Here is a 72,089-nt window from a genome sequence, read left to right as displayed (position 1 = left end):
CTGCTGGATCTTGCTGCGCTCAGCTTCTGTGGATGAAGCAAACACTCAAAGACTATGGCATTTATCTGAAGCAAGTGCCACTCTACTGCGACAATGAAAGCGCCATCAAGATTGCCAACAACCCAGTTCAGCACTCGAAGACAAAGCACATTGAAATTCGTCATCACTTTCTCAGAGATCATGTTGTGAAGGAAGATATTGATATCATACACGTCAACACTAAAGAGCAATTGGCAGATATCTTCACCAAGCCCTTGGATGAGAAGAGATTTTGCAAGTTACGGTGTGAGCTAAATATCTTGGAATCCTCAAATGTCCTGTGATCAGGCACACATCCTAACACTTATGCATATTGATGACTTAGATGTGCAACACACAAAGTAAAGTATATCTTCAATCAATGAAGACATACATTCTAAGTGTGAATACATTAATGTGGAATTTGACTTCGGAGCGCCACGATAATTGTGCGCCGTGTCTGGGTCTAATACTTCCTATACGGTGGGTAACGCCACCACCAAATTCTTCTGTTTGAAGTGTTTTACCCATGGCGTTACATTTGCTATGTCTTCACATTTTGTTTGTCTTCATTCTCAACTTGTCCTCATGATTATCTTCACTATGTTGGTTTGATTGTCTTTTTCACATATATATATACATAGTGTTTTGTCCTCTACAGCATTCACTTATAGCTATGTCTTCTTGTTGAATCTTTTGAACTAAGTGAATGTGATCGGACCCTAACCTCTCTATGCTTTCTATCTCAAACTCTATCTCTCCAAATCATATGCATTCTATTGAAACTGTCGAATGTCTTCTCTGCGTCCTTGTCAGCAGAAGATACAGAGACAAACATTAAGTCCGTTTTCAATGCTAATTCCTTCACATGAAACCCGGAGAAGTGGGAACGACCACCCGACAATCCAGACGTGCGTGGGAACATGGAACAACCTCCAATAGGTTGCATGATGGCCACATGTTCTTCAGATGTGAATCGCCAGGGGCACCTGTGTAATAACGTTGTGCCGTCCTTGTCCCTATAAATACACGCCTCACCACAGTCATTATCCTTCTTCCACTCTCGCACGAACCCTAGCGCCACCGCTAGCCCTCGACGACACCGGCGACGAAGCGCTTAGCTGCCGCGACCTCTCCGACGCCGTCTTCACGCCGGCCGCGGACATCGTCTTCTCCCCGCCGCCGTAGGTGTCCTCCGTCGCCAAGTTTGGGCACGGACGATCGAACTGCTCGGCCTCCTCTTCCACTCCGTCCAGCAGTTCCTTGTGTGGTAAATAAAACTTCCTTTTTACGGCCCCTTTGATCCTATAGATTCGTAACTTTCTACCACAAGCAGTTTCTATTCACACATGTTGGATCCACTTCATACTGCATCTCATATTATGCCTAGTATGTTCACTTATGCTTCACAAAGTAGTTAGATTCCTCACTTGTACTGATCTGTGGATTCGTACAAATCTGGAACCAACTCCTTATCTATGAGTGAATGTCTTCGCACGATGAGTTCAATGTCTTCTAAACTGATTTATCTTCAAAATCTTCTGAGAATGCATATGACCTCTTCCCCTTCCCTCGCACCTTAATGCTGTCATAGGTACATGTCCGTGGGAGAATCCCTTGGTTCTCATAGTCTGCATTCGTTTGCAGAATTCTTACAACATCATATAAATTCTCCCGAAGCCAGTTCCTGTTTGACTCACAGGCAGAAGCCTTTGAAACCTTTGAACGTATTGAAGCCATTCAGTTTGAAGTTCATGGCAACAGAGAAATCTGCAAGGAAGGGAGGCAGACAGCGTCGTGGGGGAACATCAAGAGATTTGCCTGATGACCTCTCAGAGCTCTACAAGACAGATCCAAAAGAGGATTATAATCAGCGCAAGACCCGAATCCAGTGGATTCGAAGATATTGGGCAGAACAATGGTACAAATACAGATTCATGACCAAGGAATATGCTAAGAAGAGTGCTATCAAAAGTCCTTGGGGTGATATTCTCTTCCGAGGCCTTCCACCCAAGAACAGAGCTGAAGCTATTGCTCAGGGTTTCTATCCGTGTATGGTCCGTGGACCTCAGCCTGAAGATGCTGACCCATCATCACTGCTATGGTGTCGTGACGATAATCTCTTCAAGCGCAACTTCCAGCACGCAAAGGCATCGGCCAAGGAAAACAAGAAGTCATTGGGACTAGACTTCAACCCTAGTCCTTCTGCTCCCCAGGCTAACGGCACACGCGATGCAGAACCCAATGTCATCGGTCCTTTCTACAACCTTGATGGCCTCATCACTCACATCTCAGTTCAAGGTGCCAAAGTGGGTCATTCTGATGATGATGCTGACACTGATGAAGCCCCAGCTCCTACTCCAAAGCCGCAGAAGCCAAAGAAGGCTAAGGCTTCAAGATAAGCTGCTCCACCAAAAATCTCACGGGCGAAGCCACTGGCTACTGCACCTCCTGAAGACAGTGTGCAGTCTGAAGATTTGTCACGCATCTCCAAGCCCTCAAGAGTCAAGATGCCTCTGTAGCACACTAGCCAAGAACTAACTGCTGCTGCCATTCTGCGCAACGATGCCATTGATCTGTCCAGTGATGAAGATCTGGCGGATGATGCTCTTGAGCAACTGATCAAGAGCAAAGAAGAAGCAGAAATCTTCAACAATTTGCCTCTCTTTGACGTGGAAATCATCCACGACTTCATCGATGAGTGGTTTGAAACGCCCAACCTCAGCTTTGAAGACCTGCAACTTCCCATTGGTCTCAGTGTCGCCTTCCATGGCGCCATTGCTTCAGAGCTAGCTCTAGCTCAGCGCATCGTCGAACTGAAGCAGAAGATTGACTTTGAGAAAGCTCAGTTCAAGACGCATATGGCCACGCTCAGCGTGCAAGAGGTCAAGAACTTCAAGATCATGCTGCACGAGCTCAAGGAAGCCTTTCTCAAGAAACGTGCTGAAGCTCAAGGTTCTCGTGAACGCATGAAGAGCCTGACTGACAAGTGTGTGCAAGTCTACAATGAGGCTGAGAAGCGCAGGCCCTTGGGCGTCCTGGCATTGACCCCGGGATGGCTGCAAAGAAGAAGAAGAAGCCAGCTGTGGCTGCACCCGACGCACCAAGGCAGGAAGCACATCCCATTGTCTTCCCAGCCAGCATGACTGGCCCGAAGCCAAAAGCCAGGTCTACCGCTTCAGAACTAAAGAAGACGCGGACTGCTGAGGCTGAAGCCAGAAAGAGGAAACATCCTGAAGCCTCTGCTGCTGCTCCCTCTAAGAAGAAGCGCAAGACCAAGAAGGATCGGGCTGCTCCCACAGAGCCCTTAATTGTTGAACCTATCTCCATGGTTCGCCCTGCCGCTGAACATCAAGAGCGCCAACTGACTGTCCCTGAGCCTGCTTTCACAGAGGCTCATGAAGCTGAAGACATTAGTCACCATGACCATGTTGAAGATGATGTAGTACTTGCTCAGATCGAGCACCAACATGTATCATCGCCTGTGCTTACGCACAGCGAACTCATCAGCATTGCTCGTCCTCTGACGCCAATTGCTCAGGATGCAACATGGGCTGATCACCCACAACAACAATAAGTCACACCACCCCGGCAAGAAGAAGAAGATGACCTTGAGGCCCATCCAACTCCATCTCCAAAGGCGTCGCCTGCGTTACGCAGGCTTCGCAAAGGACCAAGGTCTCAAGTCTCCGAGTCTGAGGCTAAAACTGCTGAAGACATTCCGGCTGCATCAGCCGATGACACCCAAGAAGAAGAACATGTTCCTACTCCCCCAACTACTAAAGAAGCTATTCTCGAGGAGAACGTATTTGTGCCCGACCCTCCAACTCATCAAGTGGAGGTAGAAAATCTTGAGGCTGCCACCACCAACACCAATGAAGCCACTGATGTTGTCATGGCTGAAGCAAATGTGGAGCCTACACCAACCCAAGAACCAGAAGTCAGCGAAGCCAATGATGCTACTGCTTCTGTTCCTGCGCCTGCTGCTGGTCCTCAGTTTGACTATCATATTGAGCATAGGCCTCAGGTACAGAAGCCAATGCCAAGGTTGCGCAGGTTTCCAGGTCCTGCAACAGCACCTGGATCCTTCAATGTCAATGGCTTCAAAGCAGACAACACCTTCTTCAATAGCTCCAAGAACCCCTACTCAAGGGAACGAATATCTTCTGATTGGTTCTGGAGCTATCCACAGCGAAGCTATTACTCCTGCATTCTGTACAATAGGGGTCGCATCTTCCCACATATGCGTCTTGACACCGACGCAATAGCTGGTCTGCCCTGTCTGGAAGAAGCTCTGGATTGCTTCAAAGAGGTTGGTGTCGTGGTTCTAACTCTGACAGTGATGTAGGGGGGTGTGTATGGAGAGGCTAGATCTCAGCTATGGAGAGGTTGTAAACACACCAGGATGTACGAGTTCAGGCCCTTCGCGGAGGAAGTAACAGCCCTACGTCTCGGTGCCCGGAGGCGGTTGATTGGATTATAGGTGTGTGAATAACAGGGGTGCGAACCCTTGCTACTGAGGAGGGGGGTGGCTTATATAGAGTTCTCCAGCCCTCTCCTGCCCTCAGTAATGTAGGGTTTAAGGTACATTAAGGTTGGGCGTTACTGGTAACGCCCCTAATAAAGTGCTATGATGACCATAAAGACTATTTAATGACCGACCGTTTGCCTGCGGAGTGACTTTAGATCTCCTGGCAGTCGAGTGGTTGGCTTCGTGGTCGAGTGGTAGCTTCTTGGTCGAGTGTCTTGAACCCGTCGAGTGGGTACCTTCAAGTCGATTGAAAGATGACTTCTTCTAAGGACGTCCTTGGGCAGGGCTCTTAGGACAGGTCCGTGCCCCTACCCTAGGTACATAGCTTCATCATTAGCCCCCGAATGGATCGAGGTTAGAGTGGGGAAAGAGTTGGGGATCTTTCTGATTAGTTCTTTGGGCTACATGAGTGCCTCGTTTTGGATCAATCGTCACGGATGACGTCATCAACCTCTTTCAGTCGCCTTGATCCATTCCAGGCCTTTCGTCGAGTGAATTACCTTGCTTGTGAAGCTCCGAATGACGGTGTGTAAGGGATCTTCTGTCTGACGAATTGTTCTACAACCCGCGGATTTCGCGGGATTTGAATTTCGGGAAGTGCGCGGGACGGGAGCGGCCACAGTAATCAGATGTGATAAGGCGGAAGCTCCTCGATTTCCGCGCCACCTTTTTCGCCACGTACTGCGCGCGCATCTGCTGTGGGATTTGACGGGATAGCCTGGGCCTACCAGTCAGCCACTCGGAAGCGGCCTCTTATAAGCCGCCGGTTCGGGGTTTCCAAACAATGTGCTCTCTCCTTTCTTTCTCCCTTCGCAAGGTCCTCCGCCACCTCCGCTCTCACCCTAGCGCCGCAGGCCCGTTCGAGATTTGCCGGCGACGATGGTGAAGGACAAGACGTCCGCTCTGGAGCGCGTGAAGAAGGCGGCGGCGCAGGGGAAAGGGAAGAAGTCCGCTCGGGGCGGATCTTCCTCAAGGACTGCTCTGCCCAGAGGCTGGATCCAGGGCGACTGGATGCCGACGGTGATTCGGCAGGAAGATCTTGATGATATGGTTGAGGGAGGAGTCATTCCTTACGAAGCTGCGCGTCTCCCGGGGAGAGAAGTCGAGCCCCAACCTCTGGATGGTGAGTGTGTCCTCCTCGCCACCCATATCGATCGCGGGTTTTCTCTACCTCCTCATCCTTTTTTCCGGAGCTTTCTGAACTTCTTCAGAGCGCAGCTCCACCACTTCACTCCCAATTCTATCGTTATCTTGCTGCCTTCATTTCCTTGTGTGAGGGTTTCTTGGGTTGCCGCCCCCATTGGGGACTCTTTAAGCACATCTTCACTTGCCGTTCCCAATCGGTCAAGAAGGCCAAGTCGAGTGACGAAAGGACGCAGGTGATCCAGCTGTGCGGGGGCCTGGCGATCCAGACGAGGGGAAAAAGTTGTTTTCCATCTATCACTTTCCCAGAGTCGGTCCGTGGTTGGCAGGCGACCTGGTTTTACTATAAAGACCAGGCGACCCCGGGATAGTCGACTGGGCTTCCCCCTTTCTCTCTTGACCGAGCTCAAAAACCTGCTTCTCTGAAAATGACGCCAGAAGAAAAGGCCCAAGTCAAAGTGCTGGTTGGTTGAGTGGTTCAGCTTGTCCGCGAGGGCGTGACTGGCATGGACTTGCTGGAGGTCTTTCTTCGGAGGCGCATCCAACCGCTCCAGGCTCGTGACCACCCGATGTGGCTGTACTCGGGTCTCGAAGACACCACTCGGATCCATCCGGAGGAGGTCACTGATGAGATGTTGGAGGGGTGGCTGTCGAGCATCACAGGAAACAAAGACAACCCCCGAGGAGCCAGGAGGGTTCGTCCACTCGACAACACATACGAAGTGGACCAGGTCTGACTTTATGCTCCTGACTGAGATCTTGTTTTCTTCATTGGTCCTCTTTGAATTGGTCGATTGACTTTTGTCTTGTCTGTTGTTTTCCAGGCAACTACTGAGATGTACTCGACGCCCAACGGGGCACAGGAGCCAACTGAGGAAGGGGAGGCGAGCGGAGGTGAGAGTGGAGACGAACAAGGCAAGTGGGAATCTGATGGCGAAGGAGAGGGAGACGACGACGTCGACTCCAGCGAAGAGGAGGAGGAGGAGGTTGAACCCCCCCGCTCGGAGAGGCGATCCAAGCTTACACATGATCCAGCGCGGGAACGTGGTAAGGCGGCTGCTCCTGTTGGGCAGTTGTCGAGACGCCCTCGGACCTCTTCTCCTACGCCGACCGAAAAGGCTCCCAAGCACCCACGTGCGACGCCGTCCAAGCCGCCCAAGGCTCTGCCCAAGATGAAGATGACTGTCCCCACCATTTCTGGGTAATAATAAAACTTGTTTTCCTTTGTCGACCGTGGTCAGATCCTTGGTCGATTCATTGAGCCAACTGACTGACTTTCGAGATTTGCAGTGCTGCTACTTCTGAGCTCTCCGCCAAGGACAACGATCAAGAGATGGAGGATGCTGTTACCTCCAACCCTGGTACAATTACTGATGTTCTTCCTTGAGTCGACTGGACATTTATTGCAACTCTGGTCGATTGAATTTTTTCTTGTAGCTCCTCCTCATGTTATCAACCTCCCGGACGACGACGACGTGCTGCTGAGAGTGAGAAGGAACAGGAGGGCGTTGGCTGGCAAGACCCCCCAATATGCTCCGGCGTCTGAGGCCGTAGCTCGGGATGGTGGTGACACCACTCGGGCTTCTGTGACTTTCGCTGTTCCTCTGACGAGCGTGCGGCCCTCGACGTCGACTGCGGATCCGCCTTCGCTCTTCGCCACACACCACGTCCCTGAGGACCAAGTGGATGCAGCTAAGGAAGTTCTACACCAGGCAGGGATCATGATGGAGCAGGTCAAGGTGGTTCGAGAAGCCAGCCAAGCAGCTTATGACGCGAGTTCAGCTCTTCAGAGTAACGTCCAGGTCAGTCGATTCACTGCTTGTTCTGTTAGGGTATGCTGTCTGAAGAATCTCTTTTCTGAAGATCTTTAAATCTGTACACCCACTGGGTGTGTCTGTTAAGTCTTGGACGAGTGGGGGCACGCTTAGTGCACCCACTGGGTGTAGTCCCCGAGACTACGGTGGACTGCTGGCAGTCGACTGTAGTCTTTATATTGTGTTGCAGTAGTTGTACTTCTTCACTCGGTCTGGTCAGGCCATGTCGAGTGAAACTGTATCCGGTCGACTGCGGGCAGTCGATTTTTTTTGCAAAACCAGTGGGGGAACGCTGAGTGCACCCACTGGGTGTAGTCCCCGAGACTACTGTTGAATGTTTTTGATTCAGCTGTAGTCTTAGAAGCGCCATCATTGTCTCTTGGTTACTCGGAAGCAACTTATCTTGGACCTCTGTCGACTGATTTTTGCAGAAATCCTGTGGACTTGTGGCTCTCTATACTGAGTTGGAGAACAAGCAGATCCAACTCAACCTTGACTTGAAGCTTGCTCAACAGAACCTGCAGAAGGCGCAAGAAGAAGCAAAAGGTATGGCTGGCGAGGTTTCTCATTCTTGACGAGTGACTTTTCTTTCTTGCCCGTTCTTGATGTTGAGCTCACTCGACGTTCTGTAGATAAACTGGAGGAAGCTCTGAAGAAGAAGGATCGAAATCTTGCCGAAGCACAGAAGGAGGCCTCAAGCAAAACGAAGCTTGTAGAAGAGAAACTGGCTTCGGTCGGAATTCTTGAGCAGGAGAACTCCAGACTGAAAGCTGCTCTCGAGATAGCTAATCAAGAGGTCAGCCGACTGAAGAACGACAAGATGGTTCTGCACGACAAGGCGGGTGAGCTGGCGGGGAAGGTGAACGATCTGGAGGTTTATCTTGGTGGACTCGCCAAGAAGTTGTTCGTCAGGCTCGAAGGTAGTTACTCTGACCCGACTGTCTTCCAGTTACCAAACCCGTGTAGGGTCACTGTCTTATTCTTAAATCGTGTTCGCAAAATTCTGCCAGAGCTTCGAAGAGGAAACCAGTCGAGTGGAGCCAGGCTTGGATCCCGCCAATTCTCTCGTGAAGGACGAGGCTGCTATGAACGTGCTCCGACTGGAGTCTCGTGTTACCAGCGTTGTTGACTATCTTGCCCGGCTGAAGGTTGCGATGTCACGGATCGACACGTCACTCTGGCCTGGGACGAAGCTTCAGAACGACCTCGAGTCCCTGATGGCTCGAATTAATGAAGTCCCAGGCCGAGTGGCGGAATGGAAGAAATCTTCTGCTAGATGTGGTGCTGATGTCGCTCTGTCTCTGGTCCGCGTCCATTGCAAGGAGGCGCGAGAAGAAAAGCTGGCCGCCATTCAAGTTGCCAATACCAGGAAGCACAGCTTTCAAGACTTCATGGAGACTTTCATCGCTGCAACTACTCGTATTGCAGACGTGATCGACTTGGACGAGTTCGTCGCCCCTTCCAGCCCTCCGCTTGAGGAATGAAAAACTTTTATGCTTCACTTTAAATTTGCCTCGGAATGCCGAGTGGATTTGTAACCGTTAAACTCTACCGAGCCGAGGGCTCGAGTACTTTGATCTGAGGTCTGGGACCTTTAGGCCTTATCTGAACTTGATTTCTCGTCGAATATCTTCATGGTTTGATCCGTCAAGTGGAACTTGATCTTCACTCGGAATAACCTTGTATTCGTGGCGTAACTCCGAAGGAAAAGGTAGCAGTCGACTTGCGCCTCGTCGTCCTTGCGGATTGGGTTGTGTCCTGTACTTAGGTGAGCACTGGGCTGCAGCTAAGCCCCCGAGTGGGAGGTTTGCTCTCACTCGGTAGGATTTCAAAACACTTAGGCGAGCACTGGGCTGCAGCTAAGCCCCCGAGTGGGAGTCTGGCTCGCCACTCGGTAGGATTTTTAAACACTTAGGTGAGCACTGGGCTGCAGCTAAGCCCTCGAGTGGGAGGTTTGCTCTGACTCGGTAGGATTTTTAAACACTTAGGCGAGCACTGGGCTGCAGCTAAGCCCCCGAGTGGGAGGTTTGCTCTCCACTCGGTAGGATTTTTAAACACTTAGGCGAGCACTGGGCTGCAGCTAAGCCCCCGAGTGGGAGGTTTGCTCTCCACTCGGTAGGATTTTTAAACACTTATGCGAGCACTGGGCTGCAGCTAAGCCCCCGAGTGGGAGTCTGGCTCGCCACTCGGTAGGATTTTTAAACACTTAGGCGAGCACTGGGCTGCAGCTAAGCCCCCTAGTGGGAGGTTTGCTCTCCACTCGGTAGGATTTCTAAACACTTAGGCGAGCACTGGGCTACAGCTAAGCCCCCGAGTGGGAGGTTTGCTCTCCACTCGGTAGGATTTTTAAACACTTAGGCGAGCACTGGGCTGCAGCTAAGCCCCCGAGTGGGAGTCTGGCTTGCCACTCGGTAGGATTTTTAAACACTTAGGCGAGCACGGTGCTGCGGCTAAGCCTCCGAGTGGGAGGTTTGCTCTCCAATCGGTAGGATTTTTAAACACTTAGGCGAGCACTGGGCTGCAGCTAAGCCCCCGAGTGGGAGTCTGGCTCGCCACTCGGTAGGATTTTTAAACACTTAGGCGAGCACTGGGCTGCAGCTAAGCCCCCGAGTGGGAGTCTGGCTCGCCACTCGGTAGGATTTTTAAACACTTAGGCGAGCACTGGGCTGCAGCTAAGCCCCCGAGTGGGAGTCTGGCTCACCACTCGGTAGGATTTTTAAACACTTAGGCGAGCATGGTGCTGCAGCTAAGCCTCCGAGTGGGAGGTTTGCTCTACACTCGGTAGGATTTTTAAACACTTAGGCGAGCACTGGGCTGCAGCTAAGCCCCTGAGTGGGAGTCTGGCTCGCCACTCGGTAGGATTTTTAAACACTTAGGCGAGCACTGGGCTGCAGCTAAACCCCCGAGTGGGAGTCTGCCTCGCCACTCGGTAGGATTTTTAAACACTTAGGCGAGCACTGGGCTGCAGCTAAGCCCCCGAGTGGGAGTCTAGCTCGCCACTCGGTAGGATTTTTAAACACTTAGGCGAGCACGGTGCTGCAGCTAAGCCTCCGAGTGGGAGTCTGGCTCGCCACTCGGTAGGATTTTTAAACACTTAGGCGAGCACTGGGCTGCAGCTAAGCCCCCGAGTGGGAGTCTGGCTCACCACTCGGTAGGATTTTTCAGACTTAGGCGAAATGGATTCGCAGCTAAGTCACCCACTGGGGGATTTCGTATGCAAACAAAAGTGACAACAATTATTGGAACACTCTTGTCTAAAAATGAACTGCAGAAGTTTTTCTTATTACATCTCGTCCAAGGGAGAACTCAAGTGTAAAAGGGGCAGAGCAGTTCCGCATTCCAAGCACGCGGCTCGTTGATCTGGCGATCAACATTGTAGAGGTGATACGCTCCATTGTGGAGGACTCTGGTGACGATGAAGGGGCCTTCCCAAGTAGGAGCAAGCTTGTGTGGTTTCTGTTGATCCACTCGGAGGACCAAATCTCCTTCTTGGAAGGCTCGACTCTTCACATTTCTGGCATGGAATCGACGCAAGTCTTGCTGATAAATGGTCGATCTGATCATGGCCATTTCCCTCTCTTCTTCTAGGAGGTCGACTGCGTCTTGCCGGGCTTGTTCTGCTTCATCTTCGGTATAAAGTTCGACTCGGGGTGCGTTGTGAAGAAGATCACTTGGCAGAACTGCTTCGGCTCCATAAACCAAAAAGAACGGAGTTCTTCCAGTCGACCGATTTGGGGTGGTCCTCAATCCCCACAGAACTGACGGAAGCTCGTCGACCCATGCGCCCGCTGCGTGCTTGAGATCACGCATCAGCCGGGGCTTTAGTCCTTTGAGAATCAGACCATTTGCCCTTTCAGCTTGTCCGTTCGACTGGGGATGGGCGACCGATGCGTAGTCGACTCGTGTGCCTTGAGAGGCGCAAAAAGCTCTGAACTTGTCTGAATCAAAGTTTGACCCATTGTCAGTGATGATGCTATGCGGGACTCCATATCTTAATGTTAACCCCCTGACGAAACTGATAGCAGTGCAAGCATCAAGATTCTTGATAGGCTTAGCTTCAATCCATTTGGTAAACTTGTCGACTGCCACAAGCACATGTGTGAAACCGCTCCTTCCTGTTCTCAGTGGACCAACCATGTCCAGTCCCCAAGCAGCAAAGGGCCAGACGAGTGGAATGGTCTTCAAGGCTGACGCAGGCTTGTGTGACATGTTGGAGTAGAACTGGCACCCTCCACACTTGTCGACTATCTCTTTTGCCATTTCGTTTGCCTTTGGCCAGTAAAATCCCGCTCGGTATGCTTTAGCCACAATGGTCCGAGAAGACGCATGGTGACCACAGGTCCCCGAGTGGATATCATCAAGGATTATCTGACCTTCTTCTGGTGTTATGCACTTCTGACCGATTCCAGTCGCGCTTTCTCTATACAACTGTCCCTTTATGACTGTGAAGGCCTTGGATCGGCGGACGATCTGTCGAGCCTCTTCCTCGTCCTCCGGGAGTTCTTTCCTTAGGATATACGCAATGTACGGTATCGTCCAGTCGGGAGTGATTGCCAAGACTTCCATGATTAGGTCGACCAGAGCAGGGACTTCGACTTCAGTCGGATCTATGGCACTTTTCGGCTGTGGGGCTTCTTCTGTAAAATGATCTTCTTGGACTGACGGCGAGTGGATGTGCTCCAGGAACACGTTGCTGGGAATGGCTTCTCTCTTGGAGCCTATCTTTGCCAAATCGTCAGCCGCCTGATTTTTCAGTCGGGGGATGTGATGGAGCTCTAACCCCTCGAATTTCTTTTCTAACTTTCTCACTGCACTGCAATAACCAGTCATTGCTGGACTTCTGATGTCCCACTCCTTCATCACTTGATTAACCACCAAATCTGAGTCGCCATAGACCATGAGGCGACGGACGCCGAGTGAAATGGCCATGCGCAACCCATACAAAAGTGCTTCATATTCTGCTTCATTATTGGAGGAATCAAAGTGAATCTGGAGAACGTATCTGAGCTTATCTCCTCGGGGGGAGACTAATACTACCCCAGCACCGGAACCATTCAGCATCTTAGATCCATCGAAGAACATGGTCCAGTGCTCCGAGTGAATCTGAGTCGGAAGTTGCTGTTCGATCCACTCGGCGACGAAATCTGCAATTGCTTGGGACTTGATAGCCTTCTTTGCTTCAAACTTGATATCTAAGGGAAGGAGTTCAATCGCCCACTTAGCCACTCGACCAGTTGCATCTCTGTTGTGCAGAATCTCTGACAGTGGGGCGTCGCTGACGACTGTAATGGAGTGGTCAGAGAAGTAATGTGCAACCTTCTTCGTGGTCATATAAATCCCATATACAAGCTTCTGGTAATGAGGATATCTTTGTTTTGAAGGGGTCAAAACTTCAGACACATAATATACTGGGCGCTGAACTCTGAAGGCCTTTCCTTCTTCTTCCCGCTCGACCGTAAGTACTGTACTGACAACTTGTCCCGTGGCTGCAATGTAAAGTAGTAGAGGCTCTTTGTTGATTGGGGCAGCAAGCACCGGCTGGGTGGAGAGCAGAGCTTTGAGCTCTGCAAATGCTACATCAGCTTCTGGAGTCCACTCAAACTTGTCAGACTTCTTCATCAGTCGGTAAAGAGGCAATGCCTTTTCACCGAGACGAGAAATGAATCGACTTAGAGCGGCCAAGCAGCCTGTAAGCTTTTGGACATCGTGCACATGCACAGGACGCTTCATCCGGAGTATGGTACCAACTTTTTCAGGGTTGGTGTCGATCCCCCGTTCGGAAATGAGAAAACCGAGTAACTTTCCACCTGGAACTCCGAATGTGCACTTTGATGGATTGAGTTTGATATCATACCTCCTGAGGTTGGCAAAGGTTTCAGCAAGGTCAGTCCGCAGGTCGGAACCTTTCCGTGACTTGACCACAATATCATCCATGTATGCCTCCACATTCCGACTGATTTGAGTGAGTAAACACTTCTGAATCATCCTCATGAACGTGGCTCCGGCATTCTTGAGGCCGAACGGCATGGTGACATAATAGAAGCATCCGAATGGAGTGATGAAAGCCGTTTTGATCTCGTCAGGTCCATACAGACGGATTTGATGGTACCCGGAATAAGCGTCTAGAAAAGACAATCTCTCGCACCCCGCGGTCGAGTTGACTATTTGGTCGATGCGAGGAAGAGGAAAATGATCTTTCGGGCAGGCCCAATTGATATGTGTAAAATCAATGCACATGCGAAGTGACTTATCTTTCTTGGGGACCATGATGGCATTGGCGAGCCACTCGAAGTGGTAAATCTCTCGGATGAACTCCGCTGCTAAGAGCCGAGCCACCTCCTCGCCAATAGCTTTCTTCTTCTGGACGGCGGACCGTCGAAGATGTTCTTTCACAAGCTTGAATTTTGGGTCGACTCGTAGACGGTGCTCAGCCAGCTCTCTGGGAACTCCAGGCATGTCAGAGGGTTTCCATGCGAAGATGTCCCAGTTCTCACGGAGGAGCTGGACAAGCGCTTCTTCCTATTTGGAGTCGAGCGTCGTTGAGATGTGAGTCGGGGCAGCATTGGGGTCGGTCGGGTGAACGTGGGCTGGCTTTGTTTCGCCGGACGACTGAAAAGTTGATTCTGAAGCAGGCTTCTTGGCTCGCAACAATTCACTCGGATCGGCGGTCTTCTGGTACTCTTGTAGCTCGACCACTGCCATCTGAGCATCAGCGATCTTTGATCCTTTTTGAAAACACTCTTCTGCTTTCTTTCGATTGCCTGTAACAGTGATCACACCTCTGGGGCCAGGCATCTTCAGTTTGAGGTACACGTAACACAGTCGAGCCATGAAGCGTGCATAAGCTGGCCTGCCCAAAATGGCATGATAAGCGCTTTCGAAGTCCACGACCTCGAATGTCAACTTTTCCTTGCGGTAATTCTTCGAATCACCGAAAACCACATCAAGAGCAATCTGGCCGAGTGATTCGGCTTTCTTCCCGGGAATGACTCCGTGGAAGCTCATGTTACTGGTACTGAGCCTGGACATCGGAATGCCCATCCCTTTCAATGTTTCTGCGTATAGTATGTTCAGGCCACTGCCACCATCCATCAGGACTTTGGTCAGTCGAGTGCCTTCGACAACTGGGTCGACCACCAAAGCTTGCCTCCCAGGGGTGGCAATGTGCGTAGGGTGATCAGACTGGTCGAATGTGATGGCAGTCTGAGATCACTTCAGATAACCGGGTGTTACCGAAGCAACCATATTCACCTCACGGTTAATAACTTTCAGTCGACTTTTGCTTTCGACATCAGCAAAAATCATCAGGGTGGAATTGACTTGGGGGTATCCATCATCACTATCTTCCTTGTCCTCAACTCTGTCCGACTCTTTTTCCTTATCTTTGGACTGCTTGCCCTGAAACTGCTGGATCAGGAGCCGGCACTGTCGAGTGGTATGCTTTGGGTAAATAAGATTACCCTCTTCATCTTTCTTGGTGTGGATGTGACATGGCAGATCCAAAACATCATTTCCATCTTGATCCTTGACTTTCTTGGGCTTCCAGGGCCCCTTGGGTTTTCCCTTGAATTTTCCCTGGGTTACGGCCAGGGCCTCCCTAGGGGCGGCTGGCTCGGCCTTCCGCTTCTGTTTCCGACTGGAGTTTCCTCCGGTTTCTTGGGCGACTGCCTTGTGCTTGCCACTCCGGAGTCGATCTTCGTCTTCACCATTAGCGTATTTGGTGGCAATCACCATCATCCGATTCAGAGACATCTCTCCAGTTCAACCGAACTTCAGATTCAATTCTCTGTACTTAACGCCTTCTTTAAAGGCACAAACTGCTTGATGATCTGGTACATTCTCAATTGTGTGATGCAATGTGATCCACCTCTGGATGTAATCCCTCAGAGTTTCATTCGGTTTCTGCACGCAAGACCGCAATTCTGTAAGGCCTGCAGGTCGCTTGCATGTTCCCTCAAAGGTTGTGACAAACACTCGGGAGAGGTCCTCCCAAGTGTAGATGCTGCTGGGTGCCAACTGATTTAGCCACGCTCTGGCTGAGCCCTCTAACATGAGAGGCAAATGCTTCATAGCCACCTCATCATTGCCACCGCCAATCTGTACAGCCACTCTGTAATCTTCAAGCCAAGTGTCAGGTTTAGACTCACCGGTGAACTTGCTGACTCCCGTCGCCAACCTGAAGTTGGGAGGAATCACTGCGGCTCTGATGGCTCGACTGAAACACTCTGGCCCCGAAGCATGTACTCTGCTGCTGGCAGGCGTGTCTCTGTTGTGGCCTTCTCGATGAGCTCTGTTCCTGTCAACCAAACCTTGAACGAGGATGGATCTCGCATCAAAGCCTGGATCTCTGGGGTCGACTGGAATCCTCTGCCCCACACTATGAGGGCGCCTGTCATCTCGTTGTCGAGGCGCATATGACCCACTCCTCGGGGGAGGGGTTGGCACTCGACGTCGAGCATCACGATCGGATCGGTGATCATACTGCTCATTTCTTCTGTACTGATCGTGCCGGTCTCCATGTCCCTCATGTCTCGGGGGCGATCTCGGGCTGTGAGCCGACTGGACTGTATCTGTTGCAACAGATCGACTGTGGATCCTATTCCGTGACTGAGAAACAGCGGAATTCTGGTTTCCCGCTGCCCGGAGCAACGCTCTGATCTGCAACAAGCCCCTGCCAGCCTCCGACTGGGAGGGCTGAATCGATTCTGCTATACGGGCCGCGGCGGCCAAATTCTGAACTGGGGTTCGATATACCTGTGTCGGCGGCAAGAGCTGACGTCGACTGGACTCGAGAGCTCGCTGACGCGCTTGCTCATCGAGTATTCGCTGGAGATTTTCCAGTCGAGTGCGCTCAGCCAAGTTAGCCAAGCGCGCGTCCCCCAAGGCCCGGGCCTCGGGGGTTTCTCCGACGATAGGAGTGTGGAGTGTGTCCATGTTCCGGCGGCAAAGCTCCTCTCACTGCAATGACGTGAGAGGTTCGGGGAGATACTCATCGTGGGGATGCGACGGGTCGCCCCCACCCGCGCCTCCATCAGCGCGAGGGAAACCGGGAGGACTGTGTGTTCCATCGACAGCCAGAACCTCAGCCGCTGGGTCGCTGCTGTCACACTCGGATGCGTCTCCGCGGAGCCAGTCAACAGGTCGAACAGGCCGTAGAGGGATTCGTCGGGCTCGATTGCCGCGACTTGTGGGGCGACCGACTAGCGAGCTACGACATGCCTCACCCACCCCTGAAGTCTCGACCGACCGGAGCGCTTGCGCCGGTGGGAGACAGGGCGGGGAGACGACACAGGGACCGACCGATACTAGGTCGACGGCTGCCGCAGGAGGACGCCACGAACGCATGCGCGGAAGTGGTCGCACCGCGGACGGGGAGCGCGTCGATGTCGAGTGGGGCCTCCTGAAGCCAAGCGGAGTCGTCGGCGATGAACGTGAGCGCACCGAGACGGATCTCACGGCCCTCCACCAAAACTCCGCATGAAACCATGATCAAAGGGATCGGAAAAAATCACAACTTCTCCAACTAGGCGCTAAGATTCCTGCCCCACGGTGGGCGCCAACTGTCGTGGTTCTAACTCTGACAGTGATGTAGGGGGGTGTGTATGGAGAGGCTAGATCTCAGCTATGGAGAGGTTGTAAATACACCAGGATGTACGAGTTCAGGCCCTTCGCGGAGGAAGTAACAGCCCTACGTCTCGGTGCCCGGAGGCGGTTGATTGGATTATAGGTGTGTGAATAATAGGGGTGCGAACCCTTGCTACTGAGGAAGGGGGTGGCTTATATAGAGTTCGCCAGCCCTCTCCTGCCCTCAGTAATGCAGGGTTTAAGGTACATTAAGGTTGGGCGTTACTGGTAACGCCCCTAATAAAGTGCTATGATGACCATAAAGACTATTTAATGACCGACCGTTTGCCTGCGGAGTGACTTTAGATCTCCTGGCAGTCGAGTGGTTGGCTTCGTGGTCGAGTGGTAGCTTCTTGGTCGAGTGTCTTGAACCCGTCGAGTGGGTACCTTCAAGTCGATTGAAAGATGACTTCTTCTAAGGACGTCCTTGGGCAGGGCTCTTAGGACAGGTCCGTGCCCCTACCCTAGGTACATAGCTTCATCAGTTGGATTGTTGCCTTTCGTCACTGACGAAGAGCACTGGAACGAAGAGTTGCTGCTCCAATTTTATGCCACACTTCACATACGTGGTTACAACAGAGATCCAAAGACTTGGGTCCTTGAGTGGATGATAGGAAATGTTCATCACGAAGCCAAAGCCTTTGATATTATTGAGCTCACTAGTCTGCCCACTCCTGGAGATCTCTATGAACCTGGATGTCAACTTCACAGTGAAGCGATGGAAAGCATCTTTCAGAAGCCTGAACCGAACATGAGTCAGATGCTCAGTATGATGAAGCCTCTGCCACAAGATGCTGCATATCCTAAGGAGTTCTTTGTCGAAGACCTTGAGTATCTGTCAAGGACTATCTATCACATCATAAGGCAAACTCTCTGGCCCATCAAAGGACATTCTCCACATGCAAAGCTGGAAGGTGCAATGAAGACTTTGGTCTTCTATATTCTTCATGGCAAATGCTTCAATGCACAAGACTTCTTCATCCGCCAACTTGCTGCATCAGGATCTGATTTTTTTGGCTTGAAGTTCTACGCTCCATGGATAATGCGGCTGATTAAACTCCACTCAGCTATCTCATATCAGCCATCTGCTCGCAATCATCGGATCTTTCTTCCTGATGTGGATATGTCCGTCGAAGCCATTTATCCTAAGCCTGCCAAGGAACCTATTAGTCTTCAGAATGCGGAGCATCAAAGTTTCACTCAGAACATTGAAGGAGTTGAAGCAGTCACTCGTGTTTATCCTCTGGCTGGTACTACACGTGCACCTCATCGTGCTCTTACTGAAGCCACTGAAAGCACTATTGCCCAACAACCCAAGAAGCGATCTCGTGTTCTCAATGACCGAGAGCTTCTGGTTACTCTTCATCAGAAACAGGATAGGCATCATGATTGGCTGAAGCGCCAAATGCAAAGCCTCTTGGTGGATGTCAACCGCATTCGCAATCTTGCCACCAAGAATGCCTTTGTTGCCCATGAAACTTGTCGGCATACATGGAAAGGGCTGACGCTTATGTGTCCTGAGGATGATCTTCAAGAGGATGGCTTCTCTGAACGTTTCAAGTTTGACTCCACACCTCCCCGAAGGGCTGTGCTGCGACGAACTCCATCTCTTGAAGACTCTGAGTTTTCTTCCTCTGCGGCAACTGTGAATGCCAGAGTGATCGAGGACGAAGATGATGCCACTTCACCACCCCCTACTTCTGCACTCCTCGACACTGCCCCAAGTTCTTCTGCACCGCCGAACACCACCGACGACCCTACTGCTTCACCTACTCTTCGTGGGAACGAGTAGATGCTCTATGTCTTCAAACCTTTTTGGTCCTCACTGACAAAAGGGGGAGAAGCTTATGAGTTTGATAGTCTTCAAGCAGGTCCATATGGGCGGTTACTTTATGTTTGCCTAGTGTTTACAACTCTTGTTTTGATACATTTGGTTCTTTGAGTTGTAACACTTAAACTCGATGGTCGTCTGCTACTTATTTGCTATTTTGTGATGCGATGATAAATTCTGCATGTGCGACGATAAATTCCGCACTTAGATCATTTTGTAGACGTCCATTTTTCATTATGCATGTTCATTATCTTCACATACCTTTCATGCATGATGAATTGTCATCATAAGTTGAAGAGGATCTCCACAAGTACAACCTGCCATGTGTATTTGCATTCCAAAAGCAAATTACTTATATGCACATCTTCAGGGGGAGCCCTTGCAACTTATGAAGACAATACCTTATCCATTACAATTTCACATATTATATTCCCCGTTGAAAACTTCAACTAGTTTGTCATCAATCACCAAAAAGGGGGAGATTGTAAGTGCATCTAGTGCCACCCCTAGTTGGTTTTGGAGTATTGACGACAAACCTAGTTGAGGGACTAATGTGTTTGTGAGAATTGCAGGAACACAGGTAGAAGTCCCTCATTGATTCGGTTTTCCTACCAGAGATGACCCCTAAAAATGTATGAAGACATTGAAGTCAAAGGTGGTATATGAAGACATTCACATTGAAGACTATGACAAGAGAATACATCACATGAAGACTATGGAGCGCGAAGAGTTAGATCTTTCGTAGTTCTTTTTCTTCTTTGTTGAGTCATAGGAACCACCATACTGTTAAGTGGGGTACAAGAAAACCAGTCAGAATGACTGAAGTGATGCTTAACCAAAAATCCTATGTCTTCGAGTGAAGACTATGAGAGCGAATCTTGTTCAGAGTTGGACAAGTCAGCTTTGCTTGTAGCCCAAGTAAAGTTGTCGTGTGTGTTTGAAATCTGACTGTTGGAACATGTGTCAGTTCCTTAGTGACCCAGGGTCATTTCGGACAAATCAGGTCGGGTTGCCTAGTGGCTATAAATAGCCCACCCCCTACAACCATAAACGGTTGGCTGCTCAGAGTTAAAGTACGGCTTTTGTCGTTTGAGAGCAACCCACCTCGAAGCCTTTGAGAGAGAATTCCTTGAGAGGATAAAGCCCTAATCACCCAGAGCCAAAGAGTGTTAGGCATCACTTAAGTCTTCTTGTTTGTGTGATTTGAAGACTTATTACACTTGAGGACTGTGAATCCTCCAGTCGGTTAGGCGTCGCGTTCTGAGCATCCAAGAGTCATTGTGGATCGCCGGTGAACGAAGTCTGTGAAGGTTTGGAAGTTTACCTTGAAGACTTACTAGAGTGATTGGGCGAGGACTGGGTGTCCTTAGCTCAAGGGGAATAAGGTGAAGACGAGGTCTTATGAGTTGAATCTCAGCCTCCCTAACCAGACGTACAGTTGTCACAGCAACTGGAACTGGTCAAACAAATCATTGTCTTCAACGAGTCACTGGTTTCATCCTTCCCTTCCCTTTACTTACTGTTGGTCCTTGTGAAGTCATTGTATGATTGCATCACCATTTGGCTTCACTGAGTGATTACTTGTTCTGATTGGCTTTACAATATCTTCCTACCTGATCCTTACTGCCTAGCTGCTATTAGTCATTGCGCTTTCACTTCATTGAATACTTGACTATGGTTTGCCTAGTGTAGTCTACCTTCCGCTGCATGGTAATAGGTTTATTTCTATCGTTTGTTTGCGAAACTTTGATGTTTTGAAGACTTTCATAAAAATCGCCTATTCACCCCCCCTCTAGTCGATCACTAGCACTTTCAGTCGGGCCCGATGACTCTCTTCCGTGACAACACTGGAGCTATTGCCCTTGCCGAGGAGCCCAGGTTTCATAGGAAGACCAGGCATATCAAGCGTCGCTTCAACTCCATTCGTGAAAGTGTTCAAAATGGAGACATAGAGATTTGTAAAGTACATACGGACCTGAATGTGTCAGATCCGTTGACTAAACCTCTCCCTAGAGCAAAACATGATCAACACCAGAACTGCATGGGTGTTCGATTCATCACAATGTAACTAGAATATTGACTCTGGTGCAAGTGGGAGACTGTTGGAAATATGCCCTAGAGGCAATAATAAAATGGTTATTATTATATTTCTTTGTTCATGATAATTGTCTATTGTTCATGCTATAATTGTGTTATGCGGAAATCGTAATACATGTGTGAATACATAGACCACAACACATCCCTAGTGAGCCTCTAGTTGACTAGCTCGTTGATCAAAATATAGTCATGGTTTCCTGACTATGGACATTGGATGTCATTGATAACGGGATCACATCATTAGGAGAATGATGTGATGGACAAGACCCAATCCTAAGCATAGCTCAAAGATCGTGTAGTTCGTTTGCTGTAGCTTTTCTGAATGTCAAGTATCATTTCCTTAGACCATGAGATTGTGCAACTCCCGGACACCGTAGGAGTGCCTTGGGTGTGCCAAACGTCACAACGTAACTGGGTGACTATAAAGGTACATTACAGGTATCTCCGAAAGTGTTTGTTGGGTTGGCACGAATCGAGACTGGGATTTGTCACTCCGTATGACGGAGAGGTATCTCTGGGCCCACTCGGTAATGCATCATCATAATGAGCTCAATGTGATCAAGTGGTTGATCACGGGATCATGCATTACGGTACGAGTAAAGTGACTTGCCGGTAATGAGACTGAACAAGGTATTGGGATACCGACGATCGAGTCTCGGTCAAGTAACGTACCGATTGACAAGGGGAATTGTATACGGATTGATTGAATCCTCGACATCGTGGTTCATCCGATGAGATCATCGTGGAGCATGTGGGAGCCAACATGGGTATCCAGATCCCGTTGTTGGTTATTGACCGGAAAGTGGTCTCGGTCATGTATGCATGTCTCCCGAACCCGTAGGGTCTACACACTTAAGGTTCGGTGACGCTAGGGTTGTTAGGAAGACTTGTATGTGATTACCGAATGTTGTTCGGAGTCACGGATGAGATCCCGGACGTCACGAGGAGTTCCGGAATGGTCAGGAGGTAAAGATTTATATATGGGAAGTTGTCATACGGTCGCCGGAAAGGTTCGGGGGCTTATCGATATTGTACCGGGGCCACCGGAGGGGTTCCGGGGGTCCACCGGGAGGGGCTACCTCTTCCGGAGGGCCTTATGGGCTGTATGGAGAAGGGAACCAGCCCAAGTGGGCTGGGGCACCACACCCCCCTAGGGCCCATGCGCCTAGGGTTGGGGGGAAACCCTAAGGGGGGCGCCCCCCTTGCTTGGGGAGCAAGCCCCCCTCCCCTTGGCTGCCGCCCCCCCTCTAGATCTCATCTAGAGGGGGCCGGCCCCCTTCCCCCTTCCCCTATAAATAGAGGGGTGAGGGGAGGGCTGCAAACAACATCCAAGGCGCAACCCCTCCCCTCCCCAACACCTCTCCTCCTCCATAAGAGTTTGGCGAAGCCCTGCCGGAGTACTGCAGCTTCACCACCACCACGCCGTCGTGCTGTTGTTGGAGCCCTCTTCCTCAACCTCTCCCTCCTCCTTGCTGGATCAAGGCGCGAGAGACGTCCTCGCTCCGTACGTGTGTTGAATGCGGAGGTGCCGTCCGTTCGGCGCTAGGATCTTCGGTGATTTGGATCACGACGAGTACGACTCCATCAACTCCGTTGTCTTGAACGCTTCCGCTCGTGATCTACAAGGGTATGTAGATGCACTCCTCTCTCCCTCGTTGCTAGATGACTCCATAGATTGATCTTGGTGATGTGTAGAAAATTTTAAAATTCTGCTACGTTCCCCAACACCGACACCCTCCAGGAAGGGATGGTGGCACCTCAGGTGTCACCGCATCGGAGCCGGAAGACCAGCAAGGGATTTCTCCCGCACTCCAAACCCCACTGCGCAACCAGGCCGGAGCCAACCAGCCACCTCGCCGCCCACCAGTATGCGCCACCGCGGTCTTGACGCCACCCACGCCGCCTCACTGAGATCACCACCACGAGGCCAAGAGGATGGAGAGAGATGCACGAGGCGATGGGAGCAGTAGCACCGAAGCCACACGGGAGGGAACTACCTCCACCGCCGTCGTGCAGGAGGCCCGAGTCTCCGGCACCGTCGCGGTCGCCGTACGGACGCAGCGGCAGGGCATACCATGCCACCATGGCCCGGCCAGGCCCAAATCGGGCCGATAAAGCCCTGCTGGCCACGTTGCAGCAAGGCGGCACCAGCGCCGCCAGCATTCACCCGCCCATCGCCGCTTCCCTGCCTCTTGGAAGCTACGCCGACGACCCTCCCCGCCGCCGGCCCACCCAGACCCAGATGGGGCCCGGAGGGCCCAGATCTGGGCCGAGCTGGCGCCGCCAGTTCGCCCTGCCCCGCCACCAACGACAACGCCGCCGCCCAGTAGATCACCCGCCACCACGCCGGAGAGCCCTGTCGCCGCGTCGGACCGCCGCCGGCTAGGAGCACCTCGCGACGCCGCACCGCCCTGCGTCAGTGCGACCTGAGAGGGGAAATGCCCGCGGCCGCCAGCGCCGCCCGGGCCAGGCCCAATGCAGGACGCCAATGACGGCGCAAGGAGGGAGGGGAGGGCTCGGGCTCGGAGAGGAGGCGCTGGGGGCGTGACCGGTCGCCTGCGGGGGCGGTGCGGTCACGAGAGGGAGGAGGAGTCTGTATAAATAGAGTCAAAGGTCTGTTATACCCAGGATTAGAGTTGAGACAGGTGGACAGAAGAGACTGCGTTATATGCGGACTGTTCAGTCCATAAACTATGCGGGAAGCCGACGACACTGTGCACGAATTAGCAAAACATTGCTATGAGAACCATGTATAAAGTAATTGGGTAGATGATCTTCGCTCTTGCATTCTTCAATCTCTCGTAAACGAGTAAGTGTTGTGCCATGATCAATAATGTAAGTCATGATGGTGTTCCCTGAAAAAAAAATATTGAGACATGGCGCACCATACTCCACTCACGAATCTATATATGCCCTCTCTCCTAACATGTTGACTAAACCAACCACACTTGTTAGTTCTAGTCACTCTTTGTATAACTTGATAGATACCTCATTGTTGTAAATAGGCCTTCAATTAATGTCCATCTGGTAACACTGGGCCATGGATCCCCCCCCCCCCCCCCCTCTCAATTGAGAACTTGACTGAACTAACATTTTTTTCGAGCTGCTCGACTAAACCAACACTAATAGTTAAGACCCTCGTTTATGGTTTTGGACGAAACATGCCTTGTTTTGAAACATGAGGGACGAAATATCGACTAAAAAAGATAGGGAGCAAATTTCTACTTGTAAACTCAACGGACCGAAAATATACTCTTCTCTCGGAAGAATGTGTAGTTTGAGTTCATTTTTATGATGTATTCTTATTTCAGATAAAAGTTTGGCTTGGGAAATGTGACTTATTGTAATGTTGATTTATTTAATTAATCAACACATGCAATAGTTTACAATACCAGATTGCTTTGATGGTACTCCCATAGAAGAGCCGTTAGAAGACACATAATCTAATGACAAATAATCAAACTGCTACAAGGTAAACTGCAATATCGACCTAATTATTTCCCTTAAAACATGTGCCATGCATAGTTCTCGGTATTTGAGTCACTTGTTATAGAACTAGTAAGCGTGCACATGCAACACACATGTAATCTTAGGAAGAGGTTTCCTCACTCATTCTAGCTAGTCACCAATTATTCAAATAAAAATAGAAAACAATAATAATATACTATATAGAAAGTTCAATAAGTATGATAAAACTATTTATGACTCATATATAAAAAGAATCCAGATGAACATATTTATCATCATTACTGAACTGACTAGGACAACAGCAACAAGGACAAAATATGAACACACTTTTAGCAATCTTGGGTGGGGTTGGGGGGGGGGGGGGCATGCCCCCCTTCCTTGGATCCGTCACTAGGCAAGATGTATAAGGAAATACTACTCTCCTCACTACAGGTCAAGAAATGCATGGTCCAACCAGTGTACATTCGGTACGATAGAAGATTCATTTCTGCTGAGTCCATGACATAGTGCTTGAAATTATTATTTCAAAATAGGTTGAAGATAATTCTGTCTTTATAGTTCGCAAAGGCCAAACATGTTTCACAAATCACCATGGTTTTATTCGGGTACTATCAGTTCAGCACATTGAGCAGGAGTTAGCATCTGCATTGTCAGATGAAGATATAATCCATGATCGATCTCTAAGACTTTGAAGCTTTACGTGTATTCGGGTACAAATCACCAGGTTGCACCAAACTATTTCCTAGTCTTGATGACTTTGAAGCTTTACGTGTATTGGACTTAGGTTGCCAGGGTTTGAAAGGGTATTACATGAACACATGGACAAATTATTCCAATTAAAATATCTAACCCTCAGGGCCGCATCCATATCAAAGCTACCACCAATGATTGTGATTCTAGATAATCTAGAGGCCCAAGATCTTAGGGAACATACATAGAAGAGTTGCTATAGCTTGGTTCATCTCACTAAACTGCAATATCTACCCATTGTAACATTCGAAAGGTACCCCTAACGAGATCAATAATATGAGGAGCTTACATATGGCCCCAAAGCTTGATATTACCATTAGTTCATTTGATGGCGTGGACAGGCTCAAGATCCTGACTAGCTTAATTAAACTTGGATTATTGTTGGAGAACTGTGAGGAGGACAAGAAGGTATACATACAATTTTATCAATCTCAGGTGGGTGGGTTGTGTGTGGGGGGGTGGGGGGGGGGGGGATGCCCCCCTCCCCTGGATCCGTTACTAGACAAGAGGTATGAGGAAATGATACTCTCCTCACTATAGGTCAATATTTAAAGAGATGTAGTTACAATGGTTCCATCAACTTCCTAGATTCTTGGTCCCCTTTGGTATCTTCCCTTCAAGATATTTCTATGGAAGCCATGATCTATTTTGTGAACGTTCCATAGTGGATTTCTCTAGCACTCGCAAGCTTTGTTTGTCTAGAAATCCGTTAAGCTAAATTAACGGAGGAGGGTCTGCACATTCTTTTGAGCTCCCATCATTAGTTGCGCTACGCTTGGCTTGTTTCCACAATGGAACCCAAATACATACCTATACAAAAAAAAAGCTTACTATCATTGCATTTCCATGTATGAAGAAGTTTGACCTCACTTGTATGGATGGGGCATACATAATGTCACGAAAGGGTCCATGCCAAAGCTTGCGAATCTTGTGTTGTCATATAATGTGTTAGTGGAGAGAATGTATGGCTTTTATTTAAGCATTGAGCATCTCCCATATCATAGCAAGCATGTAACACCTTATGTTTTGCCGAACATAACATCCATGCTAATAAAAAATTACATTGCTAATGTATACCAGACTCTACCAATCATAGATGACTAGTTAAGTTAGGATTAGGGGGTCCCCAACCTTATGTTAGGGCAGGGGATCTTCCGCCCTCATCTATACGTTCCCACACTATAGTTCTTCAGTAGTTGTTTACGTTGTATTACATATATCTTAGAATCGCCATTTGTATCATATAATCACATATACGCAGCGTATTAATTTGTGGATGATAATTAGTTCTGAATGCTTGTATTGTACTTTGATTGTTCATGAATGCTCTACACATGTACGGGATTATTTTATTGAATATAATACTTCTTGATGAAGCTTTAGTATTTTTTTGTGTGGGAATGATGAGCTTTGGTGTTGATATTTTTGCTTGCTTGGTCCCTATATGCATGAGAAAGTAGGAGGGTTGTGTGGGCTCTATTGTTGTATAATGCTATATGTAGAACAAATGGCATGGGCTTCCCTTTTTTGAGTGACGAGATGTATCGTGGAATTAGATGGTGCATCAACATCTGTTGAAACGTGCATACATGCATGTCGTCATATTCTTTAAGTTGTGGCAAAATAAGAGCATAGCATTGTTCCAACATATCTTGAAACAACTTTAAAAAAACATATCCTGAAATAAATCTTGTTGTGCTTGACTGGTCGAAGATAAATAGGTTTATATATTGTACATGTGGATCGATAGGGGTAGGTCCTCTACTGCTCGGTTGCACTGGTGGCATGGAAAATCTCAAGAAAAGCACTTGGGAGGATAAGAGTTTCCGTGCTTGACAACGATAACCAATGTGACGCTGATGTGAACTTGTATCTGAGCTCTACTGCCATGTGATCGTCCAAGCCGACACATCTTCTCCCCCTATCATTATTTCTGATTGTCTTAAGCATTGAAATCTAATTTTAGTAGGACAATTTCTTTCTTCGAGGCTTGGCATTGAAATACATATTCATACGGCCAAGCAAGCAGGGGCGGAGCTAGGTAGAGTTAGCTGGTGTCACTGGCATCGGGTCTAATTTGCACTTGCTTAACGCAATCCATTGATTTAGTGTGTAGGTCATTGAATTATTTGACATGTAGGCATGTGTTCTATGTGGGCACCGGGTAATTTCCAATCTGAGTCCGCCCTTGCAAGCAAGGCAATCCTGAATAGATCTTCCTTTAAGAAAATCATACTGGTTGCAGGGTATTAGTTTAAGAGTAATCTTCTATAGATGGCTGGCCAAGAATTTGGTTAATGTGTTAGGATTCGAATATGCAACTTCTGCAGATGACTTTTCATTATAATGAAAATCTTTATTTACTGCCATTCTTGTTGTCATCAGTACTTTCGTGGCATCAAAAACATTTTTCTTATCAGCGATCAATCTCCCATCATAACTAGAAAACCAACTTGGCCCTGATACCAATTGTTAGCCCTATCGAGATACACACAACTGTTTGACACGAAAAAGGAAAGACCATTGCTCATACAAAAAGGTAGAGGGTTCGTATAAGCGTCTCCTTTGACCCAGGGTACAAAGTGTTGCGGACGTGCCAGTGTACAAAGTACACAAATAGAAGAAGAAGAAAAGAAAAAGAGGTGGGGCCTGCTGGCGCGGTCAAGGGATCAAGCGATCATGGTCTCCTGGTTCCCGGGGGCCTCGGAAAGCCCCCGGTTAATTACTCCCACGGATAGTACCACGGGACACCTCCAATTAAACTGCGCAATCGTCGTCTTCGGTCTTCGCTTTACGTTCCTCATGCATGGTGATGGTGTGTGTGGCGGCGGCGGCAGAGTCCGTGTACGGAGTGGTACACGCGCCGTTGAAAACGTGGCCTTTGCTCCGGCCACGCCCGCCTACGCCGTCTTGCCTCGTCGGCCTTGAGCGGCGTCGGTGTAGTTGGAGTTGGGCAGCATGCATGGTTGGGCTCGGCTCAGACGTCATCGATGACATTGTAGATTCGCCGGGAGTGCAAGGGGTATGCCCCGCGGGAGTAGATGTCGATAGGAGAAGAAGGAGTGAATGGATGTGCGACACATGATGTGCACACATCCGTCGATGACCGCGTACACCGCCGCCAATAGCGGAGGAAGTCGCCACCTTGCACCGCTCGGCACATGTGACACGTGTTCGTCCCGACGAAGAGGGAGGCCACGAGATACGCCTAAGCGTGTCCCGGCCGCAGCAGGATGTCGTCTCCGCCGCCATAGCTACGACGAGTCATCGTTGCTCGTCGAGCGCCGCGTCGCCTCCATGATTACGACGAGTCGTCGTGACTCGTCAAGCGCCGCGCCGCCGCCGCCGCGTCGAATGGACCATGTCGCCGAGTCCCGGCCAGCCCATGGCGCCTCCATGGACCGGCAAGACAACGGCGAAGGAGACCTCGTGATTTGGCGAAGCCTCACCCAGGCGCCGTCGATGGTGTAGGTAGAAGGGGTGGCACACTAGATGGCGCCGAGTCGAACGACGCGTGTCGACGAGTCCCGACCAGTCCATGGCGCCTCCATGGACCAGTGAGACAGGCGAGTAAGGCCTCCTGACGCGGAGGTGCCTCGCCTTGGCGCCGCTGATGGTGTAGATAGAAGGGGTGGCGCACTAGATGGCGCCGAGTCGAACGACGCGTGTCGACGAGCCCGGACCAGTCCATGGCGCCTCCATGGACCAGTGAGACGGGCGAGTAAGGTATCGCGATGCGGCGGTGCCTCACCTTGGCGTCGCCGATGGTATAGGTAGAAGGGGTGCGCCGAGTCGATCAATGCATGCCGCCGAGTCCGGACCAGTCCATGGCGCCTCCATGGACCGGTGAGACGGGCGAGGAAGGCCTTGTGATGCGGCGGTGCCTCGCCTTGACGCCGCCGATGGTGTAGGTAGAAGGGGTGCATCGAGTCAATCGATGCATGCCGCCGAGTCCCGGCACAATGATGTTGTTGCCGGCGGACTCGATGATGGAAGGTACACTAGGGACCACGCACGGTCGAGGCCTCGGTACGTCGTCGTCTTGCATGGAGAGTTCACCGCGGTCGCGCATAGGCGGCAGCCCCGGCACATCATCGTCTGCGCGGAGAGTGCGCCGAGGGTTGCGCATGGGCGGCACCCCGGCACGTCGTCACGGGGATCATCGCCGGTGAGTAGTGCACCGGGGTCTACCAATGAGCGGCAACCCCGCCACGGTGTCGATCACCTTCAACGACCCAAAACGGAAGCATCGGCCAGCTTCGTCTCGGGCCGTCCGGTCGCAGCTCCGGCCACAACCATCATCTTGATGCTCACCTTGGGAGAAGACGATCGGCATGCTCGCGTCGTCGCTGGTGCACGCGCTACTCGTGTACGCCGCCGGCTGGACCGCCTTCCTCCTGGCCGTCGACACCAGAGGACTGCCGAGCCTGCTCGGAGTGCTGCGTATTGGATGGATGAATCGATGTGCGCAAGGGATTGATGTGCTGCGTGGATGGATGTGATGGTATTGCGTGCGCGAGTCCTCCTCCTTCCCTGCTGTGTGAGTTGTCTTGTATTTATACGCGGCCAAAGCGATAGAGTAGACGTGCGATGGCTCGGCGCTGTTCGGCCTCTCCTATCTTCACGTGCAAGGAAACACGTTTAAAACATCTACAGTATCTCTCTTGGTGCTTATCTTCTCCTCAGCGTACACACCGGATGGCTTGGTTATGTACACGTATTTGTAGACATACGCACACTTGCCGGCCGGGGTACGTGCGGGTATTCAAGTATGTACGTATACGCGGTACGTACAGACGACATTGATCATGCATGTCATCAGCTCACAATGCATGCATCGATGGGTACGTGAAGGAGCACTCGCATGCATGAATCAAGCAATAGCTAGCTAATGTACTAGTACACGTGTGTATCCCTGATATTGCATTTTTTTTCTTTCTACAACGCCAAGTATAATTATCTTGAGATAGCTCAGTACAAAACCGCTTCAAGCAACAACAACTGAACTCCTTGGCGTAGACCCAATCTGTTCATGCAACTCGCTGATGTACTTTCTCGTCAAAAGCAACGAACACGATGTTTCCTAGCATGGATGAGTTTCTAGATGAATGCATTCTAGGCTTTAGTCAGAGCATCTCCAACAGGCGCCGGTCGCGCCGCGCGCAAAAAACACATATGCCGCGCGCGCATCAGCTGGTTTGGCGCGGCGTGCAGCGCTGATTCCAGCGGCCGCGCTAAAATGCAGCGCGCGCGTCGCTCCAGGAGCGCGCCAAAATGCAGCGCGCGCGACCCGCCGGTGCATTGCATATGGCATTTTTCAACATAAAATGATGAACATTTTTAACACAATAAAAATTTCACATAAACAAGTTGGTGAAATTCATGTCCACAAGTTTAAAATCATGCCCACAAGTTCATCCAACCAAGTTCAAAATGCAAATCAAGTTCAATACACAAAGGAAAGACACATCATTCCTCGTCCTCGTCTTCGTCCTCGTCCTCATCTTTGGAAGACGATTCTTCCGCCTCCGAAGATGAATCTTCCTCCCTCTCCTCATCGCGCACCGCATCACGTGAAGCTCCGACGGTGTTGGCAAGATTTTCAACGGCATCTTCATGAGAATATGTGCGAGGAGGCTCATCGAAAGACATTCCGCCCATGACGGCCGGAGGTGCACCCATGCCTCCCATGAGAGAAGCAAAACTCATGCCTCCCATCGTGGCCATAGCGTCGGGGGTGCTCCAAAGCCAGCCATGCCTCCCATTGCACCTAAACCGCCCACGGTACCTCCGAAGCCACCCATGGCACCCATGGCGCCGAGGCCACCGCCACCCATTGCAGGAACCATGGCTCTTTTTTGGATCAAGACTTCTTGTTGGCCAAGATTGACATACTCCTTTTGCGCCGCATTGAGGTTAGTTGTGCCCAAGAAGAACAAGTGCTTCTCCCATTTCAACAATCTAGTTCGCTCCTCATTGCTCACCTTCCTCTCCTCCAAAGCCACCTCCTCTCCTCGGCCGCCAACCTCCTCTCCTCGGCCGCGGCATCTTGGGTCCTTGCCATTTTCCTCACCTCGTTGGCTTCTTTTCTTGCCTTCATAATAGATTCCATAGCATTTTTGAGCTCATCATCTCCTTTCCTCTTCTTCTTTTGTGTTTGGTCTTTCTTGCACCCATCCGGTCGCTTTGGCTTCGAGTATGAAACCGAGTTGGGTGTAGGGCTTCTCTTGCCGTCATCACTTGATGCATCATCCTCCTCCTCATCATCATCCAACTTAATTGTTCGCTTCCGTTTGTCGCTCAAATGCAAATCTTCCAAATCTTCACGCTTCTTCCATTTCTCATCATCCTTCAACACATCATAGCAATGAGGCAAAGTAAAGACCCTTCCTTTCTTGATCTTCCCCTTCTTGGTTTTCCTCTCCTCTTCTTTGAACAAGTTTTGCGCAATGTTGAACTACATGAAAACAAAGCAAGTTAGCACCAACAACAAGCAAAACAAAGAAAGTTTAGCACCAACATGTAAGATGAAATGGCACTTACTCTATTGTCCTCATTTGTGCCACTTGGATTCAACTTGTCAACCGCCATTTGACAAGCCGCCCACCTTTGACAATCCGAGTTGATTGTCGACCATCGGGACCTAAGTGATCGGTTGGAGTGGTCAATTCCACTCACGTTGCGAGCATCAAAGTGTTCCTTCATCCGGTTCCAATAAGCATCTCTACTTTGATCGCCTCCAACGGATGGATCCCTCGACACTTGCAACCAAGTATTGCATAGTAAGATGTCATCGGTGTTGGTGTAATTGCCCGCTCTTCCTTTCGGTGCGTCGACAATGCCCTCACCCTCCTCGTCCACCTCGAAATCATGGTCTTCAAAATGCATGTCATTGGTTTGAGACCAATGCGAATTGTTGGAGCCAACACCCATCGTTGACATGTATGCATCATCATTGAGACTACAATTTTTTTTTGCACAATGCAAATAAGCTATCTATATGTGACGAATGCATTCAAAAAATAACAAAAAAATGAAAAGTTAGAATTTTTTTTACCTTGGAGGCATTTCGTCGAACATGTTGTGCGCGCCGGCCGCCGGCTCAACGAGTGAGCTTGCCGGCGCTTCGGCAGCCGCCGCGCCCGTCGCACGCCCCGCAAGCTTCTTCCTCTTCGCCTTGGAGGTGCCGGAGCCGTCCGCCGCCTTGTTTTTCTTCGCCGATGTCTTGCCCTTCTTTGGCCGCGCCGCATTGGGGAGCTTTGAGGAGGAGGGGGCGGCGGCTCGGGCCGGCGCCGGCGCGACGCCACCCGCCGCCGAGGTCATCCGCGGCAGTATGAAGAGGCCGCGCGCGAGGCCGCTCGTCGGAGGAGCTCCGGCGGCGGCGAGGCCAACGCCACCCGGGCTAGGGTTTGTGGCGGCGGCGGCGGGGTCGCGGCTATAGGACGGGGTGAGCGGGGTGCCGGCGCGTGCGTCCATGGGTGCGGGTCGCCGGCGCCGGCGCGCGCGGGGCTTTGAAGGGGGAGAAGAAGAGCGCGCAGCGCGAGCGTCGAGTGTGCCGCGCGTGGAAGCGGGCGCCGCAAATACACCGCGCGATGAACCGCATCCACGCGCGCGCCCAACTGCTTATACCGCACGCGCGGTTATTGCGCGTCCGCTGGAGCCATCCGCCGGGTTGCGCGCGCGCTAAAACGGGGAATTTTGCGGCGCGGCGCCTGTTTAGCGCGCCTGTTGGAGATGCTCTTAGCTTGTGACCAAGACACCCACGTACAAAGCTAGCTTCGCCTTGGGGCTGGTTGATTCTAACGAGAACAACATGCAAGAAGCATGCAAGAACTAGTTGATGGCCACGGTACCATGCCCGATGATTTTCTTTATATTGATATCATGGTGTTGGTATCATAAGTAAGGGGTACACATGCATACATAGGCGTAAAGCTAGATAACTAAGAGTCCTATTCGGTGAAGACTTCTGGTTCGACTCGGATAGCTCCTATAATACATGCACGTCGTGATTATTGCTAACAAAACATTTATTTTCATAATGAAATATTTATTAACCATATCATCACACAAAGCTGATATAATTTGTTCAAACTTTAAGTTCACCAATTTGCATTAGTCAAATGCCAGACCACTGTTTTGGTCATCACAGCTTGGATAATCGCTTGGAGGTGGTGGAAGAGTCGAGTCCAATGTCGGCCCGTTCTCCACCATGAATGCCATTGCCATGCCTGATGATGCGTGCTTTTCATAATGGCAATGCAAGAACCACACCCCTGTTTGAATGTCAAATTTTCAGTTGCAATCCGCATTATATATAAACTTTCATGTATAACTAGATAGATTTCATATTAGGTATTAATGGGTTTGCGGTACATATGCAATGCAACATATACATTAGCACGTACCAGGATTACTTGCCACGAATCGGATAGCAGTCCACCCCACTACCGGGACAAGGATTGTGTTCCTCACGGGTGGATCCACCAAATTGTATGTCTGCACATCCTTTTGCGCGTCGTATTTCCCATGCCCCTGTGCGAGAACAAAGAAGTCGTGTCCGTGGAGGTGCATAGGGTTAGAGTAGCTGTACATCACCGGAGGACACCGGAACACAATCTCCACTGTGGTGTTGTACCGCAGCCTCCTCACGGACGTCGCCTTCGACGTCTGGCCCTCGTCGTACACTAACCCAGGTGGTATGCTGCTTGGGAACTCTTGCAGCGTGCTTACGCTGCTGCTCACATTGTGGTAGTAGTGTGCTTTGAGCAATGGTGTCCTGGAGGGAAGCTGGAACGAGATGTTGTTCATACGGGACACCAAACCACAGACTGATCCACCTTCTCTGCACATGTGTGTCGTGTCAATGGCCATGAATAGTTGCTCGTCGACGTTTGCTGGCACTGGGTGCGCAAGCGGGTGAGGCAGACTGGTCAAGTTGCCATGGAAGTAGAAGGATGCGACTGCGTCATTTTTACCGGGCATGTCAGGCGCCATTACTGGAGTATCATCATATCTTTTGCTTGGATTGTAGTGCACAATCCCTCTTGTTTTCACTTTCATTGACTTGCTGTTGGCCACAATGTAGTACCTGCCAGGTGATGCGTCGGCAACTAGCAGAGCGTCCACCGTCTCACCTGGCGCGATTGCAATTGTATCTGTGTTGTATGGTTTCACATAATTGGCATCAGCGGCGACCACTGTGAAGGTATGCCCAGCGATTTTCACGTAGTACTCTGAGTGGAGCGCAGCGTTTACTATCCGTAAGAGATATGTCTTGCCCTGCTCGACATTTAGAATGTAGTTGTCTTCGATGACCCCTACACATTGAACCAAGATTCTACATTAGAACTTTTGATTGCATATTGTATATGAATAAGTTTGCTTGTACTAGAATAAGGAGTGCTAATTTGTCTAGCAGCCTGTCTACAAAAACAAACAGCAACATCTTCTTATAATATGGTCGCGAAAATTAAATAGAACTAGATGCATCAATGCCAGATCAAAACTGCTATTCATATTGCTGCTATTTGAAATCTACCATTTAGTTTCTATGTAAATTTGCAAGAGGGTTTTCAGTTTGCTGATAGTAGTCCCATTTTATAGTACATATTCTTTCCTAGTTTGTGTTTAACACTTGAGTAACAGTGATGGTAATTACCTGAACAGTTATTGGCGTCCCCAAGCTTTCCATTGATTGTAGCTGAAAGGGGCTCATCACTTAAAATACTTCTCTGAATTCTCGTTTCCAACTCAATAGGATCCATTCCCAACCATTCACCTGCATACAGTTTAGAAAGTTTTAATTGGCCTAACTCAGCAGTCTGTGTCGATATAAATCCGCACATACAAACCTATAACGATGGGGATCTCTTTGTTAGGTCTAGGAAATGGGTAAGAATTGGGCCCGGATCTTGGCCGGATGAGCAGTGCACCATGAATGGTTGCACGGAGGCAGCCGACGTGAGCATGCCACCACAACGTGCCCTCCTGGCCCTTGACGTTGAATCGATACGTGAAATTCTTGTTTGGTTGGATTGGGCATTGCGTTATCATCCCTGCTCCATCAGCCCAGCAATTCAGCTGCTGCTTCACTCCGTGCCTGCATACATAGATCAATTGTGCTTCGTTAATCGTTACACTCAACTGCGTGTGTTTTTACAGTGAGATTAAAGGAGTATATAGCGATCTTACGACACAAAAAATACTAATCTTATGACTGGGTTCATATACACATGCGCAAATTTGCCATCGCAAGGAGTACTTGACTCAACAGAAAAATTATGTAGATAATGTAGTATTTGTTGTGATTATTTGGTGAGTGAAATCCATTACTTTTTTTGATGTTCAGTATCTCACAGTTTTCAAATACATGACAGCTATAATCTGATGTACCATGTGAAGATCTATAAGAATTAAATCTATATCTGACACTTTTTGTACATGCATATATAAGAATAGAGGCAAATACACTAGTGGTACATGAAAAAAAATACGAGCCTTGCGTGCTCGGATAGTAGTTCCTGAAATTATATACTCCCTCCGTTCCTAAATATAAGTCCTTTTAGACATTTTAAATGGACTACAACATATAGATCTATGTAGACATATTTTGAAGTGTAGATTCACTAATTTCGCTCCGAATATAGTCACTTGTTGAAATCTCTGAAAAGACTTGTACTCCCTCCGTCCGAAAATACTTGTCATTGAAATGGATGTATCTACATGTATTTTAGTTCTAGACCCATCCATTTTGATGACAAGTAATTCCGGACGGAGGGAGTATTTGGGAACGGAGGAAGTATATTATTGTAGTTATATAAATATTTTCTAAAAGAATGCCTGATTCTTTTCTAACTATGATAATAATGTACATAATTTTTACAAATTTGTGTTTTTTCGAGTGGCTTTTACAAATTTCTTAAAAAGAGAAAATATCTAACATATCAAAATTGGGCCGCACTAACTATGGCCCATTTATGCTCCACAAGGGTGGTCCATTATAAGTGATTAATGGCCTGTTTGGTAGTTGGTTAGCTTCTACTCCCTCAGTTCCAAATTACTTGTCTTAGATTTGTCTAGATACAGAGGTATCTAACACTAAAATGAGTCTAGATACATCCGTATCTAGACAAATCTAAAACAAGTAATTCGGAACGGAGGGAGTAGATCCGCTAAATCTTCATTGGAGCTGGGCCTAACAGTTCGGCTCAAGGAAGCTAGCTTCCCAAATCGGAGGAGAGTCCACGTACGTGTATAAAGCTGGAGTGGCATTTCTGGTGTTGGAAATATGCCCTAGAGGCAATAATAAAATGATTATTATTATATTTCTTTGTTCATGATAATTGTCTATTATTCATGCTATAATTGTGTTATCCGGAAATCGTAATACATGTGTGAATACATAGACCACAACACGTCCCTAGTGAGCCTCTAGTTGACTAGCTCGTTGATCAAAAGATAGTCATGGTTTCCTACTATGGACATTGGATGTCATTGATAACGGGATCACATCATTAGGAGAATGATGTGATGGACAAGACCCAATCCTAAGCATAGCTCAAAGATCGTGTAGTTCGTTTGCTGTAGCTTTTTCCGAATGTCAAGTATCATTCCTTAGACCATGAGATTGTGCAACTCCCGGATACCGTAGGAGTGCTTTGGGTGTGCCAAACGTCACAACGTAACTGGGTGACTATAAACGTACACTACAGGTATCTCCGAAAGTGTCTGTTGGGTTGGCACGAATCGAGACTGGGATTTGTCACTCCGCATGACGGAGAGGTATCTCTGGGCCCACTCGGTAATGCATCATCATAATGAGCTCAATGTGACCAAGTGGTTGATCACGGGATCATGCATTATGGTACGAGTGAAGTGACTTGCCGGTAACGAGATTGAACGAGGTATTGGGATACCGGTGATCGAGTCTCGGGCAAGTAACGTACCGACTGACAAAGGGAATTGTATACGGATTGATTGAATCCTCGACATCGTGGTTCATCCGATGAGATCATCGTGGAGCATGTGGGAGCCAACATGGGTATCCAGATCCCGCTGTTGGTTATTGACCGGAGAGGCGTCTCGGTCATGTCTGCATGTCTCCCGAACCCGTAGGGTCTACACACTTAAGGTTCGGTGACGCTAGGGTTGTAGAGATATTAGTATGCAGTAACCCGAAAGTTGTTCGGAGTCCCAGATGAGATCCCGGACGTCACGAGGAGTTCCGGAATGGTCCGGAGGTAAATATTTATATATAGGAAGTCCATTTTCGGCCATCGGGAAGGTTTCGGGGGTCGCCGGTATTGTACCGGGACCACCGGAAGGGTCCCGAGGGTCCACCGGGTGGGGCCACCTATCCCGGAGGGTCCCATGGGCTGAAGTGGGGGGGGGGGAACCAGCCCCTGGGGGGCTGGTGCGCCCCCCTTGGGCCTCCCCTGCGCCTAGGGTTGGGAAACCCTAGGGGTGGGGGTGCCCCCCACTTGGCTTGGGGGGGAAGCCACCCCTTGGCCGGCGCCCCCCTTGGAGATCCATCTCCTAGGGCCGGCGCCCCCCAAGGCCCCTATATAAAGAGGGGGGAGGGCAGCCGCACCCCTTCCTCTTGGCGCCTCCCTCTCCATCCGTAACACCTCTCCTCCCCGCTTGCGCTTGGCGAAGCCCTGCCGGGATCCTGCTGCATCCACCACCACGCCGTCGTGCTGCTGGATCTTCATCAACCTCTCCTTCCCCCTTGCTGGATCAAGTTGAAGGAGACGTCTTCCCAACCGTACGTGTGTTGAACGCGGAGGTGCCATCCGTTCGGCACTAGGTCATCGGTGATTTGGATCACGTCGAGTACGACTCCATCAACACCGTTCTCTTGAACGCTTCCGCGCGCGATCTACAAGGGTATGTAGATGCACTCCTCTCTCCCTCGTTGCTAGATGACTCCATAGATTGATCTTGGTGATGCGTAGAAAATTTTAAAATTCTGCTACGTTCCCCAACAGTGGCATCATGAGCTAGGTCTATCGTAGTTTCTATGCACGAGTAGAACACAAAGCAGTTGTGGGCATCGATATTGTCAATTATCTTGCCGTTACTAGTCTTATCTTGATTCGGCGGCATTGTGGGATGAAGCGGCCCGGACCGACCTTATACGTACGCTTACGTGAGACTGGTTCCACCGACTGACATGCACTAGTTGCATAAGGTGGCTGGCGGGTGTCTGTCTCTCCCACTTTAGTCGGATCGGATTCGATGAATAGGGTCCTTATGAAGGGTAAATAGAAATTGGTAATTCACGTTGTGGTTTTGGCGTAGGTAAGAAACGTTCTTGCTAGAAACCTATAGCAGCCACGTAAAAACTTGCAACAACAATTAGAGGACGTCTAACTTGTTTTTGCAGCAAGTGTTTTGTGATGTGATATGGCCAAAGGATGTGATGAATGATATATGTGATGTATGAGATGATCATGTTGGGGAACGTAGCAGAAATTCAAAATTTTCCTACGTATCACCAAGATCAATCTATGGAGTCATCTAGCAACGAGGGAGGAGTGGATCTACATACCCTTGTAGATCGCGCGCGGAAGCGTTCAAGAGAACGGGGTTGAAGGAGTCGTACTCGTTGTGATTCAAATCACCGATGATCCTAGTGCCGAACGGACGGCACCTCCGTGTTCAACACACGTACAGCCTGGTGACGTCTCCCATACCTTGATCCAGCAAGGAGAGAGGGAGAGGTTGAGGAAGTCTCCATCCAGCAGCAGCACAACGGCGTGGTGGTGATGGAGGAGCGTGGCTATCCCGCAGGGCTTCGCCAAGCACCGTGGGAGAGGAGGAAGGAGAGATGCAGGGTTGCGTCATATAGAGGAGAGGAACTCATCTTGTGTCATGTGCAGCCCCAAAACCTCCACTCTGTATAGGGGCAAGGGGGAGGGGAGGCGCCCTAGGGTTTCCCCTAGGGGGGGCGGCCAGGGCAGATGGGATCTCCCCTTTGGGTGACTTGGCCCCCAAGCCAGGAGGTGGGAACCCTAGATCGGGCGCCCCAAACCCCCTGGTCACGTGGGATTAGGTGAGGGGGCGCACAACCCCTTAGTGGGCTGGTTTGCCCCCTTCCCTTGGCCCATGAAGCCCCCCAACACTTGCCGGGGCTCCCGAAACACCTTTCGGTCATGCTGGTCATCACCCGGTACCTCCGGAACACTCCCGGACTCCAAAACCCTTCGTCCAATATATCAATCTTTACCTCCGGACCATTCCGGAACTCCTCGTGATGTCCGGGATCTCATCTGGGACTCTGAACAACATTCGGTAACCACATACAAGCTTCCTTTATAACCCTAGCGTCATCGAACCTTAAGTGTGTAGACCCTACGGGTTCGGGAACCATGCAGACATGACCGAGACGTTCTCCGGTCAATAACCAACAGCGGGATCTGGATACCCATGTTGGCTCCCACATGTTCCACGATGATCTCATCGGATGAACCACGATGTCAAGGACTTAATCAATCCCGTATACAATTCCCTTTGTCTATCGGTACGATACTTGCCCGAGATTCGATCGTCGGTATCCCGATACCTTGTTCAATCTCGTTACCGGCAAGTCTCTTTACTCGTTCCGTAACACATCATCCCGTGATCAACTCCTTGATCACATTGTGCACATTATGATGATGTCCTACCGAGTGGGCCCAGAGATACCTCTCCGTCACACGGAGTGACAAATCCCAGTCTCGATTCGTGCCAACCCAACAGACACTTTCGGAGATACCCGTAGTGCACCTTTATAGCCACCCACCCAGTTACGTTGTGACGTTTGGCACACCCAAAGCACTCTACGGTATCCGGGAGTTGCACAATCTCATGGTCTAAGGAAATGATACTTGACATTAGAAAAGCTTTAGCATACGAACTACACGATCTGTGCTTGCTTAGGATTGGGTCTTGTCCATCACATCATTCTCCTAATGATGTGATCCCGTTATCAACGACATCCAATGTTCATGGTCAGGAAACCGTAACCATCTATTGATCAACGAGCTAGTCAACTAGAGGCTTACTAGGGACATGGTGTTGTCTATGTATCCACACATGTATCTGAGTTTCCTATCAATACAATTATAGCATGGATAATAAACGATTATCATGAACAAGGAAATATAATAATAACTTATTTATTATTGCCTCTAGGGCATATTTCCAACAGAGTCTCCCACTTGCACTAGAGTCAATAATCTAGTTCACATCGCCATGTGATTAACACTCACAGATCACATCGCCATGTGACCAACATCCAAAGAGTTTACTAGAGTCAATAATCTAGTTCACATCACTATGTGATTAACACTCAATGAGTTCTGGGTTTTATCATGTTGCTTGTGAGAGAGGTTTTAGTCAACGGGTCTGCAACATTCAGATCCGTATGTACTTCACAAATCTCTACGCTATATTTGGAGCTATTTCAAATAACTGTTCTACTTGGAGCTATTCTAAATTGTTGCTCCATTATACGTATCCGGTATCTCTACTCAGAGCTATCCGGATAGGTGTTAAGCTTGCATCGACGTAACCCTTTACGACGAACTCTTTTACCACCTCCATAATCGAGAAAATTCCTTAGTCCACTAGTTACTAAGGATAACTTTGACCGCTGTCCTGTGATCCATACTTGGATCACTCTTGTACCCCTTGACTGACTCATGGCTAGGCACACTTCAGGTGCGGTACACAGCATAGCATACTGTAGAGCCTACGTCAAAAGCATAGGGGACGACCTTCGTCCTTTCTCTCTATTCTGCCGTGGTCGAGCTTTAAGTCTTAACTTCATACCTTACAACTCAGGCAAGAACTCCTTCGTTGACTGATCCATCTTGAACACCTTCAAGATCATGTCAAGGTATGTGCTCATTTGAAAGTACCATTAAGCGTTTTGATCTATCCTTATAGATCTTGATGCTCAATGTTCAAGTAGCTTAATCCAGGCTTTCCATTGAAAAACACTTTCAAATAACCCTACATGCTTTCCAGAAATTCTACATCATTTCCGATCAACAATATGTCAACAACATATACTCATCAGAAATTCTATAGTGCTCCCACTCACTTCTTTGGAAATACAAGTTTCTCATAAACTTTGTATAAACCCAAAATCTTTGATCAAAGCATACATTCCAACTCCGAGATGCTCACTCCAGTCCTTAGAAGGATTGCTGGAGCTTTGCATACTTATTAGCATCTTTCAGGATTGACAAAACCTTCCGGTTGTATCACATACAACCTTTCCTCAAAAATCGTCGAGGAAACAATGTTTTGACATCCTATCTGCAAGATTTCATAAATAATGCAGTAATTGCTAATATAATTCCAACAGACTCTTTAGCATCGCTACGAGTGAGAAAGTCTCATCGTAGTCAACTCCTTGAACTTGTCGGAAAACATCTTAACGACAAGTCGAGCTTTCTTAATGGTGATGCTTACCATCATTGTCCGTCTTCCTTTTAAAATCCATCTATACTCAACAGCCTTACGACCATCGAGCCATTCTGCCAAAGTCTACACTTTGTTTTCATACATGGATCCTCTCTCAGATTTTATGGCCTCGAGCCATTTATCGGAATCCGGGCCCACCATCGCTTCTCCATAGCTCGTAGGTTCATTGTTGTCTAGCAACATGACTTCCAAGACAGGATTACGTACCACTCTGAAGTATGCATCCTTGTCATCCCACGAGGTTTGTTAGTGACTTGATCATAAGCTTCCACTTCAATTGGTGTAGGTGCCACAGGAACAACTTCCTGTGCCCTGCCACACACTAGTTGAAGAAACGGTTCAACAACCTTATCAAGTCTCCACCATCCTCCCACTCAATTCTTTCGAGAGAAACTTTTCCTCGAGAAAGGACCCGATTATAGAAACAATCCCTTATTGCTTTTGGATCTGAGACAGGAGGTATACCCAACTGTTTTTGGGTGTCCTATGAAGATGCATTTATCTGCTTTGGGTTCGAGCCTATCAGCCTAAAACTTTTTCACATAAGCGTCGCAGCCCCAAACTTTTAAGAAATGACAGCTTAGGTTTCTCTAAACCATAGTTCATACGATGTCATCTCATCGGAATTACGTGGTGCCCTATTTAAAGTGAATGTGGTTGTCTCTAATGCCTAACCCATAAACTATCGTGGTAATTCGATAAGAGACATCATGGTATGCATCATATCCAATAGGGTGCAGTTATGATGTTCGGACACACCATCACACTATGGTGTTCCAGGCTGTATTAGTTGTGAAACAATTTCCACAATGTCTTAATTCTGTGCCAAACTCGTAATTCAGATATTCATCTCTATGATCATATCATAGATCTTTTATCCTCTTGTCACGACGATCTTTCAACTTCACACTGAAATTACTTGAACCTTTCAATAATTCAGACTCGTGATTCATCAAGTAAATATACTCAACATCTACTCAAATCATCTGTGAAGTAAGAACATAACGATATCCACTACATGCCTCAGCACTCATTGGACTGCACACATCAAAATGTATTACTTCCAACAAGTTGCTTTCTAGTTCCATTTTACTGAAAACGAGGCTTTCAGTCATCTTGCCCATGTGGTATGATTTGCATGTCTCAAGTGATTCAAAAATCAAGTGAGTCCAAACAATCCATCTGTATAGAGTTTCTTCATGCATATCTACCAACAAACACGGTTCGCATGTCTCAATCCTTTCAAAAACGAGTGAGCCCAAAGATCCATCAACATGGAGCTTCTTCATGCGTTTTATACCGATATGACTTACGTGGCATTGCCACAAGTAGGTGGTACTATCATTACTATCTTATATCTTTTGGCATGAACATGTGTATCACTACGATCGAGATTCAATAAACCATTTATTTTAGGTGTAAGACCATTGAAGGTATTATTCAAATAAACAGAGTAACCATTATTCTCCTTAAATGAATAACCGTATTGCGATAGACATAATCCAATCATGTCTATGCTCAACGCAAACACCAATCTCGATGGTAGAGGGAGCGTACGATATTTGATCAACCTTGGAAATACTTCCAACACATATCGTCATCTCACCTTTAGCTAGTCTCCGTTTATTCCGTAGCCTTTTGTTTCGAGTTACTAACACTTAGCAACCGAACCGGTATCTAATACCCTGGTGCTACTAGGAGTACTAGTAAAGTACACATCAACACAATGTATATCCAATATACTTCTATCGACCTTGCCAGCCTTCTAATCTACCAAGTATCTAGGGTAATTCTACTCCAGTGGCTGTTCCCCTTATTACAGAAGCACTTAGTCTCGGGTTTGGGTTCAACTTTGGGTTTCTTCATTAGAGCAGCAGCTGATTTGCCGTTTCATGAAGTATCCCTTCTTGCCCTTGCCCTTCTTGAAACTAGTGGTTTCACCAACCATCAACAATTGATGCTCCTTCTTGATTTCTACTTTTGTGGTGTCAAACATCGTGAATGTCTCAAGGATCATCATATATGTCCCTGATATATTATAGTTCATCACGAAGCTCTAGCAGCTTGGTGGTAATGACTTCGGAGAAACATCACTATCTCATCTGGAAGATCAACTCCCACTCGATTCAAATGATTGTTGTACTCAGACAATCTGAGCACAAGCTCAACAATTGAGCTTTTCTCCTAAGTTTGCAGGCTAAGAAAATCTTTGGAGGTCTTATACCTCTTGACGTGGGCACGAGCCTGAAATTCCAATTTCAGCCCTCAAAACATCTCATAGGTTCCGCGACGTTTCAAAACCGTCTTCGATGCCTCAACTCTAAACCGTTTAACTGAACTATCACGTAGTTATCAAAATGTGTATGTCAGATGTTCGAAACATCCACAGACGACGTTCGAGGTTCAGCACACTGAGCTGTGCATTAAAGACATAAGCCTTCTACTGTCTGCATATGAGGACTATCCTCAGTTTACGGACCTAGTCCGCATAATTGCTACTATCAACTTTCAACTAAATTTTCTCTAGGAACATATCTAAACAGTAGAACTGAAGCGCGAGCTACGACATAATTTGCGAAGACCTTTTGACTATGTTCAGGATAATTAAGTTCATCTTATGAACTCCCACTCAGATAGACATCCCTCTAGTCATCTAAGTGATTACATGATCTGAGTCAACTAGGCCGTGTCCGATCATCACGTGAGACAGACTAGTCAACCTCGGTGAACATCTTCATGTTGATCGTATCTTCTATACGACTCATGTTCGACCTTTCGGTCTTCTATGTTCCGAGGCCATGTCTGTACATGCTAGGCTCATCAACTCAACCTAAGTGTTTGCATGTGTAAATTTTTCTTACACCCGTTGTATGTGAACGTTGGAATCTATCACACCCGATCATCACGTGGTGCTTAGAAACGAACGAACTGTCGCAACGGTGCACAGTTAGGGGGAACACTTTCTTGAAATTATTATGAGGGATCATCTTATTTACTACCGTCGTTCTAAGCAAATAAGATGTATAAACATGATAAACATCACATGCAATCAAATAGTGACATGATATGGCCAATATCATATTGCTCCTTTTGATCTCCATCTTCGGGGCTCCATGATCATCATCGTCACCAGCATGACACCATGATCTCCATCATCATGATCTCCATCATCGTGTCTTCTTGAAGTTGTCACGTCATCTGTTACTTCTAGTACTATGGCTAACGCTTTAGCAATAAAGTAAAGTAATTACATGACGTTTATGTTGACACGCAGGTCATAAATAAATTAAGACAACTCCTATGGCTCCTGCCGGTTGTCATACTCATCGACATGCAAGTCGTGATTCCTATTACAAGAACATGATCATCTCATACATCACATATATCATTCATCACATCCTTTGGCCATATCACATCACATAGCATACCCTGCAAAAACAAGTTAGACGTCCTCTAATTGTTGTTTGCATGTTTTACGTGGCTGCTATGGGTTTCTAGCAAGAACGTTTCTTACCTACGCAAAACCACAACGTGATATGCCAATTGCTATTTACCCTTCATAAGGACCCTTTTCATCGAATCCGATCCGACTAAAGTGGGAGAGACAGACACCCGCCAGCCACCTTATGCAACTAGTGCATGTCAGTCGGTGGAACCGGTCTCACGTAAGCGTACGTGTAAGGTTGGTCCGGGCCGCTTCATCCCACAATGCCGCCGAATCAAGATTGGACTAGTAACGGCAAGATAATTGACAATATCGACGCCCACAACTACTTTGTGTTCTATTCGTGCATAGTAACTACGCAATAGACCTAGCTCATGATGCCACTATTGGGGAACGTAGCAGAAATTCAAAATTTTCCTACGTGTCACCAAGATCAATCTATGGAGTCATCTAGAAACGAGGGAGGAGTGGATCTACATACCCTTGTAGATCGCGCGCGGAAGCGTTCAAGAGAACGGGGTTGAAGGAGTCGTACTCGTCGTGATTCAAATCACCGATGATCCTAGTGCCGAACGGACGGCACCTCTGTGTTCAACACACGTACAGCCCGGTGACGTCTCCCATACCTTGATCCAGCAAGGAGAGAGGGAGAGGTTGAGGAAGTCTCCATCCAGCAGCAGCACAACGGCGTGGTGGTGATGGAGGAGCGTGGCTATCCTGCAGGGCTTCGCCAAGCACCGCGGGAGAGGAGGAAGGAGAGATGCAGGGCTGCGTCATATAGAGGAGAGGAACTCATCTTGTGTCATGTGCAACCCCAAAACCTCCACTATATATAGGGGCAAGGGGGAGGGGAGGCGCCCTAGGGTTTCCCCTAGGGGGGCGGCGGCCAGGGCAGATGGGATCTCCCCTTTGGGTGACTTGGCCCCCAAGCCAGGAGGTGGGAACCCTAGATGGGGCGCCCCAAACCCCCTGGTCACGTGGGATTAGGTGAGGGGGGCGCACAACCCCTTAGTGGGCTGGTTTGCCCCCTTCCCTTGGCCCATGAAGCCCCCCAACACTTGCCGGGGCTCCCGAAACACCTTTCGGTCATGCTGGTCATCACCCGGTACCTCCGGAACACTCCCGAACTCCAAAACCCTTTGTACAATATATCAATCTTTACCTCCGGACCATTCCGGAACTCCTCGTGACGTCCGGGATCTCATCCGGGACTCCGAACAACATTCGGTAACCACATACAAGCTTCCTTTATAACCCTAGCGTCATCGAACCTTAAGTGTGTAGACCCTACGGGTTCGGGAACCATGCAGACATGACCGAGACGTTCTCCGGTCAATAACCAACAGCGGGATCTGGATACCCATGTTGGCTCCCACATGTTCCACGATGATCTCATCGGATGAACCACGATGTCAAGGATTCAATCAATCCCGTATACAATTCCCTTTGTCTATCGGTACGATACTTGCCCGAGATTCGATCGTCGGTATCCCGATACCTTGTTCAATCTCGTTACCGGCAAGTCTCTTTACTCGTTCCATAACACATCATCCCGTGATCAACTCCTTGATCACATTGTGCACATTATGATGATGTCCTACCGAGTGGGCCCAGAGATACCTCTCCCGTCACACGGAGTGACAAATCCCAGTCTCGATTCGTGCCAACCCAACAGACACTTTTGGAGATACCCGTAGTGTACCTTTATAGCCACCCAGTTACGTTGTGACGTTTGGTACACCCAAAGCACTCCTACGGTATCCGGGAGTTGCACAATCTCATGGTCTAAGGAAATGATACTTGACATTAGAAAAGCTTTAGCATACGAACTACACGATCTTTGTGCTAGGCTTAGGATTGGGTCTTGTCCATCACATCATTCTCCTAATTATGTGATCCCGTTATCAATGACATCCAATGTCCATGGTCAGGAAACCGTAACCATCTATTGATCAACGAGCTAGTCAACTAGAGGCTTACTAGGGACATGGTGTTGTCTATGTATCCACACATGTATCTGAGTTTCCTATCAATACAATTATAGCATGGATAATAAACGATTATCATGAACAAGGAAATATAATAATAACTTATTATATTGCCTCTAGGGCATATTTCCAACAGATCATGTTCTTGTAATAGGAATCACGACTTGCATGTCGATGAGTATGACAACCGGCAGGAGCCATAGGAGTTGTCTTATTTATTTAGTGACCTGCGTGTCAACATATAACGTCATGTAATTACTTTACTTTATTGCTAAACCGTTAGCCATAGTAGTAGAAGTAATAGATGAAGAGACAACTTCAAGAAGACACGATGGTGGAAATCATGATGATGGAGATCATGGTGTCATGCCGGTGACAACGATGATCATGGAGCCCCGAAGATGGAGATCAAAAGGAGCAAATGATATTGGCCATATCATGTCACTATTTGATTGCATGTGATGTTTATCATGTTTTACATCTTATTTGCTTAGAACGATGGTAGCTTAAATAAGATGATCCCTCGTAATAATTTCAAGAAAGTGTTCCCCCTAACTGTGCAACGTTGCGAAGGTTCGTTGTTTCGAAGCACCACGTGATGATCGGGTGTGATAGATTCTAACGTTCGAATACAAGGGTGTAAGCCAGATTTACACACGCAATACACTTAGGTTGACTTGACGAGCCTAGCATGTACAGACATGGCCTCGGAACATGGAAGACCGAAAGGTCGAGCATGAGTCGTATAGAAGATACGATCAACATGAAGATGTTCACCGATGTTGACTAGTCCGTCTCACGTGATGATCGGACACGGCCTAGTTAACTCGGATCATGTTTCACTTAGATGACGGGAGGGATGTCTATCTGAGTGGGAGTTCATTACGTAATTTGATTAGATGAACTTAATTATCATGAACTTAGTCTAAAATCTTTACAATATGTCTTGTAGATCAAATGGCCCACGTTGTCCTCAACTTCAACGCGTTCCTAGAGAAAACCAAGCTGAAAGATGATGGCAGCAACTATACGGACTGGGTCCGGAACCTGAGGATCATCCTCATAGCTGCCAAGAAAGATTATGTTCTAGAAGCACCGCTAGGTGACACACCCATCCTAGAGAACCAAGATGTTATGAACGCTTGGCAATCACGTGCTGATGATTACTCCCTCGTTCAGTGCGGCATGCTTTACAACTTAGAACCGGGGCTCCAAAAGCGTTTTGAGAGACATGGAGCATATGAGATGTTCGAAGAGCTAAAAATGGTTTTCCAAGCTCATGCCCGGGTCGAGAGATATGAAGTCTCCGACAAGTTCTTCAGCTGTAAGATGGAGGAAAATAGTTCTGTCAGTGAGCACATACTCAAAATGTCTGGGTTGCATAACCGCTTGACTCAGCTGGGAGTTAATCTCCCGGATGACGCGGTCATTGACAGAATCCTTCAGTCGCTTCCACCGAGCTACAAGAGCTTTGTGATGAACTTCAATATGCAGGGGATGGAAAAGACCATTCCTGAGGCATATTCAATGCTGAAATCAGCAGAGGTGGAAATCAAAAAGATGGTGAATAAAACCACTAAGTTCAAGAAAGGCAAGGGTAAGAAGAACTTCAAGAAGGATGGCAAGGGAGTTGCCGCGCCCGGTAAGCAAGCTGCCGGGAAGAAGCCAAAGAATGGACCCAAGCCTGAGACTGAGTGTTTATTGCAAGGGAATTGGTCACTGGAAGCGGAACTGCCCCAAATACTTAGCGGACAAGAAGGCCGGCAACACTAAAGGTATATGTGATATACATGTAATTGATGTGTACCTTACCAGTACTCGTAGTAGCTCCTGGGTATTTGATACCGGTGCGGTTGCTCACATTTGTAACTCAAAGCAGGAGCTGCAGAATAAGCGGAGACTGGCGAAGGACGAGGTGAGGATGCGCGTCGGGAATGGTTCCAAGGTCGATGTTATCGCCGTCGGCACGCTGCCTCTACATTTACCCACGTGATTAGTTTTAAACCTCAATAATTGTTATTTAGTGCCAGCTTTGACCATGAACATTGTATTAGGATCTCGTTTAATTTGAGATGGCTACTCATTTAAATTCGAGAATAATGGTTGTTCTATTTATATGAGAGATATGTTTTATGGTCATGCTCCGTTGGTGAATGGTTTATTCTTAATGAATCTCGAGCGTAATGTTACACATATTCATAGTGTGAATACCAAAAGATGTAAAGTTGACAATGATAGTCCCACATACTTGTGGCACTGCCGCCTTGATCACATAGGTGTCAAACGCATGAAGAAGCTCCATGCAGATGGACTTTTGGAGTCTCTTGATTACGAATCATTTGACACGTGCGAACCATGCCTCATGGGTAAAATGACCAAGACTCCGTTCTCAGGAACAATGGAGCGAGCAACCAACTTATTGGAAATCATACATACTGATGTGTGCGGTCCAATGAGTGTTGAGGCTCGCGGTGGCTATCATTATGTTCTCACCCTCACTGATGACTTGAGTAGATATGGGTATGTCTACTTAATGAAACACAAGTATGAGACCTTTGAAAAGTTTAAGGAATTTCAGAGTGAGGTTGAGAATCAACGTGACAGGAAAATCAAGTTCTTACGATCAGATCATGGGGGAGAATACTTGAGTCACGAATTTCGCACACACTTAAGAAAATGTGGAATAGTTTCACAACTCACGCCGCCTGGAACACCTCAGCGTATTGGTGTGTCCGAACGTCGTAATCGCACTCTATTGGATATGGTGTGATCTATGATGTCTCTTACCGATCTACCGCTGTCATTTTGGGGCTATGCTTTAGAGACTGCCGCATTCACTTTAAATAGGGCTCCGTCGAAATCCATTGAGACGACACCGTATGAATTATGGTTTGGGAAGAAACCTAAGCTATCGTTTCTAAAAGTTTGGGGATGCGATGCTTATGTCAAGAAACTTAAACCTGAAAAGCTCGAACCCAAATCGAAAAAATGCGTCTTCATAGGATACCCTAAAGAAACCATTGGGTATACCTTCTACCTCCGATCTGAAGGCAAGATCTTTGTTGCCAAGAATGGGTCCTTTCTAGAGAAAGAGTTTCTCTCGAAAGAAATAAGTGGGAGGAAAGTAGAACTTGATAAAGTATTACCTCTTGAACCGGTAAGTGACGCAGCTCAAGAAAATGTTCCTGAGGTGCCAGCACCGACTAGAGAGGAAGTTGATGATGATGATCATGAAACTTCAGATCAAGTTGCTACTGAACTTTGTAGGTCCACGAGGACACGTTCCACACCAGAGTGGTACGGCAACCCTGTCTTGGAAATCATGTTGTTAGACAACGGTGAACCTTCGAACTATGAAGAAGCGATGGCAGGCCCGAATTCCGACAAATGGCTGGAAGCCATGAAATCCGAGATAGGATCCATGTACGAAAACAAAGTATGGACTTTGACTGACTTGCCCGATGAATGGCGAGCCATAGAAAATAAATGGATCTTTAAGAAGAAGACAAACGCGGATGGTAATGTGACCATCTATAAAGCTCGGCTTGCCGCTAAGGGTTATTGACAAGTTCAAGGGGTTGACTACGATGAGACTTTCTCACCTGTAGCGAAGCTGAAGTCCGTCCGAATCATGTTAGCAATTGCCGCATTCTATGATTATGAGATATGGCAAATGGACGTCAAAACGGCATTCCTTAATGGTTTCCTTAAGGAAGAATTGTATATGATGCAGCCGGAAGGTTTTGTCGATCCTAAGAATGCTGACAAGGTGTGCAAGCTCCAACGCTCGATTTATGGGCTGGTGCAAGCATTTCGGAGTTGGAACATTCGTTTTGATGAGATGATCAAAGCATTTGGGTTTACGCAGACTTATGAAGAAGCCTGCATTTACAAGAAAGTGAGTGGGAGCTCTGTAGTATTTCTCATATTGTATGTGGATGACATACTGTTGATGGGAAATGATATGGAATTCTTGGAAAGCATAAAGGCCTACTTGAACAAGTGATTTTCAATGAAGGATCTTGGAGAAGCTGCTTATATATTAGGCATCAAGATCTATAGAGATAGATCGAGATGCCTCATTGGTCTTTCACAGAGTACGTACCTTGACAAGATATTGAAGAAGTTCAAAATGGATCAGTCAAAGAAGGGGTTCTTGCCTGTATTGCAAGGTACGAGATTGAGCACGGCTCAATGCCCAACCACGGCAGAAGATAGAGAAAAGATGAGTGTCGTCCCCTATGCCTCGGCCATAGGGTCTATCATGTATGCTATGCTGTGTACCAGACCTGATGTAAACCTTGTCGTAAGTTTGGTAGGAAGGTACCAAAGTAATCCCGACATGGAACACTGGACAGCGGTCAAGAATATCCTGAAGTACCTGAAAAGGATTAAGGATATATTTCTCGTTTATGGAGGTGACGAAGAGCTTGTCGTAAAGGGTTACGTCGATACTAGCTTCGACACAGATCTGGATGACTCTAAGTCACAAACCGGATACATGTATATTTTGAATGGTGGGGCAGTAAGCTGGTGCAGTTGCAAGCAAAGCGTTGTGGCGGGATCTACATGTGAAGCGGAGTACATGGCAGCCTCGGAGGCAGCACAAGAAGCAGTCTGGGTGAAGGAGTTCATTACCGACCTAGGAGTCATACCCAATGCGTCGGGCCTGATGACCCTCTTCTGTGACAACACTGGAGCTATTGCCCTTGCCAAGGGGTTTCACAGGAAGACCAGGCATATCAAGCGTCGCTTCAACTCCATTCGTGAAAGTGTTCAAAATGGAGACATAGGGATTTGTAAAGTACATACGGACCTGAATGTGGCAGATCCCTTGACTAAACCTCTCCCTAGAGCAAAACATGATAAACACCAGAACTGCATGGGTGTTCAATTCATCACAATGTAACTAGATTATTGACTCTAGTGCAAGTGGGAGACTGTTGGAAATATGCCCTAGAGGCAATAATAAAATGGTTATTATTATATTTCTTTGTTTATGATAATTGTCTATTATTCATGCTATAATTGTGTTATCCAGAAATCATAATACATGTGTGAATACATAGACCACAACACGTCCCTAGTGAGCCTCTAGTTGACTAGCTCGTTGATCAAAAGATAGTCATGGTTTCCTGACTATGGACATTGGATGTCATTGATAACGGGATCACATCATTAGGAGAATGATGTGATGGACAAGACCCAACCCTAAGCATAGCTCAAAGATCGTGTAGTTCGTTTGCTGTAGCTTTTTCCGAATGTCAAGTATCATTCCTTAGACCATGAGATTGTGCAACTCCCGGATACCGTAGGAGTGCTTTGGGTGTGCCAAACGTCACAACGTAACTGGGTGACTATAAAGGTACACTACAGGTATCTCCGAAAGTGTCTGTTGGGTTGGCACGAATCGAGACTGGGATTTGTCACTCCGCATGACGGAGAGGTATCTCTGGGCCCACTCGGTAATGCATCATCATAATAATCTCAGTGTGACCAAGTGGTTGATCACGGGATCATGCATTACGGTACGAGTAAAGTGACTTGCCGGTAACGAGATTGAACGAGGTATTGGGATACCACGATCGAGTCTCGGGCAAGTAACGTACCGACTGACAAAGGGAATTGTATACGGATTGATTGAATTCTCGACATCGTGGTTTATCCGATGAGATCATCGTGGAGCATGTGGGAGCCAACATGGGTATCCAGATCCCGCTGTTGGTTATTGACTGGAGAGGCGTCTCGGTCATGTCTGCATGTCTCCCGAACCCGTAGGGTCTACACACTTAAGGTTCGGTGACGCTAGGGTTGTAGAGATATTAATATGCAGTAACCCGAAAGTTGTTTGGAGTCCCGGATGAGATCCCGGACGTCACTAGGAGTTCCGGAATGGTCGGAGGTAAAGATTTATATATAGGAAGTCCAGTTTCGGCCACCGGGAAGGTTTCGGGGGTCGCCGGTATTGTACCGGGACCACCGAAAGGGTCCGGGGGTCCATCGTGTGGGGCCACCTATCCCGGAGGACCCCATGGGCTGAAGTGGGAGGGGAACCAGCCCCTGGTGGGCTGGTGCGCCCCCCCTTGGGCCTCCCCTGCGCCTAGGGTTGGGAAACCCTAGGGGTGGGGGCGCCCCCCACTTGGCTTGGGGGGGGAGCCACCCCTTGGCCACCGCCCCCCTTGGAGATCCATCTCCTAGGGACGGCGCCCCCCAGGGCCCCTATATAAAGAGGGGGGGAGGGAGGGCAGCTGCACCCCTTGCTCTTGGCGCCTCCCTCTCCCTCCGTAACACCTCTCCTCCCCGCTTGCGCTTGGCGAAGCCCTGCCGGGATCCTGCTGCATCCACCACCACGCCGTCGTGCTGCTGGATCTTCATCAACCTCTCCTTCCCCCTTGCTGGATCAAGTTGGAGGAGACGTCTTCCCAACCGTACGTGTGTTGAACGCGGAGGTGCCGTCCGTTCGGCACTAGGTCATCGGTCATTTGGATCACGTCGAGTACGACTCCATCAACCCCGTTCTCTTGAATGCTTCCGCGCGCGATCTACAAGGGTATGTAGATGCACTCCTCTCGCCCTCATTGCTAGTTGACTCCATAGATTGATCTTGGTGATGCGTAGAAAATTTTAAAATTCTGCTACGTTCCCCAACATCTGGCAATTCAGGAAAATGGAAATCAGAAGTTGGCCTAAATTACAAAGTAATGCCACTGCCAAGTAACTCGAGGGCTGCATACCGGTTCGCTGCCTTCTCTCCCCCTCTCCCAACACCTTATATTCTCTAGATGAGGCTACGCGGAGACACCGCTACATTTCCCTCTAAACCGAGCCAAGCCCAACCACTCTACTCCTGTGTGTCCGGCCGGGCCTAAGGCCACCTTAACTGTTGAGCCGGCTGGGCTCAGCCCGTCGAGGTAGGTTGGCCTGCTTGCGCGTACGAGAAACTAGAGCAAGCGTCGATCACAATCCATGGAAGAAGCTGCCATCGGGAAATATAAGCGATATTACCGGACCCAGTAAAGCTGGAGGACATCTGAACAGGCCCTAAGTAAGTAAGTATTGCATATCCTTGATGGAGACAAAATGTTTTCTAGCCTAGTGGCTGGTGCGGTAGGAAGTAGTGTAGGATGTTGTTGGTTTGATGCCCACTCAGGTTTTTTTCGAAGGAATCATCTAGTTATTTTTTTTTACCAAATTTAGTACTGATTTAGGGGGTTTTCACAAAAATGTGATGCTTCAGTGACTGATAGGGGCCTGGTGCCATGCTGACATGCCATGCAGGCATGGTCTATGTCTACAAACAGAATTTGCACCGTATGTGCATCAGGAGACATGTTTGAGCACCAGTTTCAGGTATTTTCTACTTTAGGCACCAAAGTGGTCATTGCGTGCAACCTGATGTACCACTAATGTATTTTCCTCATATAAATATGACTCAAAATTTCCATGTTTGTCTGTTATAATGGTGTAACGATCTTTGGTTAGTGTTTTGGTTATCTGAGCTCTCACGCACATTTATACTTTCTTTGTCCGGAAATACTTGTTCTAGAAATGAATAAAATGAATGTATCTATCACTAAATTAAGTCTAGATACAACATTTTTGGGACAAGTATTTTCGAACGAAGGAAGTATAGGTTGTTGCTGGTAAAATAAGTTCATACTAGGAAATTCTGAGCCAAGGAGAACTCTCGCTCTCTCTCTCTCCCAAAGAATACTGTGATCATTTGCTCAGCTGAAGCGTAGCAGGCAGGACAACGTGCATAATGCATAGAACAAGTAGGGCATATAAACTAGTGCTACACAAAATTAGGTACTAATTAATTACCAATGAATAGTTAACCCAGAGGGCGACTTGTTGATGACATGAACAACCAGTGAATCTCCTTCCGTGACCTCAATTGCTGGACCGGGGAGTTGGCCGTTGACCACGGTGACTAGCGTGTCGTTGCACAGGCGACGCAGCTTAATCTGGCTCACCTACATATACATTATATTCCAGCAAATCATAAGAACAGACCTCCTGTTTCTAGTTCAACAACTAAACAAGCAATTTTTTACTCCCTCCGTCCCATAATATAAAAACATTTTTGATACTAATGTAGTGTCAAAAATGTTCTTATATTATGAGACGGAGGGGTAGAAGACAAGGGAGGGAGCTAGCCAGGGACGCTTACGACGAACGTGTGCTCCACGATCACAGCATCGCCACCGCCCGCGGTCGCTGCTAGAGCCACGGGGAGGAACAAGGCAACGCCGACGGTGCCCATGGCTGCCAGCGAGGAAGCAGCCAATGCAGTCTTGGGACTGCAGAGCAGCAAGGCGAGGATTTCTGAGTAGTAAGGGGAACTGGAAGGAAGAAGAAGAGTTGGGGAAATGGTAGTTGAGTACCGTTCAGATCCGTCAGCGGTCTCCAGAAATGGTTCTCGCAGTCCCTCGTTACCACGTAAGTAGCACAGTCTCGCCCATTCTCTCGCTTAGAGTAACATAAATAATAACATCACATATATCTTATAAAATAGATGATGTGATAAGTAATTAATAAGAAAAGAGAGGCATGTGGTAACATAATATGTTACTCACATTATGGGTAACATCACACATAGCAAGACAAGATAAGCATACGACCTAACAAATGAAATGTCGCATGATAGCACATATATATGTTACTTTCTACTATAGAGACAGTAACATAGGCTAGTATGCATGTTACTAGTCTAAGTTACTCCTCATTAGAACCAGCCTTACACGTGGCGGGCAGGGGGTGGGGCCCTTGGTTCTTGCTTGGTGATGAGAGTGACCATGCCACGTGATGTGTCTTGTGATGCGTGTAGGAGATGCTTGGCACCGGGTGGATTCAGAATTTGAAACCCTATACGTCACGTGTCCACTTTAAGTTGTCATTTGTTTCTGGACACAACCATCCTTTATTCCCTCTTATATGTGGGGTCTCATGCATATGATTGATGAAGATGAAAAAGAAAGAAAAAATAAAGAGGGGAAGTGCTTCGGATGGGCCAAATATGATTTGGCGGATTGCCCGAAAATGCCAATCGCGCTCATATCCTCTTCACATATGGGCTGAATATGAATATTTTGTAAACAACCCAGACATATATGAGGATAATTTGAGAGATCCGGCTGGATGTTTTCTTTTCTTTCACCTATCCAAACACTATTTGGGCTTTCCATCTAGACGTATAGGGAGAAATTTAGGGTTCCGTTGTGGATGCTTTTACGAAATTAAGGGAGCCCATATACACTGCTATACTGTTATGGATAGGCGTGTTTCATTATGACCAAAGTATTCAAGAAACATGAAGTTCTTCCTACCACATGGCGTATGTGATAAATTATTTTAAAAAATAATTCAAAACTTGAAGGTAAAGGTTTGAACCTACAAAAATAATGAAGTAAAGGTTGGAAATAGGCTTGCCGATCTCAGCTCCAAGTCGGTCGCGCGCACGCAACACGTGTCCTGTTGGACCCACGCCCGAAAGCGGCAGCACCCCAGCCTATATCCAATCATGAGGCGACCTCCTTCATAGGTTTATCTCTAGTCTCTCCCTTCCTCCATATCTCGCATGCGACCGTGCTCCCCTTTGCCCATCTTGGCCATTACGCCGGGCAACCACCGCCCCACCCTTATCCAACCGCGAGGTGACCTCCACTACAGGTTCCTGTCCCCCTTCTCTATCTCTCTCGCACACGACGGCGCTCACACTCCCATCACGTTCGTTTGTGCAGCACAGTTTTGGTGTGCACCGAGTGGCGAGGCTCGCGACTGGGGCCAACCCGCCGGGATACTGCAACCGGCAGGGTGCACAACCAGATCCAGCTGAGTCGATGTTGCAGCCGGGATGTTGCAACCACGGCGGGACAAGTGGTTAGAACCAATGCGCAAGTATGCTACGAAGGAGATGGCACACGGGGTTAGAACCAGCTAGCAAGATGCTATGACCATAGCGGTGGCGTTGCAACCACAGCGGGTGCGTTGCAACCCGTGATGCCTACTGTTACAACGCACTGTTGCGATGACGGGGAGGGCAGCTGGACCCGCGGGGCGTGCAACTCAACTAGCCGGCCGGGATGTTGCAACTGGCGAGGCGAGCAGCTCAGATCAGCCGGCCGGGATATTGCCACCACGGCCACAACAGTGTCATTGGAGTACATGTCTATAAGTGTAACAGTCGATGAAGCCTTGCCCTGATGTCTGAGTGTGACACTGGCAAAGCTTTTGACACCATATCATTGGAGTACATGTTTTTCTTTTTTGCACTCGGCGAAGATTTTTTTTTTGATGTGTTTGCTGAGTTCTGGTACAATCTTAAATGGGTAATGTTTAGATCCGGCGCACCGGCCGACACTTCGGCCGGCTCCTGCCTCGTCACGCACAACACACACGCACATATAGCAACTTCTCCCATGATGGCCCATGCATCTTATCCATCCCTCCCCGCGCTGTTCCCACGAAGTCCGCGCGCGCCCGCGAGCAGCGCCCCCGAGCCCCATCGCCCCGCTCCCCACCTCCTCGTTGCCCGGCCCTGCCGCCTCGCCGGCTGGTCGCCGGTGGGCGCTGCCACCGTCGGGTCTCGACCCCATCCACCGCCGGCTGGGAAGGGAGCTGCAATCACGTACTTGTTTTGCTGGAACCAGTAACGGCGGCGAGCTGCGGGATTCACCCCGGCGAGTTGCTGGGGTCACCATGGCAAGTTGGACTTGGAATGGATGGGGTGATGCTGCAACCACGGATCACGTTTGCTAGAACCGGCGCAGTGTTTTGCTAGAAGTAGCACCCAAAAATGCTTCCATCAGAGTCGTTTTTGCTGGACCAGCAGTTTTTGCTACATTCGGCATCGTTTTTTGCTGGAACCTGTCGACTGTCCGCTACGAACGCCGGCATGGCAGAAGCTGCAACCAGGGTGGACAAATGCTACAACCGGTGTATACATTTGCTACCAGCTGCATTTTTATTTGCTAGAACTAGTCAAGTGTCTAGCTTCCACCCAGGGAGAAAATGCTTCAACCGTTTGTGGAAAAGCTTCATTCAGCTAGAGGAAAAGTTTTCAGAGTGGCAGAAAATCTTCCACCGCGAAAAAAATGCTTCAATGGTGGAAAAAGCTTCAAACGGCAGTGGAAAAGTTTCAACCGGCAGGACAAAAAGCTTCAAGCGGTAATGGCAAAAAAAGCTTCAACCGGGGGGGGGGGGGGGGGGGCGGCGAATGACCGGTGGTGACGAGGACGGCGACTGGGGGCGAGGACGGCGACAAGGATGGCGACCGGCGACCGGGGGTGAGGACGGCGACCGGGCGGCGACAAGGACGGCGACCGGCGACCGGGGGCGAGGGCGGCAAGCCGGCGATGAGGACGGCGACCGACGACCGGGGGCGAGGGCGGCGAGCCGGTGACGGAGACGGCGACCGGGGGCAAGGACGGCGACCGGCGGTAAGCTGGTGATGCTTCAAGGTCAGGCCTCGAAGCGGTCCATGATGGGTGTCCAGCACGAATAGCGTCGCGGGGGATTTTTGTCATTCGTGCACGTGAGGAAGGGGGCGATAGAAGTGTGTGATCTAATGGCCCTGGGCAAAGCGATCCGACGGTGGGCAGCCGATCGGCCGAATCGTTTGGCCGATGCACCGACGCAGATCACTGCCCAACTTAAATTTGCCGACATGCGGTCAACCGGCCGAGTTTCGGCCGGTCACAGCGCGCACTCCGCAACTCGTTCGTCTACACGTGGGTCCACCACCGAACGACCGCCTAGTCTTTTACCTTATCTCTTCACGGGTGAACGAGATCCACTCATTCTTCTGCTCGCGCACATCTCCTCTGCACCGCGAGCTCCGCTCTCTCCCCTCTTCTTCTCTGTAGATGCTTGTTGGTGAACGTAGTAATTTCAAAATTTTCCTACGCACATGAAAGATCATGGTGATGCATAGCAACAAGAGGGGAGAGTGTTGTCCACGTACCCTCGTAGACCGAAAGCGGAAGCGTTAGCACAACGCGGTTGATGTAGTCGTACGTCTTCACGATCCGATCGATCAAATACCGAACGCACGGCACCTCCGAGTTCTGCACACGTTCAACTCGATGACGTCCCTCGAACTCTGATCCAGCCGAGTGTTGAGGGAGAGTTTCGTCAGCACGACGGCGTGGTGACGATGATGATGTTCTACCGACGCAGGGCTTCGCCTAAGCACAGCTACGATATGACCGAGGTGGATTATGGTGGAGGGGGGCACCGCACATGGCTAAGAGATCAAGAGATCAATGTTGTCTATGGGGTGCCCCCTGGCCACGTATATAAAGGAGTGGAGGAGGGGTGGGGCCGGCCCTCTCTATGGCGCGCCCTAGGGGAGTCCTACTCCCACCGGGAGTAGGATTCCCCCCTTCCTAGTAGAACTAGGAACCCTTCCAAGTAGTAGGAGTAGGAGGGAAGGAAAGGGAAGGGAAAAGGAGAAGGAAGGAAGGGGGCGCCCCCCTCCCTAGTCCAATTCGGACCAGCCCATGGGGAGGGGTGCGGCCACCCTTTGAGGCATTTCTCTCCTTTCCCGTATGGCCCATTAAGGACCAATACGAATTCCCGTAACTTCCCGGTACTCCCGAAAATAGCCGAATCATTCGGAACCTTTCCGATGTCCGAATATAGTCGTCCAATATATCAATCTTTACGCCTCGACCATTTCGAGACACCTCGTCATGTCCCCGATCTCATCCGGGACTCCGAACTCCTTCCGTACATCAAAACACATAAACTCATAATATAACCGTCATCGAACTTTAAGCGTGCGGACCCTACGGGTTCGAGAACTATGTAGACATGACCGAGACACGTCTCCAATCAATAACCAATAGCGGAACCTGGATCCTCATATTGGCTCCCACATATTCTACGAAGATCTTTATCGGTCAGACCGCATAACAACATACGTTGTTCCCTTTGTCATCGGTATGTTACTTGCCCGAGATTCGATCGTCGGTATCTCAATACCTAGTTCAATCTCATTACCGGCAAGTCTCTTTACTCGTTCCATAATACATCATCCCGCAACTAACTCATTAGTTGCAATGCTTGCAAGGCTTATAGTGATGTGCATTACCGAGTGGGCCTAGAGATACCTCTCCGACAATCGGAGTGACAAATCCTAATCTCAAAATACGCCAACCCAACAAGTACCTTTGGAGACACCTGTAGAGCACCTCTATAATCACCCAGTTACGTTGTGACGTTTGGTAGCACACAAAGTGTTCCTCTGGTAAACGGGAGTTGCATAATCTCATAGTCATAGGAACATGTATATATCATGAAGAAAGAAATAGCAACAAACTAAACGATCAAGTGCTATGCTAATGGAATGGGTCAAGTCAATCACATCATTCTCCTAATGATGTGATCCCGTTGATCAAATGACAACTCATGTCTATGGTTAGGAAACATAACCATCTTTGATCAACGAGCTAGTCAAGTAGAGGCATACTAGTGACACTCTGTTTGTCTATGTATTCACACATGTATTATGTTTCCAGTTAATACAATTCTAGCATGAATAATAAACATTTATCATGATATAAGGAAATAAATAATAACTTTATTATTGCCTCTAGGGCATATTTCCTTCAGTCTCCCACTTGCACTAGAGTCAATAATCTAGTTCACATCGCCATGTGATTTAATACAAATAGTTCACATCACCATGTGATTAACACCCATAGTTCACATCGACATATGACCAACACCCAAAGGGTTTACTAGAGTCAATAATCTAGTTCACATCGCTATGTGATTAACACCCAAAGAGTACTGAGGTGTGATCATGTTTTGATTGTGAGAGAAGTTTAGTCAACGGGTCTGCCACATTCAGATCCGTAAGTATTTTGAAATTTCTATGTCAACAATGCTCTGCACAAAGCTACTCTAGCTAATTGCTCCCACTTTCAATATGTATCCAGATTGAGTTTAAAGTCATCTGGATCAGTGTCAAAATTTGCATCGACGTAACCCTTTACAACGAACCTTTTGTTACTTCCATAATTGAGAAACATATCCTTATTCCACTAAGGATAATTTTGACCAATGTCCAGTAATCTACTCCTAGATCACTATTGTACTCCTTTGCCAAACTCAGGGCAGGGTATACAATAGGTCTGGTACATAGCATGACATACTTTATAGAACCTATGGCTGAGGCATAGGGAATGACTTTCATTCTCTCTCTATCTTCTGCCGTGGTCGGGTTTTTGATTCTTACTCAACTTCACACCTTGTAACACAGACAAGAACTCCTTCTTTGACTGTTTCATTTTGAACTACATCGAAATCTTGTCAAGGTATGTACTCATTGAAAAACTTATCAAGCGTCTTGATTATCTCTATAGATCTTGATGCTCAATATGTAAGCAGCTTCACCGAGGTCTTTCTTTGAAAAAAAAACTCCTTTCAAACATTCCTTTATGCTTTGCAGAATAATTCTACATCATCTCCGATCAACAATATGTCATACATATACTTATCAGAAATGATGTAGTCCTCCCACTCACTTTCTTGTAAATACAGGCTTCACCGCAAGTCTGTATAAAACTATATGCTTTGATCAACTTATCAAAGCATATATTCCAACTCCGAGATGCTTGCACCAGTCCATAGATGGATCACTGGAGCTTGCATATTTTGTTAGTACCTTTAGGATTGACCAAACCTTCTGGTTGCATCATATACAACTCTTCTTTAATAAATCCATTAAGGAATGTAGTTTTGTTTATCCATTTGCCAGATTTCATAAAATGCGGCAATTTCTAACATGATTCGGACAGACTTAAGCATAGATACGAGTGAGAAACTCTCATCGTAGTCAACACCTTGAACTTGTCGAAAACCTTTTTGCGACAATTATAGCTTTGTAGATAGTAACACTACTATCAGCATATGTCTTCCTCTTGAAAATCCATTTAATCTCAATGGTTCGTCGATCAATGGGCAAGTCAATCAAAGTCCATACTTTGTTCTCATACATGGATCTCATCTCAGATTTCATGGCCTCAAGCCATTTCGCGGAATCTGGGCTCATCATCGCTTCCTCATAGTTCGTAGACTCGTCATGGTCAAGTAACATGACCTCCAGAACAGGATTACCGTACCACTCTGGTGTGGATCTCACTCTGGTTTACCTACGAGGTTCGGTAGTAACTTGATCTGAAGTTACATGATCATTATCATTAGCTTCCTCACTAATTGGTGTAGTAGTCACAGGAACAGATTTCTGTGATGAACTACTTTCCAATAAGGGAGCAGGTACAGTTACCTCATCAAGTTCTACTTTCCTCCCACTCACTTCTTTCGAGAGAAACTCCTTCTCTAGAAAGGATCCATTCTCAGCAACGAATAACTTGCCTTCGGATCTGTGATAGAAGATGTACCCAACAGTTTCTTTTGGGTATCCTATGAAGATTTACTTCTCCGATTTGGGTTCGAGCTTATCATGTTGAAACTTTTTCACATAAGCATCGCAATCCCAAACTTTAAGAAACGACAGCTTAGGTTTCTCACCAAACCACAGTTCATACGGTGTCATCTCCACGGATTTAGATGGTGCCCTATTTAACGTGAATGTAGCTGTCTCTAATGCATAACCCTAAAACGATAGTGGTAGATCGCTAAGAGACATCATAGATCGTACTATATCTAATAAAGTACGGTTATGACGTTCGGACACATCATTACACTGTGGTGTTCCAGGTGGCGTGAGTTGTGAAACTATTTCACATTGTTTTAACTAAAGGCCAAACTCGTAACTCAAATATTTTACTTCTGCGATCATATCATAGAAACTTTTATTTTTGTTATGATGATTCTTCACTTCACTCTGAAATTCTTTGAACTTTTCAAATGTTTTAGACTTGTGTTTCATCAAGTAGATATACTCATATCTGCTCAAATCATCTGTGAAGATCAGAAAATAATGATACCTGCCGCGAGCCTCAATATTCATCGGACCACATACATCAGTATGTATGATTTCCAACAAATCTTTTGCTCGCTCCATTGTTCCGGAGAACGGAGTCTTAGTCATCTTGCCCATGAGGCATGGTTCGCAAGCATCAACTGATTCATAATCAAGTGATTCCAAAAGCCCATCAGCATGGATTTTCTTCATGCGCTCTACACCAATATGACCTAAACGACATTGCCACAAATAAGTTGCACTATCATTATTAACTTTGCATCTTTTGGCTTCAATATTATGAATATGTGTATCACTACGATCGGGATCCAACAAACCATTTTGATTGGGTGTATGACCATAGAAGGTTTTATTCATGTAAACAGAACAACAATTATTCTCTAGTTTACATGAATAACCGTATTGCAATAAACATGATCCAATCATATTTATGCTCAACGCAAACACTAAATAACATTTATTTTAGGTTCAACACTAATCCCGAAAGTATAGGGAGTATGCGATGATGATCATATCAATCTTGGAACCACTTCCAATACACATCGTCACTTCACCCTTAACTAGTCTCTATTCATTCTGCAACTCCCGTTTCGAGTTACTATTCTTAGCAACTGAACTAGTATCAAATAATGAGGGGTTGCTATAAACACTAGTAAAGTACACATCAATAACATGTATATCAAATATACCTATGTTCACTTTACCATCCTTCTTATCCGCCAATTACTTGGGGTAGTTCCGCTTCCAGTGACCAGTCCCTTTGCAGTAGAAGCACTCAGTTTCAGGCTTAGGTCCAGACTTGGGTTTTTCACTTGAGCAGCAACTTGCTTGCCGTTCTTCTTGAAGTTCCCCTTTCTTCCCTTTATCCCTTTACTTGAAACTAGTGGTTTTGTTTACCATCAACACTTGATGCTTTTCTTGATTTCTACCTTCGTCAATTTTAGCATCACGAAGAGCTTGAGAATCGTTTCCGTTATCCCTTGCATATTATAGTTCATCACGAAGTTCTACTAACTTAGTGATGGTGACTAGAGAATTCTGTCAATCACTATTTTATCTGGAAGATTAACTCCCACTTGATTCAAGCGATTGTAGTACCCAGACAATCTGAGAACATGCTCACTCCTTGAGCTATTCTCCTCCATCTTTTAGCTATAGAACTTGTTGGAGACTTCATATCTCTCAACTCGGGTATTTGCTTGAAATATTAACTTCAACTCCTGGAACATCACATATGTTCCATGACATTCAAAACGTCTTTGAAGTCCCGATTTTAAGCCGTTAAGCATGGTGCACTAAACTATCAAGTAATCATCATATTGAGCTAGCCAAACGTTCAGAACGTCTACATTTGCTCCTGCAATAGGTCTGTCACCTAGCGGTGCATCAAGGACATAATTCTTCTGTGCAGCAATGAGGATAATCCTCAGATCACGGATCCAATCCGCATCATTGCTACTAACATTTTTCAACTTAGTTTTCTCTAGGAACATATAAAAATTAAACGGGGAGCAATATCGCGAGCTATTGATCTACAACATAGATATGCTAATAGTACAAGGACTAAGTTCATGATAAATTAAAGTTCAATTAATCATATTACTTAAGAACTCCCACTTAGACCGACATCCCTCTAATCTTCTAAGTGATCACGTGATCCATATCAACTAAACCATGTCCGATCATCACGTGATATCGAGTAGTTTCAATGGTGAACATCACTAGGCTTATCCGTTACCGCTCATATCCAGTTCAAATCTAGAGCATATATAAGGAGGCCCGGACGCGTCTACTTCCTCGATTGGCCCACCCTAACCCCCGCAAATATCCTCCTCCGAACGAACCCTAGACCGAAGTTAATCAGGCCACTCTAGTCACTCTCTCCATCTACTCCACTTCTAGTTCCCTCCGCTTCTGATCAATGACAAGCAACAACAGAAACACTGGCTCCAGTGGTGGATCTGGCGGCTTCGACGTCTGGTCTAACCCACTGTGCGATGCCGAGCCCGACCATGTGGAGGAGGTCGCAACTGAACCAAGGCGGCAGTGGTAGGTCTGGTTTCGCATGCGCCTATCCAGGTACGCCGCCGACCACCGCAGGTTCAATTTACTGCAGAAGGAGCACCAGGGTATTGCTGGGTTCTCGTGCCTACGCCGGCGTCTGCGCAAAAGAGGTGCCCGAATCTGCAGCACGGGCCGCCTATCACGAGCGGTAGCCGACGACGAAGAGGGCGGAGGCTGCAAAGGTGCTAACTGCACGCTAGGCACGTGCGAGCACGCCAGTGGATCCCGAGGATGCGTTCCTCGCGTTGGTCCCAAGGTAATTAACGGAAACGATCGATCCAATTCCACAATGTATATGTGTAGCAAGTGGCAAAGGTTCGTCAATGTTGCCCGCATCCCTCGGTCAACCCTGCCTAGGGCGACGCGAGGGCGGCTTCCCTACCCACAACCGTCGCGGCCAATCCTCTCTCCCCACCCGCCGCCGCCGGAAGATGCCGCCGGGCGAAGCCCGTGTGGCTGACGGCGGCGGCGCGGCCCATCTCTCGCGGCCTCCCCTTGCTTTGTGGGCGATAGAACCTGGTGCCAGCCGACAGCGTCCCTGTCCGATGCACATCTGGGCATACGGCGGCGGGACTCGGCGAGCAATGGTCGGAGGTGGAGGTCAATGTTCGTCTCGTGGGGGCGCTCTCCGACCAGATCGGCGGGATTCGATGCTTGCGGCCATGACCAGGATGGGGTCGCTGGCCTCGGCCAGATCTGGTCATGGCTGGTGACTGGACGTGTCCGTGATGTCCGGTGGCTGGCACTGGGTTGTGGACGACGCGGTGGCGGGTGTGGCACGTCGGCAACTGGGCGGATCTTGACGGGTTTTTCTAATCACGCCGGGATTCAACCCTTGTCTGGGTCCTTGACACCGAGGGAAACTCCGAGGAAACCCTGGATCTCATTGGTATCGAGCGATGGCGGTTTGGCAACGTAGGCCCTCTTGAGGGCATCATTTCTAGAGTTTTCTCCGCTTGAAGGGACCAGCGACGCTGGCAATGCACGGCCTAGTGGCGCAACTGCCGATGAAAATTGTGCCGACTACGGTCATGGCAGATGATGGTGATGTCTTCGATGTCGTTTCGTTTTTGCGGCATCGTCGTTGCAGTTTGCGTCATCATGCTCGCGATGCTCTGGGGGAAACCCTAGATTTGGGTCTCCCGGATCAGATGATGACGGTGCCTTCGGTGTCGTTCTCCCTCCTGGGAGCATCATTTTTGAGAAAGTGATGGTTGGAGGGGACTAGAGGAGGAGTAGTGTTACATCTACCGCAAGTCCAACGGCAGATCTCGGTGGCATGGCGCTGTGGAGTTTCAGCAACGGGCTCGTGAGGATGGATATGTGTAGGATGGTGGTGTTGTCCGGTGCCGTTGTGACGTCGACACAGGCCTAGTAAGGTCAGTGTCTGCTCTGGAGATGGATCGGTGGAAGACGGGGGTGGCAGCCTCTTTGAGTGCGCTGGACCGGTGTGTGCCCCAACAACGCGGTATGGTAGGGGCCTCTGTGTTTAGATGTTTTGCTTTTGTGTGATGTATGTTTGGTATTAGGCTCTACCATCGGCACCCCTTCATCAAGTGGATAGGAGTAACGACAAATATTGCCAAGATAGTGGCTTCAAACTACCTAATGTATTACTTTGTAAGACGTTTGTGAATAATTATTAAAATGGTTGCATGCATCATCCAGATGCTGAGGCCGGGCTCATCCTCCGTTTCAAAAAAAAAATATGTGGCAAGTGGCAATTGAGACCGTTCAACCTTTTTCAGCCTCTGTTTCCCATCTTCACATCAGGCAAGTCAAGTGAACAGTAGATTAACAAGAATTGGCAATAATTCCACATCATCCTGGATCGACACATATCATTGATTAGTGGGTTTGGAATATAAGAGATGAACTTAATTTGAAGAAGAAGCCTACAGGACTATGTTTTTAGTGCCGCTTGCGGTTGAGGACCATCTCATCCAGAAGGATGACCATTTTAATTCCCCTGCTCCAAGTTCGTTCCCTCGTTATTACCAGCCTCTCCATTGCCCTCTTCATTTAGATTCAACTTTGCCACTGATCACAGTTGCTGCAGGCATGTATTCCAATAGTGTGGTATCATGTTTCATGTCATTCTATTGCTTTCAGGCATGGTAGATGCTCAATGCCTAAATGGAATCCATAGGCTCTCGCCGCTAACACATTATATGACAGCTCAAGATTCTCAAGCTTTGGCATAGCCCCTTCTGTGAAGGTTACATATATTCCCCATCCGTAGAAGTGAGGTCAAACTTCCTCAAGCATCGGAATCCAATAACATAAACCTTTTTGGGTCCTGTAAGAAATCACGACTGTAGAACAATTAATGGTGAGAGCTCACCAAGAGTGTCCAGATCCTCCTCCCTTAATGCAGCTAAATTTATTTTCAGACGAGCAAGACTTGTGAGCGCTGAAGAAATCCACTTTGGAATGTTCGCAAAATAGATAATGTCATCCATATCAAATGCCAGAAGGAAATATGGTGGGGGAGGAGGATCTAGGAGGTTGATGGGATCAGCATAATCATACTATATAGATGAATGGCATATACAAAAGATTGGAGTTTGCAGCTCCCAAGCTTGCATAGCAAGGAGAGTATCATTTCCTGATAACTCCTGACAATGTTTCTTCTCCAGCGATAATTTGACTTCATTCAATCCGGTAAGCCTCCCGATATCCTCCAAAGCATCCAATGAACTCCTCGTAATATCAAATATTGGGGGCACCCTTATGCTTCTCATATTGTTGATCCCATCAGGTACCATGCAGAATTTTTGAGTGGGTACATACTGTTTTTTTAATTGTCACGGGCGCGGGGGGGGGGGGGGGGGGGGGGGGGGGGGGCTCCCCACCTGAATATATTTGAAAAGAGCCAGAGAGTTACAGAGGTTCATGCATTGTGCGAGGAAAGGGAGTCACGTCATAGACCGCCGTGTTCTTTGAGAGTTTCCGTCTTGAGGCGGTGAGACCAAATAATTAGATCATCTACAATGCTTTAACCGAACTATGAGCATTAATATCTAATCCCTGGAAAACCTTTTTGTTTCTTGCATCCCAAACTTTCTAGAGAATAAGCAGGAGCATGAGGGGCCTAATCGAGGCAGGCAGGGGGTCCGACGGCGTAGTAAGAGAAAAGTGTGTCGATGAGCATGAACTGCGGTCGTATAGCCACGACTCTCCAGATCCTGCATGTCGCCCGGTATGAGAAGAACAAGTGGTCGCGGTCTTCCACTGCATGGCTGCACCGCGGGTAAGAGTCATAGTCCAGAATGTTTTTCATGTGCAGGTTCTGCCTGGTGTTCAGCCGGTCGAGGTAAAGGAGCCAGCCAAAATCATGACGTTTTTTGGCACCTTTGAATCCCAAATAAGCTACACCATCAGAGTCGCGTGAGGAGAAAGCATCCGTTAAGCAGTCGCCTGGGAGGTAGCAACGCCTGCAACAAAGAGTTTAGGGAGGCAAGTTCTGCGACCACAGCAGAGGTTAGGTGATTACGAAGAGCAAGTTCAGTCCCATCCTGTAATATTGTGGCTACCATGTCATTTTGATTGGTGTGGTGGGAGAAAACAGCGGGGAAAACAATAGCCAATGGCTCTGGCTATAGCCAACGAACTAGCCAAAAGAAGGTGGAGCATCCATCACCGATGGAGCAGTGTGGAATCTCTCTTAGAATTTGAAGCTGCTTAAAAAAATTGCCAGGAAGGAGTTGTTTTCCTGTGGGTAGATACTGTAGATTACTGAGACAGATAATTCCAGCCGGCAACTCTACTATTTGTGTGTCCCTAAGATCTATGGCCTCTAGATCGTGTAGCATCACAACACTTGGTGGTAGCTTTGAAATGATGGTGCCCCTTAGGCTGAGAAACTTAAGCTGGTATAATTTGTCCATATTGTTCATGTCATACTCTTCCAAACCCTCACAACCTTCAAAGTCCAATACACGTAAAGCTTCAGATTTAAGAAGACTAGGAAATTGTTCCATATAACCTGATGATGTTACTATTAAAGATTGAGCTTGACTTAGATCTTCATTTGCTAATGCGGATGCCATCTCCTGGTCAATGTGCTGAACTGATAGTCGCCGAATAAAACCATGACGATTAGTCAAACTTGTTTGGCCTCTGCCTACCACAGTGACAAAATTATCTTCAACTGCTTTTGAAATAATAATTTCAAGCATCATATCGTGAACTCGGCAGGCACGAACCTTACCATCATACCCAGTGTCCACTGGTTGTACCATGCTTTTGTTGATAAGATCGTAAAAGTAGTTCTCGGCGACCTCTTGTCGGCTCTGTCCACGCTCTTCCTGGATAAAACCTTCTGCTATCCATCTCCTCACTAACCTCTCTTTGTCAATCTCACAATCCTCAGGAAATACACTTAAATACAACAGACAGGTCTTGAGATTAGGTGGAAGAACATTATAGCTAAGGGATAGTATGCTATTCATTCCCTCTAGACTTTGGTTATTTTCCAGTGCAGAACCACATGACCTTTTAACCTTCTCCCTCTCCTCCTTGGTAGCTGATCTGTTTGCCAACAAACTAGATATAGTGACAATTGCCAATGGTAGGCCTGCACACTTTTTTAGGATTTCATTTGAAACTTCCTTGAGCATATCAGGACAACAACCATCAGAGCCAAATATCCTTTTGAAGAACAAGCCTCTAGAGTTAACATCACTTAGTGGTTCCATTGCATACATGCGGTCATCAGTACTCAGACAACATGACTTGGCTGCATCAACAATGCGTGCAGTGGTTATAATTCTGCTACAACAATCATTCTCTGGAAAAGCACACTTAATAGTGTTCCATACTTGTGAGGACCATCAAAGCCAAAACATGAACACAAGTAAGAGGGCAAATACTTGACCTTTTCCTTATCTAAGCCCTACGTACCCCCCTCATACCTGTACTAATAAAGCTCCGCCACTGACGATATACCTACAAAATTGGTCGATGATGTCAACAAATTATGATAAGAAATTCAGCTTGAACACTCAAAACTCCGATACTGCTTCATATACTTAGCTGGAGTATTTAATAAAGTGTATCATGATTATTGCTTATGTTTCCATATGCAGTTTACTGTAAACATGTAGCATGCCAGCTCCATTGAAATTTTAACTATGAGTAGAACTCAATTCAAGTTACCGAATCACAATCAAACAAAACATATTTTTACATGTTTTCCTTATGACATGGAAAACCTTTTAAAATTCTTATTTGATTCTATATGAAATGGATAGTAGGAATAATGAACAGGACATGAATCTCCAGCAGTGCATGCGGTTTACGTACTCAGATAATTAATTAAGTGTGTGTGTGTCTATATATGTTTCCATATGTTTCCATACGTATATTGTACATATATCACACCCACTTCTTTGAAGTTTTAACTAATCAAATTCATCTCTATTTACCCGAGTATCTCACTTAAATTCTCTGTTTGGCGCCTTTTGCTTTATCATTTGTAAATATATTTCAGAAATATTCAATTGATCTATTATATACAACTTAAAACAGGAGAAAAGGAACGGATAGGATTAATATACACATAAGCAATGGAAAAGGAACGGCTGTGTTCAATCTATATGTTACGTGAAACGGTAGAAAAGGAACGGCTGCGATAAGATAGGAAAGTAAGAAATCATCAGATGTTACGTGGGAGTTGAAAAGTTCACATAGAAGTTCCCGAAACAATCACGTAAATGAGTTATGGTCGGATTGAAATAGGACAGACCATGAGGTCAAGTACTGTTCATGTAGCAATTAATTAGTACAATAATCCAGAGTACAATTCCATCTCTCCTCTACGCATCCATGGCACAGAGCACCATGCACGTCACCTCGCGAGACCTACAGGTCTTCAGGGAACGTCACTCACATCGGCAGGATCGGGCAATGGACTCCAGCAAGTGGAAGATATATTGAGACTGGAGTACACCAAGACCAAGATGACCATGCCATTCAAGAAACTAGATGATACCCCGCGCGCGTTGCTGCGGAACTTTCTATGATCTTTGAGCAGACTTACAGAATAGAATTCTTGTAGAAACATAGAGAGATTTAACAGTACATGCAAACATTCCTATCATCAGGAGGTAGACTTGTAAGGACATTGATAAAAATCATGGTACAATTGGTTAGCTTATAGTGACTTCAAAAGAGGCATTTGTTCACATGTACACAAATGTGAAATTCTTGTACCAAGTATTAACCACTGGGAAAATAAAATATCGACATAAGAATTAACTATATGGTCGTATGATAGTATGTGTAATGAGCACCTGAAACCAAGTAGGCATGTCTTCCTGCAATGTATGTTCTAAACATCCAAAGCTTCATGAATAACATACAACCATATAGATCTTAAAAATTACAAAGTACAACAATGTACGCAAACAGATATAAAAAAGAAACAAAATACTGAATGATTCTAACTTATTTAGAATCTTCTCTACTCAAATTACTTCATTTTCTCTATTCTGAAGAAAGCAACAATTGTAAATTTTAATCAACCAATGATGTAACGACGTATGTATTTACATTAATCAGATGATACATGCAGCTAGCTAGTAATCTATGATTTCCATGACTATGTACTCAGAACTTTGGGCCTGTAGAAACTGGAACACAACTATTTGTTACCACTTACCTAGGTTTTCCTTGGCATTCTTGATTCTTGACAGAAATTGAAATGAAGAATAAAGCTCATAAACATTCGAACAAACCACTCGAAACACTCTGAGAATACACTGTTCATATTTACTCCATCGGCTTGTTTCAAACAAAAATATTTACTCCATCAAGATCACTGATGGGTAGAAGTTGCAATATCTCCTGGTAAAGCAGAGGCATGAAGCCGAGACAACATTC

At 47.6% G+C, this 72,089-nt stretch overlaps 1 protein-coding gene across 1 annotated transcript; it reads right to left on the bottom strand.

Annotated features, from left to right (window-relative positions):
• Window positions 1-33,391: 33,391 nt before the first annotated feature.
• Window positions 33,392-55,650, bottom strand: LOC125554997 (laccase-15-like). Its single transcript, XM_048718328.1, has 7 exons — window positions 55,625-55,650; window positions 55,359-55,530; window positions 55,010-55,161; window positions 35,131-35,378; window positions 34,938-35,057; window positions 33,685-34,596; window positions 33,392-33,552 (listed from the first exon to the last, which is right to left on the bottom strand). The coding sequence occupies exons 1-7, from the start codon at window positions 55,648-55,650 to the stop codon at window positions 33,392-33,394; spliced, it is 1,791 nt and encodes a 596-aa protein (XP_048574285.1).
• Between the last annotated feature and the right edge of the window lie 16,439 nt (window positions 55,651-72,089).

Source organism: Triticum urartu, chromosome 4 (genome assembly GCF_003073215.2).
Source record: "Triticum urartu cultivar G1812 chromosome 4, Tu2.1, whole genome shotgun sequence".
NCBI lineage: Eukaryota > Viridiplantae > Streptophyta > Magnoliopsida > Poales > Poaceae > Triticum > Triticum urartu.
Note: the sequence above shows the minus strand (reverse complement) of the source record. Positions and strands in the feature narration are given on the sequence as shown.

Excerpts from the sequence above, each read along its gene's own strand:
- LOC125554997 (XM_048718328.1), bottom strand. The coding sequence starts at position 55,650 with ATGGGCGAGACTGTGCTACTTACGTG. Across the intron at positions 35,058-35,130 it reads AGAGATCCCCATCGTTATAG|GTGAATGGTTGGGAATGGAT; the intron begins GTTTGTATGTGC and ends AACTGTATGCAG. Across the intron at positions 33,553-33,684 it reads ATTCGTGGCAAGTAATCCTG|GGGTGTGGTTCTTGCATTGC; the intron begins GTACGTGCTAAT and ends ACATTCAAACAG.